Raw genomic sequence first — 72089 nt, 5'->3', positions numbered from 1 at the left:
TTTGGATAGATAGGTCTAAGGAATATGGCACCCCTTCAGATCCTTGGTCGCGAGTGCATGTCACCGACGAAGGAATTGTTCAATCAATGGTAATTGAAGGGGCACCATGGGAAGATTACCACCATCATTCCCTTCTTCCGGATTGTGAAGAAGATACTCCTGATGACCTTTATCATCCTTCAGCTTTTGATTTTCTATCAAATACTGTAAACACGGTGGATTTCGAGCGAAACTTGTCCAACATTGAAGAGACTATCGCCATAAATATCTCGACCAAAACAGATGTTGTAGAGAATATTTATGTTGGCAAATGTTGTTCTCCTTCAGAACTGGAAATATATAACGCTCTTTTTCGCGAATTCAGAGATGTCTTTGCTTGTTCATATAATGAAATGCCAGGCATTGACTCGAGTATCGTTGAACACGAAATCAAGATGTATCCATATGTCAAACCAGTATGACAACGGCTACGGCAGGTGCACCCCAAGAAAGTCGCTGCCATCAAGGCAGAAGTTGAAAAACTTCTCCATGCTGGTTTCATTTACTCGGTTCCTCTAACCGATTGGGTATCGAATATTGTCCCTGTTATGAAAAAACAAGGAACGATTAGAGTGTGCGTCGATTATAGGGATGTAAATCAAGCTTGTCCAAAAGACAACTACCCTACACCCTTCATTGACCAGATAATTGATGAATGCGCCGGATGTGAAATCTTTTCATTTATGGATGGATTCTCCGGGTATAATCAAATAAATATCCGCCCACAGGACCAGTCAAAGACTTCATTTATTTGTCCATGGGGCACATTCGCATATCGAAAATTACCCTTTGATTTAAAGAATGCAGGGGAAAAATTTCAGAGGGCAATGACATCAAAAACATCGTTCAACCATACCTCGACGACCTTCCGGCTCATTCGAGAAAGCAGACTGATCATCCGCAGCATTTAAGAGCGATATTTCTACGTTGCCGACACTACAAGATACGACTCAATCCACACAAATGTGTGTTCTGTGTCAGTTCTGGTCGTTTACTTGGCTTTGTAGTCTCAAAAGACGGGATTCGTCTCAACCCATGTAAGGTTCAGGCAATCATAAATTTGCCTCCACCTTCCAATTTGCTTCAGATTCAGAAACTCCAAGGGAAAGCAAACTTTCTGAGGAGGTTCATTCCAAATTACGCCAAACTTGCTAAAGGTTATACACGTCTTTTGAAAAAGGAAGTACCCTTCGTCTGGGATCAGGTTGCGCAAGCTTCCTTTGATGCTTTAAAAGAATCCCTAATGAAAGCATCATTAATGTACGCTCCTGATTATCAAAAAGACTTTAACCTGTATCTGGCTGCAGCGGATACAACCATCGCAATGGTTTTAGTTCAAGAAGACAACGGAATTGAACATCCTATATATTATTTAAGTAAGAACTTAAATGATACAGAAAGCAAATATTCTTATGTTGAAAAGCTAGCACTCGTAGCTGTTCAAGCAATACAGAGATTTCGACACTATGTCCTCTTTCGAAAAACTACCATTCTGTCAGATTGCAACCCCATGACTTATATATTGTCGCGACAGTTGCTGGGGGGAAAATATTCAAAATGGATAGCAATTCTACAAGAGTTTGATCTGGAATTTGTAAAATCCAAGTCAAAGAAAGCCCTGGTTTTCGCAGAATTATTATGCGATCTCCCATCGTCGTCCAACGATGAAACATCCGAAGAAACGATCGTGGACGAAAATTTGTTTCTGATATCTTCAAGCAATCTGTGGTATGGGGATATAATAATTTATCTCCAAACCCAAAAATATAGGCCCAATACCTCCCGCTCCGAACAAAAATGTATTCGATACCAATCAAAAGACTACATGATCGTCGGTGATACACTTTACCGTCGTGGTGTTGATACAGTTCTACGGAGGTGCCTCACCCATGAGGAGGCCGAAAAAGTCCTGAATGATTGCCATTCAGGCGCGTGTGGGGGGCATCAATCCGGTTACGCTACAGCGCAAATTTTTTTACGAGCAGGATACTTTTGGCCAAGAATGTTCAAAGATTGCATAACCGCAGTAAGAAGTTGCCATGCCTATCAAACTTTTGATAGAAAAACCAGAAGACCACCCGCACCTCTACAGCCAATAGTTGCTGTTGGGCCATTCGCCAAATGGGGCATCGATTTCATGACATGTAACCCCACCTCGACTGGGGGGCATGGGTATATCATAGTCGCAGTTGACTATTTTACCAAATGGGCCAAGGCGATGCCTACATTAGATAATACTGGTGAAACAGCTGCCCTCTTCTTTTTCAATCATGTAGTCGCTAGATTCGGCGTCCCACAAGCTATAGTCACAGATCATGGATCGCATTTTCGCAATCACATGATGGTCGAATTAGCTGCCAAATTAGGGTTGTCTCACGACAGCTCTACTCCATATTACCTGCAAGCCAACGGACAAGTTGAAGCAATCAACAAGGTCCTGAAGCGCATGCTGCAAAGGATGATTGGAGTTCACAAAAGAAGTTGGCACCTAATCATGTACTCAGCCTTGTGGGCTTACCGAACATCGGTAAGGAATGCAACCAGGTTTACACCTTTCCAACTGGTGTATGGCCTAGAAGCAGTCTTACCAATCCAGTGTGAAATCTCATCCCTCAAACTCGCAATTGACCTTCTCCCCGGGACTTCAGAAGAGGAGGCTCGTTTCTTGGAACTAATCCAATTGGATGAAACCCGTCGTGATGCTGCTTTGGCTAACGAAGCCCATAAGAAATGAGTCAAGGCACAGTTCGACAAGAATGTCAAACCCCGTGTCTTCTCAGAAGGTGACTTGGTCTTGCTTTATGACCAAGAATCCGATAAATTGGGGGCAGGTAAATTCAAGTCTTTATGGATGGGCCCCTCTATTGTTAAGCGAGTGTTGGCAAAAGGAGTCTATGAGTTAATGGATTATGACGGGATTCCACTGGCGCAACCTCGTAACGGGTTGTACCTTAAGCGTTACTATGCGTGATTCAGTATAGTAACCTATATGCTTTTGTTATGTTTTTTGTTTTCGCTAAAGTATTTGTTTTGGTCAAGTAATCCACTTTTTACATTTATTGCAGATGTCAAACCTATTGGAGTCATGTATTGGATATGCCGACGGAGCGAGTCATAGTTCACGGAACCTATCTTCCGCGGCCTGGGCCATTTTTGATCCAAGCGGCGAGTTAGTAAGTTTCAGAGGGTTATGTATTGGTCGATCAACGAATAACATCGCTGAATATAGCATGTTGATAGAAATTCTCTCTGATGCCATCACACATGGCATACGCCGACTGATTGTCAAGCTAGACTCACAACTCGTCATACTACAACTCACTGGTATCTACTCTGTCCGAAATCCAGCTATTTATCGCATGTTCCTAAGGGTTGAGATTTTGGAAAGGCAATTTTATTTTATTCAATATCAGCATATTTCCAGAAGTTTAAACACATTAACTGACTCATTGGCAAATTATGTGTTAGATAGACATTTGCAACATTTATAAAAAGAAGCATCTCATCAATATTTGCATCAGGATGATGCAACTTAACCAAAATAAAACTCCGAATATAAAAAAAATATATATATATAACTGTTTATGGTTTACACATAATGTTCTGTAACCAAGACATAATTGGTCAAATGACCCAAAACTCAAAACGATAGGGGGCACCCTAGTCTAATGATGCTCGTGATAACAAGTCACAGCCTGTGCGATCATGCGTAAGAGCCTAGTCCATCGTCTCGACACACCAGTAGTATGCCGCTACAACCTCAAAGGCAGCTCGTCAGCCCTCACATCTGGAATACCGAGAGTGAGGCCCTCGACCTGATCCTGTAATGCTGTGAGAGTCTCGACCACATCGAGGTCGCAAAGGATAGCCCTTCCAACAGCCTCTCCTGCTGGGGCGACAGTTGGCACTCTCAGGCGTACTACTGGCCGAACAGGACCGACATCTGCATGAACACATGAGTTTTGATTAGTCTTGACAGGATAAAGCACAAGGACATTATAAAAGAAAAACGATAGACAGGAATATGGTCAAAGAATTTACCAATGGCACCCCACTGTTCGCCAGCCGACAGTACTAAATCTGGGTCACCCCGGAAGTCCATACCAGCATATGGATACTCGGAATAAACCATCTCCTGACGATCAAACCACCCGAAGAAGGTATCAGAAAAGGAAATCTGAGACTGACCAGCATGCCTAGACATATGGTCGACCCATCTCTGCATACGTGGTTCAGTCGGTGGAGGTAAATTGAGTGCAATATACTGCGTCTGCATCAGTGGTATCTTTTCCAAGGTGAAGGCGGTCAAGATAGAACCATATCCAAAGTTCTTCAATCTCCCGCTCTTCACCTTGGTCAACTATTCTTTCATCACAAGGAGTACTGCGTCGCACCAGTTGAACACCTTCGGTTGGAAAAATTCCAAGGCGTACTGCATATAAGATCGGTTGGCCACATGAAGAGCCGCACCACCAGCCATCTTACCAAAAGTGAACAGAATAGTCCTCAGGAACCTGTCAGTGACATCTCGGATGATTATCTTGCCGTCTTTACTCGGCTGAGATCCCTCTTTGCAATACCTGCGAACATAATCTCTCACAGATTCACCTCCTCGGGCCGAACCTGATAAAGAGATGGGGGCACTCCGCCTCGATAAGCCGGTCAAAAACTAAATGTCCACTACAGTCAAGGGGATGGATTTGCCCCTAATTTGGAACACCTGGCTGGTAGGATCCGAAGCATCGAGCAAATACTACAGCAAGTTGATTTGTTGTCTCATGCTAGAAATGCGGAAAAACTTCAGCAAGCCACAGTTCCACAGTGTGTTTACTGTAACCGGATCATGTAAAGCAAGCATGTCCTCTTCTTCATGCTCACGTTCTTGCCATGTAATAGTCATCTTGCTCCAAAAATCTCTGAAAACAAACAAGAGAAGAGTTAGATCCTGATTTGGTGAGAAACAGACAAAATTTCCATCAAAAACTGTGCATAAATTTCCTTCCTTGTGCTCATCACACCTACAGTAGTGTTCTGGGTGCGTTGCATGTCAGTTGGCCAGTAGACAGGCTAACATCCAACGCACCTTTCGATACACAAAGGGTGCGCTGAAGCTAGGGCGAGTTTTTCAAACCCCAGAGGCTCAGAAAAACCAGAAATTAGGCTCAGAATGCAAAATGGAAAGCATGAAATGAAAGAGCTCAAGTTTAGCTCCTACTTGGTCCAGAAGGCGCCGAGAATCATCCACAGAATCTCCCGGAATCACCGGATGAAAATCAAGGGGGGAAAGCACCTCCAAAGCTCCAACAAGCCAAAGTTCAAATGAAATGGTAAAATGAGAGGTAAAAGCACTTTTAAATTACTTTTTACGTAATTCGAGTAAAATATTAGTGTTCTAACTCATTTTTCAAACATATATTGTTCATTTCTAACTAGTTTGATGAAGCGATTGAAAATGCAGTACAATATTTGAAATAAAAAAGCTATTTATGGTGAAGTTATGAAATGACTGTTGTATCGAGTAGTTTTAACGCGGACTTCATGCTCGTTAAAAAATAAACATAAGCAATGAGCAAATGTTTCCCCCAGTGTTTAAGCTCAATAAAAAATGAACCAATTCCCGGTAAATAATCATCGTGAATGTAGTACTTCAGCCTTTAAAGCCTTGGTCGTGTTCCCATCATCACCTCCACTCTGTATCGGCCGATCATTCACCTCCATTTGATTGTTTACCCCTTTTGAGGAACAACTGCGAAGAGTGATCCCGCTAGCCATCCTTGTAACACTGCCGTGATTGGAAAATTCCAAACCTTACTTGGAATCAGCTGCTACCCAATTTTATCACTCATTCCTCAAAGACAAGTCTCCTTTAAGCTCTTTTCAACTGACTCATAAAATATGAAAATATTGCCAAGCCATTGGCCTCTCCAGCTCGTTAAAGGGACCGGAAGTGCTATCCCTCCTTTAGATTTTAATCTTTTTGGACCTGAGGGATTATTACACAAAAAGATCGAGCGCTTGTTTTGTTCGGCTCGTTAAAAGTATCGAAAATTCATCCCTTCTATATTGTTTTATACTTTTTCGGACTTAAGGGATTAGATGACGAAAAAGGAATTTTGGAGTTTCCTTTACGTCCCTTTTCAGACTCTCTAAAATTGAAAAGGACCGAGTTATCTTTGTCGTTAAACTCGTTAAAACTTAATAGCAACAAACCTGTCCATAGCAGACAAGAACGAGTTTCACTATCGCTAGGCTCGTTAAAACATAGCGATGGGTTTGCCCGAAGGGAAAATTATAGAACAAGCATATGTCATCCTCCTCAAGCTTGACAAAAATAAAGAGGTACTGGTCAGCAATGACTGGGGAAAAATTGGGAAGAAAACTTGAAGAAACTTTGTTGATAGCAAGTCGCTCTTGAACATGACACTTTCACTCCGCATCCAAGTCGGGTTGGGTTGTTTCATTCACCGATCACATCACCATGGTCCCATCACACCATCCACATTCGGGGTTAATGCTACCAATCCATCACGTCAGTGTCGCCGATATGTTCAAGAGAAGTCACTCAGAGAATTCACCTGTGTCTCACCCGCTGCAATACATTTACACTCCATTCTTTAATGACCGCCACCCTGAACCTTATATCACCAGATCGTTTTCACCTCCATTAAAATCATTTTCTCCATTCCGTGTCATTGATGTGGGATTCATTAAGGCCCTCTTATGACGAATCGCTTCTTGTCAACATCAGCTCATTATCCAAGAGGTCGATCTAGGGACACCCCTTTCAGTACTTTAAAGCTTGCATGCCTCAATGGCAAGTTTCTCACTTCCGGCAACAGGTTTACATCAATGGCCTTCGACCTAAAGATTTTGCGTGGTGTTCGATGCCAAGTCCTTTATTCACACCACGTGAATTTTACTGCAGTACCTTGAGGGTCATTATCATTGTCGGTGATTCCTCTCGCGCCTGTTAACAGCTTACATCATTGGCTGGTAATCAGGCGATGTCTTTCCATGTTTGACTCCAGAACATCTCTCACATGGATCGACTTGTACTTTGAGTGAAGATCGAACGAGATTGAAGACCCCGGATCTAGTTTCATCCATCTGGGTTGCAATATATATTCATGGAAATAAAGACATCAAATGTACATCATTGCTGCACAGATAATCAACCAATCAAAGGGATGATGGCTCTACCAGAATCATCAGTCTAAACTCAGACGATTGTCTGTCCTATGTACGTGAAAATGAATTTATAAAGTTGAGCATGGGAATGCCCGCCTCAGCTAGATCATGAAAATATTATGAAGATAATGTATTGTATTGTATCTTATTACAGGTCTCCTCCCAACTTGAAAGAACTTCGGAGCCTCATGATAAAGTATTTCACCCGACATCAAAAAGATTAACGACCTCATGCTTTAGGGGGCAACTGTTATAGACATTTTTGGGCACTGCAACCCCAAGCATAAAATGTCCATAAACCAAGCGCTCCTAAGTCCCTAAAAGTGTTGTTCCAACCCCTAAAGGAACAAGGTCAACTGATTACAGCTTCTCCCAGAAGTTCTCCATGAAAAACTACTCAAAACTAGTCAAAACATGATCATTTCACCTACTCCATAGGAAAAGTGCGTTGCATCTCACCTAAGTACACTCTGTGGGTGTGTTGCATTTCAAAAAGCCCTTCTATGGGGTGCGATGGGCGAGAAGTGACAAATGGTAGTGTTAATCCGTGAGGTGGAGAGGCATGGAATCTTCCAGAAACTTCTCCTGTGACACTTGCCTCTCTGAATTCGACCAAGGATGAGTAAGAGATCATCAATCTCCAAGTGGAAGCAAGAACTATCAGAGGGAAGACACTAATCAAATCACAAGCTGACTCATCTCCCTTACAGATATCTATATATGGATCCCTCATCCCAGAGATCCGGAGGCTGGAATTTTGCATCTTGTAAGGAATTGCTGTTAGTTTCTTGAGGCAACATCATAGTGTTGGGTGATCTAAGCTTTGCATGAGGTGAAGAAGGGCTTACTTGCTGAGAGGATGATGTTGGGTCAGAACAACTGGTTGTAACTCTCTTGGCTCTTTCTTGATTATCAATAAAGCTATTCAAGTTTTCCTCCATACCCTTGTGTCGTTTATGTTTTATGCATTTGTATGGTCAATTTACATCTGATCCTAGATTGTTTATGATAATAGATCCATGTTCTTGTATAGTGTTATGCTGCTTTGATTCTACAGGTACTCTGTGAAGATGGGTGTACAAGGGAGAAAGTAGCAAAGGACTATCAGAAGAGAGAGGAATCGAACTAGGAGCCAAGTGCAAGACAGAGGTTGGTCTCCTTTATTCTTCTCTCATCTATCTTTCATAAAGGAAAACGAAAGTAGTTTTACTTTGTTTGTTTCTAAGGTAGCTACCACACCTTAGTGGGATTAGCAGTTCTGCATAGACACTTTTCCCTGTAACAGACCCACAATTTGCATGATGCATGCATGGTTTGATGCTTTTAAAGGTTTTACATATTTGCATTTAGTTGGTACATTTTGCATTCAATCATTCCTATAATGTTAGTAGATGATTCCTAAGTTTTGTTTAAAGTTGTTTTGTCTTGAGTTATTTAAAATGAATCTATTAAAATTGCAAATTACAAAATGTGAGGTCTACATTTTGCATTTGAATGAATCTTATAATTCGGTGTAAATGTCTAAAACAATGATAACTTAAAATTGCATTATAAAATATGGTATGTATATTTTGTATTCATGTATAGAAAGGCTACTATGGATGTCGGTTGATAGTTAACTTTTAATATAAATTTGTTTGAATGCACAAACATAAGTTAGATAAAATTGCATTATAAAACATGGCCCACAATTTGCATGATGCATGCATGGTTTGATGCTTTTAAATGTTTTACATATAATTTAAGTTCATGAATATGTAGAAATGAAAGTAAATTTGCATTTAGTTGGTACATTTTGCATTCAATCATTCTTATAATGTTAGTAAATGATTCTTAGTAAATGGCTCAACCAACCACAATCACAAATTAACAGAGCAATAACAACGCTTGACTCAACCAACCACAATAAAAAAATAGCAGAGCAGTTACAGTGCAGTATACATATAACTTTGTAACTCAATACAAGACCCAATGAGTATCATTTTCACATCATCACATTCTTAAGAATGTACAACTTAAGAGTGCACAAAAAGAAATGCTAACAATGTACTTGAACTCTAAGTTCTCAAAGATGAATCCAAGTAGAAGAAAATTGTTGGGAAGTTCAATTAAAAAAAATTCTAATGGAATGCCATCTTCAATGATCCGTTCATGGTCATCTTTTGACATTCTCCATTTTTTAACTTTCAATTGTTTTTTTATTGAACTTCTATCAACTTTATGCGCGTTGCACACACCAAGTGACTATATTGACAACTTATGACATTGGGTTGATAGTCTTGAAAGTAAACATTACTCTCAGTTTGGTGAGTTTCTTGGAAAAAATAACCTTTCAGTATAATAGACCATCTTTCATATATAAAATTGTTATCATCGTAGTCTTCCAATAACTTCATCTTTCATTCAGTGCATCACATCAAATAATACTTGACATTTTCTATGTTGTTAATGGGTGCAACTACAACAAAAACATCTCCTGCACAATAAAACAAGTGTAAATTCAGATCATAATTAACATGAAATTAACTAAATATCAATATGGACTTGATTTTATTATCTATTTCTAGATCTCTATATTTTAACTATTATCTAGATACTTATACGCATTGATTTTAAAAACACACACACACACACATATATATATTTTGAAATCAATTGAAATGTTACTTTCTCTAACAAGATCAGAAACTCAATCACCTTCAGATGATACTATAGTCTCCTTTGATTCCATCTTTTCGAAGCTTGCAATTGACATTTTTCCATTTGTATTTAGATTTGTATGTTTCCAGGGTTTTACATACATATTGCTTTCACAAACATCATTGGATTGTTTTTCCTCTATGAAAACAGAACAAAAACAAGAATATTTTTTTTATCAAATGCAAACGCATTTCAGTAATCCTTTTGTTTTAATTGAATGCAATTTTTGAGTCCCTTTTACTGTTTCAGCTTCATATGTAATCGATCTATCTACTTCTTTGACTCCAATATGCCAAAAAAAACTATAGTAAATTCAAACAAGAATTTAAATATGTTATTTAAAATACAATTTATATATCAAAGATAATCATCCTCATATTGTTTAAACTATATAATTTATAAATGTTTAAAATTAGAAAATTAATAAAAATTATCATATATTAAAACTATATACAAGTTAATTTGTATATATGTGCATACCTTTGTACCTCCCTTGATGGGTTAGTCTAATGGCTTAGTGAAACATTGCACCATTGAACAACTTGTCCAACTGAGACAAGTCTGTTTGCAGAGTGGTCCATTTGATATCTTCGAAGTGCTCATTTTATACATGCCCTTGCACCATCATGTTCTCATTTTCCATGATCAGTCTCAAAGAAATTCCAACAATGTTTAATGTGGGTTTTCTTATGAAGATGACACAACCAAAAGAATGATTGTGAAGATTTGAATTGACCTACACATCCATCTGACCATATCCAATGTTCATTGAATTTTATTCCACGACCTTTCAATGAGTCATAAATCTTATCAAAACAATGTTGTACAAAATGTGTATCATGTGTACGATCATCACTGATATAAAAGTGATATTCTTTAATAACATGTTGATTCTCACTAGTGCTTTCTATATCATCAACATTTTGTTCAGCATGTCTATATAGAATATGGACAAGCATAGAGACTTGGTCAGAATGATAATATTCACTATGTATTTCATTTTGTGCAACAAATGTGTAATTCTTTGCAAAATCAACTATTAACAAAATGGTCCCTAGTGGAAAAATTTCACAGGATTTTTTGAATTGCAGGTCTTGCCATTGAGCTCTATGTGAATGCTTGGTGTACTTATAAATTTTTGTCTCAAATTTCTTCAAAAACTCTATCACAGGAATTTCTTCTTCTTGTAAATCAATCCTTTTAGCACTTGTACTATTATTTGAACTAATCAATGTATGGATATATTCATATCTCTTCCATTTCACTTTTAGGTTAGACAATGATTGATCATTTATATAAATAGTATATTTGTTGTGAAATAAATTTAATTTTCCATAATGATCACATTTTTTACCACCAACACATTTCTTTTGGTAAAATAATTCATGACTTTCTCTTTCACATAGAATTATGAATATGAAACCATGGATAGTGGAAGGAGGAGGTGAATTTTTCCAAAATGTTTTACCAAAGTAAGGAGGGTGTCATAATATAATTGAAATTCCACATGATAATGACAACAACAAGTGTCGTGTACAGTGATAGGTTTAACATACCATGGTTTTTGTTGCACAAAAGTACTGATTGAGATATTAATTTCACGATTCTCTTCTATGAACTTATTGAACAACTCTATCCGAGTGGTGTCCATGATATGTTTTGCATGTTCATATTGATTTCGTGCTATTTTTCGCCGCATCACATCCCTTTCTTTTGGTGAAACACGTGATTTTTTTTTCTTTATTTTTTTTAAACTATAACGGTTATATTAATTATTTAAAACCGGTTGGGTCGAAACCAAAACAACCATCATTACAATATTAAGAATTTCTTTTAGTTGCAGCTCTCCTATTCCTTACATAGGTGTAGATTTATTCTAGATTACGAGATCGAGTTCCATGTAGGTTCTTCATCATTCTTGCTTAAGGCTCCTTGTGGCAGGAGGCATGCCAGGTTTGCTTTTGCATCTGCTTCCTTATTTGAGCCACGTAGAATATGGAAAAGGAGATAGGAAGAGAAGTCTTGGAGCACGTATCTCAGCCTTTGAAGTGTCTTGTTGAGCGCCAGATTGCTGAAGTGGTCCTTCGAATTTAATATCTTTATCAAAATTTCTGAGTCCCCGAAGACTTGTATTTCCTTAATGCCTTTTTCACGTGCTATTTGATAGGATTTTAGCAACCCAAGGATTTCTGCCTGGTTGTTGGTTCTCTGTCCAAGTCCCCAACTGAAGCTATCTTCACGAATACCCTACGGGGAGTAGATCACTCTCCATGCTCCTGTTGTCCCTGGATTTTCTTTGGAGGCACCATAAAAAAAGATTGGTGTTTTATCTTGTTTCCTCCACCAAGCTTGAAAATCTGAGTCCGCTTCTCGTAGTCTCCATACAAGAGTTTTACTGGGGCAAGTGGTGTTCTTTATCCTGTCTCGAAATATATAAGTTCCCATCCATTTTTTTTCTTCCGAGAGAAGCATGTTATCGTTTTTAAGGGGATGATTGGCCACAGTCTCAAGGAGTAATGCTTTTGGTTTTGTTGCCACCTTCAAATGGAGTTCAGAATGTTATTGAAGATCTGGTCATTTCTAGCGAGCCATATTTTCCAGCAGACGTATTTAGGTACTGCTTTCCAGATTCTGTTCCATGCTGTCTTTCTTTGGGTCATGTGAGGATAACACATTCTCCAGGTGGTAAAAAGGTTAGCTATTTTAACTTGCGATGGGGCAGAGACATTGAGGCCTTGAAGGATGCACTCCCATACTTCATGATCAAAAGAGAAATCCAAAAACACATGCTCCATGGTTTCCTGGGCTTTGCAGCAAAGAGAACACCGATGTGGCCCATGAATACCTCTTTTACTCAGATTGTCACCAATTAGCACTTTCCCATGCATTAATACCCAAGTGAAGAAATTTATTTTGGGGAGACCGAGAGGGTCCCAGATTTGTTTCCACACAGATGTAGTATGGCTTGAAGCTTGTTGTGGTTGAAGAGAGGCAAATCCATGCCTTGCATTGTAGATTCTAGTCCTTCCCCATCCCCATTTGTCCGTCAAATGCATGTGAACAAGTGTGTTACACTAAAAAATGTCACCATGGCTATTTACAGATAGTATGGCTCTATCAACAGTCATGCTATCCTCTTAGGCAAGTCTTATGCCTCTGCTCTCCATGTCAAACTCCAAAAAGAGAGAAAGTCTTTATAAATGTATTTATCTCTGGGTACGCAGGTTCTCTCAACCTTACCTGCGGGTACGCACCCAGTGTTCACAAAAGTTGCGTCTTTGGACGCTCTGTATGTAAAGGGGCAGGTGCGTCCCCCTGTAAAGGTCAAAATGCGCAAGTTTCATCTTTAAAAAGTTACTTGTGGTCATTTCTAGAGCATTCTAGAAGGTTGTTCGACGTGTATTGAGCGCCTCCAGATGGTTCATGCACCCCTACCAAAGAGGAACTTATCCCATCAATAAGGGAGCTATCCCATCCAAAGAGGGGATTATCCCATTGATGGTGGACCTGATTAACTTCCTCTTGAGCACTATAAATACAGGCATTGGGCCAGAAGGAGGAGAGGTTGGAAGCTATACATTTCTAAGGGTAGATGCTGCAGGAATTAGGACTCCCATTTAGAAGCTTGTGAGGAGAGATTGCCATCTTTGCTTGTTCTATTTGGAAGTGGGTGAGCTTTGTCAAAGTAAAGGAGAACTCTTGATGGACCCTGGGAAGGACTTGCACAACACCAAGGCTCGGGTTGTATTTGTTCCTTTTGTTACCTATTAATGCAAATGAGTCCATTCTTCTCAATAACTTGTTATTTATGAGTTGTTTCATGTACTCCTTGGTCTATGTGTTAAATATGTTTTATTCTATGAGATTATCAAGTGCTATTTAATCGTTTGATTGTTAGTGTATGCAGGTTTCAAAGTGAAGGAGGTGCTCATCCGGATCAGCGGAGCTGGACTGCTACAACAGCGTTGGGTTACAAGTAGGATCTAAACACTTGATTTCTTATATAGTAAATGCATGTTTAGAGAAGGATTGCTCTTATTTGTCTTGTTTGTCACTAGAGAGTCTTAGGCTCCTAGGGAGGTTGGTTGTGTCCGCACTATCAACTCTTTCCGCCTGACAAATTGGCGACTCCACTGGGGAATCCATTGATGTGAAAGTCTTTTCCTTTGTATGAACTTTGCTCTGAGAAAATTGGTTTATTTTTCTGGTTTTTGGCTCTGTGACTTTGTTTTTGGGTGGGTTAGCTTAGGGTTAGTTTCATTTTATTTTTTCTTGAATTTTCCAGTAGGACGCACCCTCTGAGTATTGCACAGTGCGTCCTTGGACGCACTGTCACTGTGTGCACAGAGCGGGCCCGCACCTGTCTTAACGGGTTGCCTGCGTCCCCTGCTAAAATTTGAGAAAATTTCATTTTTTGCATTTTTTCTCTTAGATTTTGCTTTTTCTTAGTTTTTACCGCCTAGATCCATTAGTCTCCTGTCAAAGATCTTCACCTAAGCTTGTTTCATTGGCATTCCTGCTTTAAGCTTTCATCAATTGGGTGTTTTGAGTCTCTTTTTTGAGAAATTCTTGTTTTGATTTCCTTTGGTCATTACTTGGATGTTTCTCTCAGTCCTTTCACAATTTTGCATCTTTTTTCTTTCGTTTTTGCAAAAAAAATTCCCCCTCATTCGCCGGGGGGGGGGGCTAAATTGTGTATGAGTGTTAATCGTCTTTGAGTGTTTTTATTTTTGATCTTAGGAACTCTCACCCAATTTTCTCGACTTGCACTTGATTGGTTCTTAGATTACATTAGAATCGTCTTGTGTTTGAGAATTCTCTTGCATGGATCACATTTGCATAATTAGAATTCTCATTTTCAGAATATGAATGAAAAATGTGCATAGATTACATTTGCATACTTTTCGAGTGAATTGTGCATAGATTACAATTGCATAGTTTACATTCTGGAAAATCAATCGTAGATTTAGATAAGTTTTCTTTGATTTGAATTTACACAAAAAAAAAAAAAAAAAATGGTTTGGAATTGATTTGCATTAGTTTTTCTTGATAAAATTAGTGCATTAGAGAATTTGTTATATTTTCTCTTAGTGATCAATTTTTGCATTGTTGGAAGTGAATGGAAACTCTCTCCTTACTTTAGTTAGGATTCATCGAATTGAAACGATTACATTATCATATTCGATTGCATTCAGTTGAGTTGGGTCATAACACCATTGGTTTCATCTCCATTTACCCATTTGAGTAATAACAGCCTTAATAACACAACGCTTAATTAAAATTCATCTAGTAATTTTTACATTTCTAGGGCTCTGAAACACCAACATAGCTTAGGCTAGTGTCTTGGAGTAGGAGAGTAATTAACTCTCCAAGACAGTCAAACCAAACAAGTAGCTTATCTTGTGGTAGGATAAATCCAATTGTTTCATTTGTACTCTGGGAAAGCTCCTCTTAAAGGAGAAGCACGAGCTCGTGTCCGAACCAGTGAGGGGATCAATCCTCCCTCGTTGGGAACGACGCCAGACACGCACGTATTACAAACGGTAAACCTCGAATTAATCATTGTCGAGGAACCAGGAGTCACTTGTCGGTAAACCTTGGATTATTGTCAAGGAGCCGGCAAGGGGATTGAGCTTGATACTCTGCCCTTGCGTGCTGTCGGAGTGTAGACTGTTCCCCCAGGTGCATTTGTTGCTGTTGGTAACCTTAGTGACCATTATCTTTAGGGTTCTACCCAAGGTGACGGTGGAGGGAAGATCCCACTGTACCTGGAGCAGATGTCAGCTAGACTCACTTGGATTTTCTGGGGGGTTCACTTCACTCGAGACGGTTAAAAGTGGAGGAACTTGGTCCAGTCTATTCATTAAGCAGGTTGCCGGGGTAACTGTTCCACCCACCACTTCTGTACTAAATTCGGCGATGTTGGGCTTCATCACCAACTAGTGTTTTCGGTCCGGAAGGCTGCTGTTTGTGTATGGTTTGACTCCTAGATTTGATAGCGCGTGTTAATTTGTTTGTTTTTAGTTTTAGAGACCATAGGTGTGAATTGTGAATTTTAATTGTTAGGTGTGAATTGTGAATTGTTAATTTTAGTTTTAAGATTGTTAATAAAATTCACTGAAGTTGAATATAATGGCAAATGTTCCGGAATTTACCAACCTAGGAACCCCTCCTAATGAGAATCCTAGTACTTTTCCTTACTTTGGAAATGTTGGTCCTCCTTATATGGCTACTTTGTCATTACCTGGATTTACAATAGGATTACCAATATGGTTATTTTCAACTTCGTTGGCCCAAAATACTCCAATTGTTCCACCTCAACAGAGTTCACCATCTCAACATCACCAACCTTCTGTTGACCCTTTACCTTCTTCGCCTAATTTTTCTTCCTCCATTTCTTCCTCTTCGCCTGGTAAAAGCCTTGATGCTAGTAACCAGGAGGCTAAGAAGAAGAAGAAAGGGAAGAAGAAGAAGAAGAAGAAGAAGCAAGATAAGAAAGAAGTCAACCAACCAACCACGACTGTAAGTGTTAGTTGTGTTGAGGAAAACTCCGACATGCATCGTAAACCCAAATACCCTTGCAGGCTTTGTAAGGGTGACCACTTCCTTGTCAATTGTCCTGGTATTCCAAAGGTCTTGGAAGTATGGTCAGAAAAATCTCATCAACTTTCCATTGATCCATCAACCAGTGATAGTCAGGTTCCTGGGAAAAAGGGTAAAGTTAGGTTTCCTTGTAAGTTATGCAAAGGGAGTCATCAAACTCACATTTGCCCTCACATGGATGAAGCCTCAACATTGTTTGAAAAACTTACTGTTCCACAGCAAGAATTTCCAACTGGTTACCGTAAACTTTCTCCCAACCTACCGTCAACTGACGGAGTGATTGATCTAAATTCAATTACAGTCAATCACACTGTTCCATTGGAGAGTGAAACTCATGTCACTCAGGTTGATGATCCATTAGTTGATCAAGTGGTCGATTCAATTTCACATTCGGTCGATCCCACTTTCCATTTAGAGAGTGAACTTCATACCGCTCAGGTTCTTCTTGTTACATCAGATTCTTCTATGTCGGGGGGCATTTCACCTGTTTCTACAGAACCCCCTCCAAGCACTGAGGTCTTTTCCTTTGATTGGAATAGACTGACAGAACCTCGTCTTCCTTCCTCCATCCCTTTCCAAATCATTGTTAAGGCTGGTAGTAGGGACATACATCGTACTCAGGTAGATGAAGGTGCTTCTGTTAGTATTTTATCCTCAACTGTTTGGAAAGCTTTGGGTTCCCCTCAGCTTGCGCCTATTACGCAGAATCTGAAAGCTTTTAACAGAACCATTAGTGAACCTTTAGGGATCCTTCCTAAGTTTTCTATTACCTTGGAAGGTAAAACTGTCTGTATTGATCTTATGGTAGTTCGAGGTCCCTTGGATTTCAATTTACTCCTTGGGCGAGACTATGTTTATGCAATGAAAGATGTCGTGTCGACACTCTTTCGCGTGATGTCTTTCCCTCACAATGGTAGTATTGTGACTGTAGACCAGCTTTCGTTCCCTAGTCTTGTCTCAACTACCAATAATATGACACCCCTAAATGTTCCTGATTCTAAAGTGGTACCTACCCTGCCACGGGTTAATTATGTGGCAACTGGTCCCATGTTTTCAGTTACCGATGTAAGTGAGCCTCTCACTGTTTGCTCATCTTCCTTTGATTTAGATCCGGTAATTGACATGGAAAACTCTATGGGATTACCTGAACACGATGTTCTTATCCCTTTTGAGTCCCTTGACATGTGTTCCTTCCAGATAAGGGTTCTTCCTTCTGATGAAGACCTTTTGGAAGCCATGATCAAGGTGTGTCCATTGACATGTCTTTCTTCCAGTTGGAAGCCATGATCAGTGTGTGTGAGGATAGTTTCTTCTAGTCTCAACCTCGTTAAAAAATGAAACTAGAAGTCATGAGCATAGTTCCTTGTCTTGTGTCAATCTCATTAAAAAATGAAACAAGGAGTTGCGAGGATAGTTTGTTCCTCTCTCAACCTCGTTAAAAAATGAAATTGGATGTTACGAGGATAGTTTTTTCCTGTAGCAACCTCGTTAAAAAATGAAACAGGCTAGCATGAGGATAGTTCTTTTACTGAGTCAACCTCATTAAAAAATGAATCAGGTAGATTTTAGGATATGTAGGTAGATTGTAGAAAGTAGAGTTTTGAGGATAGTTCTTGTTACTGAGTCAACCTCGTTAAAAAATGAATCAGGTATGAGGATAGTTCTTTTCTTGTGTCAACCTCCTTAAAAAAGAAACAACTCCCTTTTCAAGTTAAATATTGAAAGTAAACCTTCATTTCATCCAGCCGGTTGAATGCAATGAAGCCTGGGGGGCATGTACCTCACTTTGCATCATTATGCTGGGGGCATGCGAAATTTTTGAGCCTAGTTCCTTGTCTTGTGTCAAGCTCGTTAAAAAATGAAACAAGGGTAGGTTAAGTAGGTAGATTGTAGAGTAGTTATGAGCATAGTTCCTTGTCTTGTGTCAAGCTCACTAAAAAATGAATCAAGGATTTTAGAGCATAGTTCCTTGTCTTGTGTCAAGCTCGTTAAAAAATGAATCAAGGTTTTTTGAGTAAAGTTTTTTGTTAGGTAGTTTGTAGAGTAGTTATGAGCATAGTTCCTTATCTTGTGTCAAGCTCGTTTAAAAAATGAAACAAGGGTTTTGAGGATAGTTCTTTTCTTGTGTCAACCTCACTAAAAAATGAAACACCTCCCACAATTCTTTCCAAGATCTTGAAAGTAAAGCTTCATTCCATCCACCTCATTGAATGCAATGAAGCTTGGGGGGCATGTACCTTGATTTGCGTCATTATGCTGGGGGCATGTGGACTTATAACAAGCATAGTTTTTCGTTTCAAGCTTGCGTAAACATGAAACTGAATCCAAGCATAGTTCTTTTCCTGTGTCAAGCTCGTTAAAAAATGAAACAAATCCTCCTCTACTTGAGTCGAGAGTTTGACTAGATCTCGTATATGTTGAGTTGTATATTTAGGTTAGTTATTTCAATGTTTTGCATAGTTTTCTTATAGTTTTAGGTCGAGTCTTTCAAACGATCTCGAACATGAACCTTCATTCCATCCAGCTTGTGCTTAGTTGAATGAAATGAAGTTGGGGGGCATGCGCTCTACCAGTTACGCTTAGGGGGCATCAAGCACAGTTTTATCTCTGTTTCAAGCTTGTGTAAAAAATGAAACTACTTTGAAGCATAGTTTTTCCCTGTTTCAAGCTTTTGTAAAAATGAAACCCATTTCGAGTCAATTTCGGTTCAAGACTCGTTAAACTCATGAAAATCCAGAGATTATTTTGCTATTTTTCATTCTCGTAAAATAAATAAAAATGCCGAGTCCTTTCCGTCTTTTCCTGCTCGTAAATTAAATTGAAAGTCGGCCATATGAGTACATTTTTTATCATTTTTTCGAACTCATTAAAACTTACGAAAAAGTGAAAACCATGAGTACATTTTTATCCCTTTTTCGAACTCATTAAAACTTACGAAAAAGTGAAACCTTGGAGTTCTCTTTTAAGCCCTTTTCAGACTCTCAAAATATGAAAAGATTGCCGAGCGTTTCTTTTACACTCGTTAAAACGGAATTAAAAGACGGTCCCCTTATAGCCCTTTTCTGACCGTAAAAACAGGAAAAGGTTGCTGGGTTTTTTTCGTTTCAAACTCGATACTGGAAATAAAACGACGTGTCCTTGATCGCTTTTTACTTTTCAGGTCAGTGGCACTAATCATGAAAGTACTCCTTGGTCGCAAGATCAAGCGGTTCCCCCAGGTATTATTTTATACTTTTTCGGGCTTGAGGGACACAAATCTACGAAAAAGTTCAACTTGGAGTCTTCTTAAGTTTTTCAGACTCTCTAAAATTGAAAAACACTGAGTTTCTCCTATATTGGACTCGTTAAACATTTCACAGTAAAGGACCTGTTCAATTACAAACAGGAACGAACCACTCCTTCCTAGGGTTCGAATCAAAACTAGGTTGGACTCATCCGAAGGATGAGCTTATAATCAAGCATATGTTATCCTCCTCAAGCTTGTTAAAAATAAAGAGGTACTTGCCAGAAATGGTGGGGGAAAAGAGAGAAGAATGAGCCTATTTGTTATCTTTTGTCTCAGAAGAAACTTTATTACCACTCTTGAACACGACACTTTTTCATTCACCTGGGTTGGGAAATCTTTTACCTCACAGTTGATCAAACTACTTTGAAAGTCTTCAGCCGGGTTCCGGGGATTAACTCTGAGTTATTCATCACCAAGCCATCTGTCGTGTCGTTATGTGTTCAAGAGGTCTGCAAGCAAAACTTTCATCTGCAAAATACTTGTCATCCATTTGACCATCCCTGAGTCAGTCCTTACAGCAACATTTCTTCAACTTGAACAATGATTTCGTGTTGTGGGCTTACCTACAACGGGTCGCTTTCTATCGAAATCAACACATTATCTAGAGAGATGACTTAGAAATCGTCAGTACCTTGAAGTCTGCATGCATCAATGACAGGTTTCTCGCCTTTGACGTCAATTTACATCATCGACTTTCGATCGAAGGATTCCGTGAAATGTTCGACATCAACTCATTTATTCACATCTCATGGATTGTACTGGGTACTTTGAGAACCATTGACATTACTAGTGGTCTCTCTCACGCTTGTTAACAGTTTTCATCATCAACTGGTAATCAAGTGGTTTCTACCATGTTCGACATCAACTCATTTATTCGCATGGCTAGAATCATACCAATTCACGAAGTAGAAATGAAGACCCTGGATCTAGTTTCCACCATCCAGGCTACGAGGAGTTTTGTATTCATTATCTAAGTAGACTAATCATAAACAGATGGTTGCGCCCATACTGTGTCTACAAAAGTCTATGATTATGATGTACTGCAAGATCATTCCTGTATCAGAGTAGTTAGTCTGTTAGTTAAAGTTTTGATCTGAGTATGGGAATGCCTACCTCAGTGATGATATAATCTTATACATGTATTTTGTGTTGAAAATTGCGGGTTCTGACCAGGCTCTCCACGAGATAATCCTTGAAATGATAAAGCGCTTCACCCTTCCTAGATAATACAAAACCCTAATCTATTACAGGCTTCGCACTTTAGGGGGCAATCTGTTACACTAAAAAATGTCACCATGGCTATTTACAGATAGTATGGCTCTATCAACAGTCATGCTATCCTCTTAGTCAAGTCTTATGCCTCTGCTCTCCATGTCAAACTCCAAAAAGAGAGAAAGTCTTTATAAATGTATTTATCTCTGGGTACGCAGGTTCTCTCAACCTTACCTGCGGGTACGCACCCAGTGTTCACAAAAGTTGCATCTTTGGACGCTCTGTATGTAAAGGGGCAGGTGCGTCCCCCTGTAAAGGTCAAAATGCGCAAGTTTCATCTTTAAAAAGTTACTTGTGGTCATTTCTAGAGCATTCTAGAAGGTTGTTCGACGTGTATTGAGCGCCTCCAGATGGTTCATGCACCCCTACCAAAGAGGAACTTATCCCATCAATAAGGGAGCTATCCCATCCAAAGAGGGGATTATCCCATAGATGGTGGACCTGATTAACTTCCTCTTGAGCACTATAAATACAGGCATTGGGCAAGAAGGAGGAGAGGTTGGAAGCTATACATTTCTAAGGGTAGATGTTGCAGGAATTAGGACTCCCATTTAGAAGCTTGTGAGGAGAGATTGCCATCTTTGCTTGTTCTATTTGGAAGTGGGTGAGCTTTGTCAAAGTAAAGGAGAACTCTTGATGGACCCTGGGAAGGACTTGCACAACACCAAGGCTCAAGTTGTATTTGTTCCTTTTGTTACCTATTAATGCAAATGAGTCCATTCTTCTCAATAACTTGTTATTTATGAGTTGTTTCATGTACTCCTTGGTCTATGTGTTAAATATGTTTTATTCTATGAGATTATCAAGTGCTATTTAATCGTTTGATTGTTAGTGTATGCAGGTTTCAAAGTGAAGGAGGAGCTCATCCGGATCAGCGGAGCTGGACTGCTACAACAGCGTTGGGTTACAGGTAGGATCTAAACACTTGATTTCTTATATAGTAAATGCATGTTTAGAGAAGGATTGCTCTTATTTGTCTTGTTTGTCACTAGAGAGTCTTAGGCTCCTAGGGAGGTTGGTTGTGTCCGCACTATCAACTCTTTCCGCCTGACAAAGTGCCAGTCCCGTTAACACTTCTTCCAGGAGGGTCTTTTGACTGCGCATTTGATCTGTAACTCGTGGGATTTCCCAATTTCACCATTTTCTGGAGTCGTCCCATGTCGACATATCTACCAGGGTGAGGAATCCTTGCTGCATGAGCCAGTTCTTGATTTCTTTGATTGCTTCATTTTTGCTCAAAGGCGATGGTCCCATTATGTTTTCTTGCCACAACATCATGTTTTTTCCATTGCCAGGAATGCGATACAAGTTCTTTTGCAAGAACTCTATCCCACGGCGGCAGAGATTCCATATCGACATTCCTTTGATGTTGTTATCTATCTGAATGTTCCTTAGCGATGAGCCTTTTAGATATTTTTTCTTTATGACCTGACTGACAGGGTGTTTGCTATTTGAGAAGAGGGTCCAAAGTATTTTACCTCCAAGAGCTAGATTGGCAAGGCCTGGGTCTCTTATTTGTAGGCCTCCTTCAGAGATGGGGCGTTTAACTGTATCCCAATTCACTAGGTGGAATTTTCTTTGGTTTCCTCTTCCTCCTCTCCACATAAAATCCCTGATAAGTGTGGAGATTTGTTCCGTGATCTTCTTTGGAGCCAGGAGAAAGGAAGCCTGATAAATAGGTAGGGAGGACAAAACATATTTTATAAGGACGAGTTTGCCAGCATTGGTGAGCCATTGATCGCCCCAAGCTATAATCTTGGACTTAATTTTGCTTATTACCTCTTTCCACAACGATAATTTGTTAATGCCTAGGGTTATTGGTAACCCGAGATATTTGATTTTATCCCAAGAAGCGAATCCAAAAAAGTCTAAGGAGAGGGCTATTCTCTGAATTGCTTGTTGATCCACATTCCACCCGTATATCGCACTTTTCCTTTTATTTATAAGAGCTCCTGATATGCTGCAGAATTTTTGAAGAATTCAACTATAAACTTTGGCTATCTTGATGGAGGCTCTCCCCAAAAGAAGAGTATCATCTGCAAATAGTGCGTGATTGAGAGGCTCTAGCCCTTTCGTCAACCTAACTCCTGGATATGTTCCTGCTTTCTTTTCAGCTGTCAGTTTTCTACTTAACGAGTTTGCCATCAGAATGAACAAGAAAGGGGAGAGAGGGGCAGCCTTGCCTTATTCCCCTTGAGGCTTGGAAATAGTTTGCTGGCCTGTCATTAACTAAAGGAGCTATCCATGTCTTTTCAGTACAAGCTTTAATCAAATGGACAAAGTTAGAGCTGAAAACAAAGGAAAGGATGACTTTGTATAAGAGAGAAAGATTTACCCGGTCAAATGTGTTTGCCATGTCTAGCTTTATGAGCATACCTTGCTCCTGCCGAAGATAACTGGAATGTATGACTTATTGCACCTGTATTACATTGTCCAATATATGTCTCCCTTTGAAAAAGCCGCCTTGGGTGGGAGAAATGAGTTTCCCAAGCAGTGGCTTGATTTTGTTTGCCAGCAATTTTGTTAGGATTTTGTATGATGCATTGTAGAGCGAGATTGGCCTAAACCTGTCAAAAGTGCCCGGATTCACTTCTTTTGGTATTAATGCAAGAAAGGTAGAATTAGTACTGCCTCCCACTTTAGCTTTTTGATGAAAAGCTTTAATCATCCTTAGTAAATCAGTTTTTATTATTTCCCAGCAGATTCTATAAAAATGAATTGAGAAGCCGTCAGGTCCTGGTGCCTTGTCTGGCTCCATGGACCAAATTACTTTACAGATTTCTTCCTCTGAGAAAGGTTTCGTAAGACTAGTGTTGTCCTCCTTGCTTACCAAAGAAGGAATGTGAGAGAGAAATTCAGAGATGACTTCTTCACTACCATTCCCATCCTCTTTATAGAGATTCTGGAAATGATCTTCTGCTGCCTTTTTTAGTTGTTCTTGACCTTTGAGCATAGTCCCATCTGAGCAAGTGATTTCAGAGATATGATTTCGGGATAGCCGAGCTCTATATTGCCTATGGAAGAACGAGGTGTTTCGGTCTCCAGCTTTAAGCCACAGGCTACGAGACTTAAGCCTCCAAGTCTCTTCTTCTTGGCGGAAAGCGTGGAAAGATTTGATTTGGGCAGCTTGTTCTTTTTCTAAATTTGAAGCAGAGATCTCCTTATTTTCCATATCCATTTGCAGATCTGTTAAAAACTGAACTGTCTCCTTTCTGTTGCTGGTGGGAGAATTTGAGGGTTCTTTAATCCATTTTTTCAGAGCTCTCTTGGTTATTTTTATTTTTTGCTCCCACACGAAGCTGGGAGATCCTGTCACAGGTGTGGACCATGCCTCCAGAACAATTTCCATGAACCCTTCTTTTCCTGACCAAAGCGGGTTGAATCTAAAAGGGATAGGGCCCAAATTTTCTTCCTCTTCCAGCTGTAAGAGGATAGGTTTGTGGTCTGAGGCCAGCTTTGGGAGAATTTTCAAGGAGATCAGTCTTTTTCCTAGCAACAAAGAGCTCTGCGCTAGGAAACGATCTAGTCGGGCAGAGATGTGTTCTGCCCCAGCTCTATTGTTTGTCTAGGTATAAAGGCCTTTCTTCGGTTTGAAGTCAAGAAGATCCCAATGAAGTATTAGCTCCTCTACTAATGGAAGCATTTGGTCCCTGCCACTATTACCACCTCTCTTTTCTTTTGGATCAAAGACGAGGTTGAGATCTCCAACCACTATTATATTCTGAGGGGAGTAAATGTCTAAGAAATCAGACAAGGTCAGCCAGCATTCTTTCTTCTCTGTAAGGAGGACTGGGACATAAAGGTTGAAAAGAGAGATGGAGAGCTTACTAGATAGATGTCGAAGTTCGGTGTATATCCAATGTTGGGTCTCAAAGGAACTTTCTAATTGAAACTTGTCCTCCGACCACAATGTTGCTAGGCCACTAGAGGAACCTCTTGAACTAATGGCCTTTCCTGCATTTTTCCCCATTTTATTTTGCTGATCTCAAGAAGGGTTTCCCCTTCAATCTTAGTCTCTTGGAGCATGAGGATATCAGGAGTTTCTATTTTCAGAAGGTCTTTAACTACTTCAGCTTTCGCAGGATTCCCCAAGCCTCTACAATTCCAAGAGACTAGTCTCATTATTTAACGGGAGTGGAGTGAGTTGATCCCCCCTTAGGGGGCCTTGCTTTGGTGTTTCTCTTGATAGACATTTCAATGGTGGATTGGCTACCTTGCATTTTTTTCCTCTCCGCCTCTTCTTCCTTGGCTTCCTTATGAGATTTCCTCCCAACTCTTTTGGAGGGTCTCTCGAATGTCTCATCCTCCGATGACCCAGAGGTTTCCGAGGCTTTTTCCTTGTCATTTCTTCATAGGTAGGTGAGGAGGAGGAGGTTCCTCTTGGGGAGTCAAGTTGGGTTACTTCTATGTTCTTCTTTTCTGCTTCGAGTGAAGGAACTTGGCGTTCAATCTCCTCTATCTCTGATTCTAGAATTTCGTTTGGTGTGCTGAGGGTTTCGAATGGGTTTATTGAGGCTGTTGTCCTTGGTTATTCTCCTCTTCCTTTCGCTTGTACCATTTTTGTTAAGGGAGCTCCAGATTCCGTCGGTGCCTCTTTCCCTTTGTTCCTGTTATTCACCTTGGCCTGGACTGCTTTTTGCACCTGGGTCCATTTTTCTCCTTTCGACTTCTCTAGATCTTCCTCCTCCTTTTTTTTTGCAGTATCTTGTGAAATGCCCGTATTCATGGCAATGTCTGCATTTGAATGGTAGCTGCTCGTAGTCTAACTCTTGGATATAAGACCAGTCTGCTATTGTTAACTTTACAGCTTCAGGTAACCCTATTTCCAAATTGACTTCGACGCATATTCTTGCACATGAGTACTGATCCCTTCTCTCTGCTCGATCTATGTATTTTCCCAGGGTGTTACCAATCGTTTCTAGTGACTTCGGGTTCCAACAGTGCAGTGGTAGATGAGGGAGGCGCACCCACACTGGAACTGTTGTCGGCACATCTTGTGTCGGATCGAAATCTGGTGACCATGAGTTTAAATACAGACCCTGAGGTCCCATGAAATATGGTCCATTCCTAAAAATGAGATTTTTGTCTTCTACCGAATCAAAAACAAAGACAAAATAACCCTTACCAACTAGAAAATTGTTGATGCCTTCCTTTGCTAATGGTCACCAGTTCCTCTGTACCCAAGCCTCGACAACCTTGGGGGAAGGCCATAGCCCTGTAAATTGTCCGATGAGCCCTCTTTCAGCTAAGTTCATAGCAGATCTACAAGAATCTTCAACGGGTAGGGCGACTGTGGGGATGTTGTCAAGTTTCTTTATGAACTTGTGTTGAGTTTCCCTTGCTGGGCGTTTACTATTGTCGCCGCTCAACTTCTTGAAAGCAAGGATATCTGGCGGAGAAGGCAAAGGAGGAGGGCCCTCGGGACCCCCTCCCGGGGCCATGGCGGTGATGGCATATATTTCGCACCAGGGGTATGCAGATTGAAAACCTAGGGCGAGCTCTGCTGTGAGGACATACTTTGGTGAACCTAGATGGAGTATGTTCCTCAGAGAGGTAGTGTGGTGTCCTATTGGATTTTTTTTTTAACCAGCGTAGATCTATTACAATTCACTTTGCTAACAACAATAAGAATAACAACTCAAACCAAAACACGTGAATTTTTCATCCAATATTCATATATTATTTTTTTAACATCTTTTCCAAGTCTATTTTTGTATGGTTGTCTACAAATAAATTTCCAACAAGCGAGCTCATCATTTACATCTATTTGCAATCGAAATTTCTTATGTTTGTGCAATTTTTTTCGTGAAGTCCCTAATATTTTTCCATAGATTTTACCAAACGATTTTCTTTAGTACTTGATGAAACCACTTCCATTTGTATTGCTCTACGTGCATCTACATCGTTTTTATTTCTATATCTTCTAATTTTTTTTAGAGCACTATTTATATTTTGAGTCACATTTTCCTTCACCTTTTTATCTTATGTTGATTTTCGAATACCCAAAAGTGTTGTAGCGTATTTTAATTTCTTTGATATTAAGAGACCTCTCAAAATTTGAGCTTGATATGTTACACTATCATCTTTGAAGAACTTCTCAATAATGACCTTAACATGATATCGTATAACATGGTCAGCTTTTTTATCTCCATATATGTCAGTGTCAACATTTTCTAACATATTATCATTGATATTGATTTCATCTGTACATATGAAAATTAAATGTAAATGGGTATAAATATTCATTAAATAATAAAATTGAAAAATAGAGTTTGAATGAAACTGAAATTAATAAATATGTATAATTTCAATAATACACATGAAATATATATATATATATATATATATATATATATATATATATCTATATATATATATAGATATATATATATACTTGATGGTGATTAAACTTCTTCACTTGAATCTCTTTCAACTTCTTCAACAACAACATCAATCATTGGTTCATCGTTTTTTTCACTTTATCTTTCAACATTTTCAATCTCATTATCAATGTTATGAGGAATATCTATTGATGTTTAAATTGCAAAATATTTTTCAAATTAGTTTATCAAATAAAAATTAAATTTCACAATACACTAGTTAAATTTTAAATATCATTTATAATATTTACATTTACATACTTGTTTCAACTTCTAGTTGAGATTGATTTGGCCTTTCAATATTTGTGCACTCTTCCTTCTTTATTTTGTAATAGTTTCTCCCGTATTCTCTACGAATCTCAATGTCTCTTGTTCGATCATATTTTCTCTTGCAATTTCTTTGATTTCCCATGATAATTCAATCTATGTAGATTTTTAAAATCCAACCCAAAAAAGTCAATTTCAAAATCCTGCAAAAAAAATTCACTTTCAAAATTTAGACCAAAAAACTCTTTAAAAATTCAGCACAAAAGACTTACTTTCAAAAAAACTCACTTTAAAAATTCAGCAAAAATAAATAACTTTCAAAAAAACTCACTTTAAAAATTCGGCACAAAAATGTCACTTTAAAAACTAAGCCCAAAAGACTTGCTTTAAAAATTAAGCCCAAAAGACTTACTTTAAAAATTAAGCTAAAAAATATCACTTTAAAAGTTTATCCCGAAAGACTTACTTTAAAAATTAAGCTAAACAATTTCACTTAAAAAATTCAGCCCAAAAGACTTATTTAAAAAATTAATTCCAAAAAATTCAACCCAGAAGATTTAGCTTAAAATTTCACTCCAAATGAGAAAAGAGTGTGAAAATAATGTTTTGGTTCCATTTATCTATATCATTTGGGTGAAACATCTTTTTCGAAGGGTCGCATCATTTCATTTTTGCGGCCGATGGAAAATATCGACACATTTTTGGCCGAACTTTTAAAGTAATTTGGCCGAATTATTTTTTCTTTTATTTTAATGGGCGTCGACGACAAACACAAGTTCGGCCGAATGTGGTTTTAATGTTTTAACCTGCAACTCTACAACAACTCATCTTTGGTCACCTTTTTCCAACCTCAGAATGTTTAAACTCCATCAGATTTGATGAATTTACTGTCAGAACCAATACCAACATTTTCATAATTGAATCTACTTTCAGTAGATATAAATTTTATGGAATTTCATAGAAATTTGTTAATTTTAATTAATTTTCTAAAAAAATGTTTGCAAAAAATTTCTGAAGGTCATTATGATTCAGTGAAATAAAAAATCTGTATATTCTAAAATACACTATAAAAAAATATGAAAAAATTATGGTTCATTACATTGGTTTGTCTTCTATAATGGGTAGTTTTTAGTTTTTTAGTTTATAACTAATATGTTGAGAAATTTGACACTCAGCTAAACATCTTCAAAATCTGCAGTTTTTTCATATTGGTTCAATTCAAAAAATTCTAGTAATTATGATGTGCATCAGTTGGTTTCGTAAATATAATGATATCGAAGTAGAGTTTGTCTAGATTGTTGCAACACATTTTTTTTTTCAAAAATGCCAAGTTAACAAAGAATACACTAGTGCTCAAAAACATGATGTGTTATGAATCCCTTGATTTTTAAATAAGACATAGTCAAACAATTGCTAAGTTGACATATCAATGTGAGTAAAAAAGTTCCAAAAAATAAGCAATAGAAAGCTAATAAAATTTCTGACAAGATTTCTTTTTATTGTAAAATGAAATTCTAAACAGAAAATTTGTTTTGGTTTGCCAAAAGTTGAAGAACTTCTAAAAATGATCATTTTTTTCAAAAAAGGGCAAAAAGTGTAACCCAAATTCACATTTTCACGCGCACCAACAAAAGTTTTGAGAGTTTGAGCAAGGAATTTAGCCAAAAGATAAGTCGGCCCACCTATTGTGTTAACAATAGGTCTCAGGGGGATCCCAACTTTATGAATCTTTGGAAGGCCATAAATTCTGGGGGTGAGAAGGTTGCTTTCAATAAATTTTTGGCTAAGTTGATTAAGAGCATTATTAGATTTTATGGCACACACAACCTCTTTTGAAAAAAAATTAATGGGGTTTTTAATAAGTTTAACATAACTACCACTATTATAAAGGTGGTCAATCATTTTGTTAACATAGTCAACTTTATCTAAAATAACAACGACCCCGCCTTTATCAACTTTTAAGACAACAATGTCAGTGTTATCCCTTAAGGCTTTAAAGGCAAGAAACTCATTATTGTTAATGTTGCTTTTAGGAGGTTTTGCTTTCCTAAGCACAATAGCGCAGTCTTTCCTAATAGCTTCTTTAACATTATCGGGAAGATCTCTAATTCCATATTCAATATTACAAATAATGTCATCTATTGGGATTTTTTTAGGGGCAAGGGAAAAAGTAAGCCCTTTATTTAAGAAGTGACAAATAAGAGGATCTTAAATAAATGGCTTAATTTTTCCCTTGCCCCTAAAAATATCCCTACTGACATTATTTGTAATATTGAATATGGAATTAGAGACCTTCCTGATAATGTTAAAGAAGTTATTAAGCAACATTGTGCTATTGTGCTTAGGAAAGAAAAACCTCCTAAAAGAAACATTAGCAATAATGATTTCCTTTCCCTTAAAGCCTTAAGAGATAACCATGGCATTGTTGTCTTAAAAGCTAATCAAGGTGGGGTTGTTGTTATTTTAGATAAAACTGACTATGTTAACAAAATGATTGACCACCTTTATAATTGTGGTAGTTATGTTAAACTTATTAAGAATCCCATTAAAAAAGTTTCAAAAGAGGTTGTGTGTGCCATAAAATCTAATAATGCTCTTAATCATCTTTGCAAAAAACTTATTGAAAATAGCCCTCTCACCCCCAGAATTTATGGCCTTCCTAAGATTCATAAAGTTGGGATCCCCCTGAGCCCTATTGTTAACACAATAGGTGGGACCAATTATCTTTTGGCTAAATCCCTGGCTCAGAAGCTCAATCCTCTTGTTGGTAGCACAAATTCCTTTGTTAAGGGTTTTGCTTCCTTTGTTAAAGAATTGAAAAATATAAGGCTTGACCCAGGGGATTTGTTAGTAAGCTTCGACGTCGTTTCCCTGTATACTAAAATCCCCATTCAGGAGGCCATTGGAGTCATAAATCAGATCACCAATGATGACACAACCAAATTGGTTGGTATTTGCCTTGACTCTACCTTTTTCAACTTCCAGGGTGAGTTCTATGAACAAAATTGTGGGGTCGCAATGAGTTATCCTCTTTCCCCCATAGTTGCTAACCTATTCATGGAAGATTTTGAGACCAATGCTTCGGCCTCTGCTTAATTCTTCTCTAAACATTGGAAGATATTTGTTGACAATACCTGTTTCGTTTGGCCCCATGGCCGTGATAAATTAGATTTCTTTCTTAACCATATTAATTCCCAATCTGACTCCATCAAATTCACGATGGAGGTAGAGGTTAATGGTCGCCTTCCCTTCCTTGATATTCTTCTCTCTAGAATGGATGATGGTTTTGTTGCTCACCAACTTTTTTGAAAGAAAACTCACACGGAACAATAAATTCATGCTAGCTCTCATTATTTCCCAGTGCAAAAATTCGGTGTTCTTAACACCTTTACTGCCCGTGCCCTTAGGATTTCTAATGAAAATCACTTAGAAGATGAAAAATCTTATCTCCTAAAAGTATTTGAAAATAATGGCTATAGAAAGCATCAAGGTCTCAGAGCTTTTCAAAGAGCCAGTAAAGTATCAAAGATTAAACCTGCTCGTAATTGTCAAATATCAAATGTGCAACTTCCTTTCATTCAGGGGGCAACTGATAACATTGCTTATATTCTTAAAAACAATAGAGTTTATGCTACCTTCAAACCCCTTACTACCATTAAGAATTCCCTTAGATATGATAAGAACCATGTAAACCCTAAAGACATGAAATGGGTCTACTCGATCCCTTGTTCCTGTGGGATTCCCTACATTGGGGAAATTGGTCGCTCCATTAACCAAAGAATTCAAGAGCATGTTTCATATATCAAACACAATCGTTCTTGTTCGTCAAATTTAGCTTAATATGCAAAGAAATCCAAATACTATGTCTGCATTGAGGATTCCTGGGTCATCGCAAGGGTTGATCATTTCCATCATAGGAAGCTAAGAGAAGCCATCAAGATTGAGAAGCATGATATTAATCTAAATTGAGATGATGGCTGGAATCTCCATAGGAGCTGGATTCCCACCCAACTTATTGATTCTTTTTTTAAGTTTTTAATTATTATTTATTATCACTATTATTATTATTATTATTATTGTTATTATTTCTTTGACTTTCCTATTAAAATATTCACAAATATTTTAATATAAAAACATTTATAACTAATTGTTTAATAATATTAAACATATTTTTAAAAACTAATTGTTAAATAATATTAAACTTAATCCTATTTATTAATATCCATATATATATTTCTTATTCTATAATTATATATTAATTTAATTTAATTCAATTTAATACAAAATAAAAATAAAATATAATAATTGATTAATTAATCATTTAATTCAACAACTAATTCTTAATGGCTAATTCTTAACAACAAATTCACAACGGCTAACTCTGGAACCTAATGCATCTTTACTATTTAAACTTCTGGATAGATTGATTTTTTCACCTTTGTGTTATAGACATTTTTGTGCCTTACAACTCCAAGCATGAAATGTCCATAAACCAAGGGCTCCTAAGTCCCTAAAAGTGTTGTTCTAACCCCTAAAGGAACAAGGTCAACAGATTACAGCTTCTCCCAGAAGTTCTCGACCTGAAACTGCTCAGAATAAGTCAAAACAGGATCATTTCAGCTGCTCCACTGGCTAGGTGCGTTGCATTGCACCTAAATACACTGGCTAGGTGCGTTGCAATGCACCTAAATACACTGTGAGGGTGCGTTGGGCGAGAAATGACAAATGGCAGTGTCATTCCACGAGGTGGAGAGACAATGGAAGCTTCCAGAATCTTCTCCTGTGACACTTGCCTCACTGAATTCAACCAAGGATGAGTAAGAGGCCTTCAGTCTCCAAGTGGAAGCAAGAACTGACAGAGAAAAGACACTAATCAAATTACAAGCTGACTCATCCTCCTTACACATATCTATATATGGATCCCTCATCCCAGAGATCCAGAGGCTGGAATTTTGCACATTGTAAGGAATTGCTGTTGGTTTTGAGACAAACATCAGAGTATTGGGTGATCTATGCTTTGTTGGAGGTGAAGAGGGGCTTCTTTGCTGGGAGGTTGATGCTGGGTCGGGAACCATCGGTTGTAACTCCTCCTGGATCTTTTCTTGTTTATCAATAAAAACTATTTGAGTTTTTCCTCCATGCTTTTGTATCATTGATGCTTGTTACATTTGTATGGTTAACTTAAATCTGATCCTAAGTTGTTTATGAATATAGATCCATGTCTTTGTATAGTGTTCTTCTTCTGTGATCTTACAGGTACTTGGTGAAGCTGGGCAAGTAAGGGAGCAGATAGCTGGAGGCTGTCAAAGAAGAGAGGGATTGGATCAAAGGATTAACGCAAGACACAGGTTGGTTCTTTCTATTCCTCTCTATCTATAGTTCATAAAGGAAATACAAAAGTAGTTTTCTCTGTTTGTTTCTAAGGCCGTTGTCACACCTTAGTGGGATAGAGCAGTTCTAAATAGACACTTTTCCCTGTAACAAAATGGCGACTCCGCTGGGGAAGTCTAATTAGTTTGTTTGTGTATCATTCTTTGTTTGTTTCATAAACTTATAAGTGGTGTTCAAACTGCATTTGCCATAACAAATGCAAAGTAGACATCTGCTGCTTCAATCCATTCACTGGATATGTTTATGATTTGAACAGCTGATTCACAAACTATCTGATTGCCCTTTATGATAGCTCTTAGACCCTCCTTAGATCTACCCCTGATTGTGCATTACTGATTGCTTTTACTCGGCCAAAAACCAAAGACTGAACTGCAAACTGTGACCCAGAACTCGGACAGATTCTAGTTTCTGGCCCAGCGCAGGTACTGTTAAGAGATCCTGAATTTCAGCGCACTTCCTGAAAGGGCAACCTACGCTGCATTGCATTTTCTCTGTGTTACAGTTGCGCTGATCAGATTAGCCCTGTGCAGCTGTGGTTCTTGTGCTTCATTCTTTCCAGTTCTGTCTCTGAATTTTGCTGCCTGTGATCAGTATATGTGTCTGTTTAAAACCCCTTTTCCTTGTTGTTATTCCGCCTCCTTTGTACAAAATAACTGTAGATGTTTTTGTGTGTTTGTTGAGTCGTTTACAGTTTTCCATTGCAAAAGTAGAATAGTCGTACTATCGTCCTTTGATTTGGATCTGTCGCAAGTGTCGATTTCGATCATAGGAGAAAGTTTGATTGTTGTTGATGGTCGATTATACTTTTACTATTGCCTTTGGTCTGAATTTGTGATTTTCTAGTGTCAAGTACAAGTGTTCATTTCAAAATCGCAAGGTGTCGTAATCATCTCTATCTTTTGATTTCGAAAAGAAGCTTGTTTGTGTTTGTCGCTTGAAAGCAAATTCAGATTTGTACATCAACTTTCTTTTTAGCATCAATACTAAGAAAGTCGAAAACAAATACATGCATGTGCATTTGCATATAGACAGTCTGTTTGGCTTGATTTAGGAAAGTGCATTTACAGTGTGCTCTTTGCTCTTTGTGAAAAGATTGTGTCTTTCTTTTCCTCTAGTAGCTAGGATTTTCATTGCACAAAAGAGATAAAAGTTTGTTTATCATCTTTATATTGCATTTTAGGAATTACATCTACATCTTGTGGTGAACCCAAAAGGCAAACTTCATAAGCAAGATCAACTTAAAATAAATTCAATGAATCTAACAACGCTTTGGAACTTAACGCACAACATTTAGAGGTCTAGGCTAGAGACGTATTCCGGCGTCGTAAAGCCTGGTAACTGTTGTCCTCACTGATGGTTGGGTGATTCCTCCACTTTGAGACGATAAGTGCCAGTACGGACTTGTGCTCCCAAGTACCATCGAGTATATTTTGGGAGACCCCTATAGGCTTAAATCCTTTATCCATAGGAAGCCGTGTCTGCCGCCCTATCAATCGCAATGCACTGAACACAGCATTCGGGAAGATTGACTGCCGTACCGTAAAAAGTATTCTGCAGTTTTGCGATTGGTTTGGTACTCCCTCTACCTAGACCTCCAGAGCAGTCCCTTTCGTTCCTTTTCAGACTCCTTAACGGAAAAGGTCCATCTGAGCACTTGTCACTTCAGGCTCATTAAAAATCGAAGGAGACTAGAGTCATCTTTTGTTTTTTCTCGACTCTTAAAAACTGAAAAAAAAAAAACAAGTTGTGTCAAAGCGTATAAAAATTTATTTTAAACGGAATATTCATTACCCTTTCCTACGTTGATCTTGGGTTGAGAAAATGGAGTCTACCAACCAAGCAATTCCCCTTGGAGGTAGGGAAAATTTTAAGAACCCCCCCTAAATTTATAAATATAATAAATGGGTGAATCTCCATGGTATATAGGAAAAATGAAAGGCGATTTTATCAATAATATAATATGTATATATAATTTTTTGGCGAATCTCTCACCAGGCATGGCGAATATTTTACTCAATTATAAAATCTTGTAAGATCTTGGCGAGTATTTCACTAAATAATAAAACTTTGCAAAGTCCTAGTGAATCTTAGCATATGCTACATGCTGGTTTAATTCCCCCATTTAAATAGGCTACATTCCAGGCGAATACCATGGGTCAATACCATGTGCCATTTTGGTGAATACCATGGGTCAATACCATGTGCCATTTTTATTTTTATTAATTCTAATATTAGGGTTAATAATGGTTTTCTGCATGGTATTAATAACAATCTAGTCCATGGTATTTGTCCCATAGTATTTTGGCCATAGGTTTCACCTAAATATAACCCATTTTTTGAGTGTTCGTATATATAAGGTGACTTATGGAGTAAATATAAAAAAATGTTTTATTTGTTTACCATACCTCTCGTTTATTTATATTTTTATTAATTTACCATACCTGTTTTACAAATATGGTATTTGGCCCATAGGATTCACTTAAATAAAACCTCTTTCTTGACCCTTCATAAATAGAACGAGAGTTATGGACTAAATATAAAAAGAGGTTTTATTTATTTACGATACGTCTAGTTTATTTATATTTTTATTTATTTACCATACCTTTTGAGTAAGTATAAAAAGACGTTTTATTTATTTACCATACCTCCACTTTACTTATATTTTTATTTGTTTACACCCTTACATGCATATAAGGTGACTTATGGAGTAAATATAAAAAATGTTTTATTTATTTACCATACCTCTCATTTATTTATATTTTTATTAATTTACCATACCTCTTTTATAAATATGGTATTTGGCCCATAGGATTCACTTAAATAAAACCTATTCTTGAAAATGGGCGAATGGATTCACTTAAATAAAACCTATTCTTGAAAATGGGCGAATGGAAGGTTGTAAGCCCTAATTTCAAGGGCTAAATTTACCTTTTTTACCCTCTCCCTTAAAATAAGGTGGGCTATTTGAGGTGATTTGTAAAAATGTATTATGATACAAAATATTCGCCCACTAAAAATTTAAAACCCCTTAATTTCGCCAAAGGGCGAACATTCGCCCCTAAAATTATCCTTGCTTGGAGGAAATCCTAGTCCCTTCTCCTCTTGGGGAGATGTTGGTGCGCCCCATATGGCCACATTGTTGCTTCTAGGGCTGACAATTGGTTTGCCTGTATGGCTCTTCTCAACCTCTGTCGTTCAGAACTCCACTATTCCTGAACAATCAAATCAGCAATTAGACGAGTCCAGAGTTGCCCACCAACCTTCTACTTCCTCTAATTCTGCCTCTCCTCCTTCCTCTTCGCTTGATGGGGCTGGTAAAGCCAAAAGTCAAGTTCCTAAGGAGAAGAAGGAAAAGAAGAAGAAAGAGCCAAAGGCGAATGGGGGAAAACGAGTGTCGTCTAACAAAAATCCACACACTGCACCGACCAGGCCTAAATCGCTATGTGTCATTTGCAAAGGAGACCACTTTCACAGAGATTGTCCTTGTATCCCTCGGATCTTAAGGGACTGGTCTCCTCGTTTGCACAACCCAGTGTCGTCAACCTCTGATGATCATGTTGAAAGCACACCATCAACTAGTGAAAGTGAAGCCCCAGGACAAAAAGGGAAATGTAGATTTCCTTGTAAACTGTGCAAAGGCGATCATGTCGTCCACCGTTGTCCCTTCTTAGACGAAGCTAAAAGAGTTTTGGATGATCGTCCAGTTTCACCGTTACGACTTCCTCCTGGATATAAAAAACTCTTGCCGAGTCCGTCACTAGTTGAAAATCTGGCTGGCCCGCTTAGGTGGTCAGCTGAAGCACCTATCATTGAAGATAAACCATCTGGATCCATACCAGACGAAAGTCAAAATTTCGAGGCGGCAGTTGACCCGGTCTTGCCTTCAGAGGTTTTATCTTCAGATGATACAGTCACTGAAGAGAACAAGGATGACACCGTCCAAATTCTCTTCATAAACACAGACTCCGACGAACAAGGGGGCAATTTACCCATTCCTTTACCGCAGGAAGGAAGTTCGTCAGAGCCATACCCGGCCATCTATTCGGTCCCACCTCCAAGCAACCTAGTTGTCTCCTTCGACTGGAATCAACTAGGCAGACCCCATTTACCAGCAAGCGTACCATTCCGAATTATCGTTCAAATATATAGAATGGTTATGGCTGGTACCATCATAGATGAGGGGGCTTCTGTGAGTATCCTTTCCTCAACTTCTTGGAAAGTGCTTGGTTCACCATCGCTTTTGCCTGAGATGAGAAATCTTTTGATAAAGGAACCAGTCGACCGTTAGGGATCCTTCCCTATGTGCCCATAACATTGAGAAGGAAAACAGTTCACATGAACGTAATGGTAGTTCAAGGACCCCTGGATTACAATCTACTCCTTGGACGAGACTATATTTATTGCATGGGAGAAATTGTCTCCTCACTCTTTAGAGTAATGTGTTTTCCGCACGAAGGAAGAGTGGTCAAGCTCGTGGACCAGCTTTCATTTCCCGGATCATACAGAGCAAATAGTCATATACCATCCCTGAATGGTCTTTTCAAGCAATAAATGTCTCAATCTCCAGTCCGTCCTCCCGATGAGCGCGAGTAATTCGGAGGGATATGACTGAAACCCAGGGGGCATGCACCCTGGTCTGCTTCGGCAGGGAAACTTCAGGTATAGGGTAGGTTTCCGCGGGAGAATATGACTAGTCTGTACCCCGTCCGTGAGTGGAAAAGAGGGTTATTCTAGAACAAGATTCTCTTGCCAAAGTTATGTGAGTGGAGTAGCCTCCTTCACTCACCTTTGTCTATTTCGGTAAACATCGCCGAAGAAGTGTTTTGTTTGCGCTGTGAATAAAGCAATATTTGGGTAACCTGTAAGAGGTAGACCTCTCTCGGTAAAACAATGTTTTATCGGAAAGAAGTAGGGGTAACCTTGAAACTCTATTTTATACCTGGGGGCATGCAAACCTTTTGGAGTGCAAGCAAAGAGTGATCATTTATCTGTTTTTTGGATTGGTCGTTTCCTAACTTGCATAAAGAAAGGATGTGGGGAAAATCTCTAAAAGTTGCCGTTTTATATGAGACATTCTTATCACACGACTGGATTAATCGAGCAGTTTTAGCACATAGTTCAAGCTCGTTAAAAAATAAACATAAGACATGAGCAAATGTTTCCACCCGCGTTTAAGCTCATTAAAAAATGAACTATTCCCCGGTAAATAACCACCGTGAATGTAGTACTTCAGCCATTAAAGCCTTGGTCGTGTTTGCACCATCACCTCCACTTTTCCATCGGCCGATCATTCACCTCCATTTGATTGTTTACCCATTTTGAGGAACAGCTGCGAAGAGTGATTTCACTAGCCATCCTTGTGACACTGTCGTGAGTGGAAAATTCCAAACCTTACCTGGAATCAGCTGCTACCCGTTTTATCACTCGTTCCTCAAAAAACGAGTCTTCTTTAAGCTCTTTTCAACTGACTCGTAAAATATGAAAAGATTGCCGAGTCCTTGGCCTTCCAGCTCGTTAAAGGGACACGAAGTGCTATCCCTCATCTAGATTTTAATCTTTTTGGACCTGAGGGATTATTGCACAAAAAGATCGAGTGCTTGTTTTGTTCGGCTCGTTAAAACTATCGAAAATTCATCCATTCTGTATTGTTTTATACTTTTTCGGACTTAAGGGATTAGATGATGAAAAAGGAATTTTGGAGTTACCTTTACGTACCTTTTCAGACTCTCTAAAATTGAAAAGGACCGAGTTATCTTTGTCGTTAAACTCGTTAAAAAGATTAATAGCGACAAACTTGTCTTTAGATGAGAACGAGTTTCACTATCGCTAGGCTCGTTAAAACATAGCGATGGGTTTGCCCGAAGGGCAAATTATAGAACAAGCATATGTTATCCTCCTCAAGCTTGACAAAAATAAAGAGGTACTGGTCAGCAATGACTGGGGAAAAATTGGGAAGAAAACTCAAAGAATCTTTATTGGTAGCAAGTCGCTCTTGAACATGACACTTCCACTCCGTGTCCGAGTCGGGTTGGGTTGTTTCATTCACCGGTCACGTCGCCATGGTCACACCATACCATCCACATTTGGGGTTAATGCTACCAATCCATCACATCAGTGTCGCCGACATGTTCAAGAGAAGTCATCCAGAGAAGCCACCTGTGTCTCACCCACTACCATACATTATACTCCATTCTTTCATGACCGCCACCCTGAACCGTATATCATCAGATCGTTTTCACCTCCATTAAAATCATTTGCTCCGTTCCGTGTCATTGATGTGGGATTCATTAAGGCCCTCCTGTGACGGATCACTTCTTGTCGACATCAGCTCATTATCCAAGAAGTTGATCTAGGAACACTCCATTCAGTACTTTGAAGCTTGCATGCCTTAACGGCAAGTTTCTCACTTCCGGCGACAGGTTTACATCAATGGCCTTCGACCGAAAGATTTTGCGTGGTGTTCGATGCCAAGTCCTTTATTCACACCACGTGAATTGTACTGTAGTACCTTGAGGGTCATTATCATTATCGGTGATTCCTCTCGCACTTGTTAACAGTTTACATCATTGACTGGTAATCAAGCGATGTCTTTCCATGTTCGACTTCAAAACATTTCTCACATGGATCGACTTGTACTTCGAGTGAAGATTGGACGAGATTGAAGACCCCGAATCTAGTTTCATCCATCCGGGCTGCGATATATATTCAGGGAAATAAAGACATTAAATGTACAAGCACTACAGCACAGATAATCATCCTACCAAAAGGATGATGGCTCTATCAGAATCATCAGTCTACACTCAGACGATTGTCTGTCCTATGTACATGAAAATGAATTTATAAAGCTGAGCATGGGAATGCCCACCTCAGCTAGATCATGAAAAATAGTATGAAGATAATGTATTGTATTGTATCTTATTACAGGTCTCCTCCCAGCATTGAAAGAACTTCGGATCCTCATAATAAAGAATTTCACCCGACACCAAAAGGTTAACGGCCTCATACTTTAGGGGGCAACTATTATAGACATTTTTGTGCCTTACAACTCCAAGCATGAAATGTCCATAAACCAAGGGCTCCTAAGTCCCTAAAAGTGTTGTTCTAACCCCTAAAGGAACAAGGTCAACAGATTACAGCTTCTCCCAGAAGTTCTCCGCCTGAAACTGCTCAGAATAAGTCAAAACAGGATCATTTCAGCTGCTCCACTGGCTAGGTGCGTTGCATTGCACCTAAATACACTGGCTAGGTGCGTTGCAATGCACCTAAATACACTGTGAGGGTGTGTTGGGCGAGAAATGACAAATGGCAGTGTCATTCCGCGAGGTGGAGAGACAATGGAAGCTTTCAGAATCTTCTCCTATGACACTTGCCTCACTGAATTCGACCAAGGATGAGTAAGAGGCCTTCAGTCTCCAAGTGGAAGCAAGAACTGACAGAGAGAAGACACTAATCAAATCACAAGCTGACTCATCCTCCTTACACATATCTATATATGGATCCCTCATCCCAGAGATCCAGAGGCTGGAATTTTGCACATTGTAAGGAATTGTTGTTGGTTTTGAGACAAACATCAGAGTATTGAGTGATCTATGCTTTGTTGGAGGTGAAGAGGGGCTTCTTTGCTAGGAGGTTGATGCTGGGTCAGGAACCATCGGTTGTAACTCCTCCTGGAGCTTTTCTTGTTTATCAATAAAAACTATTTTAGTTTTTCCTCCATGCTTTTGTATCATTGATGCTTGTTACATTTGTATGGTTAAATTAAATCTGATCCTAAGTTGTTTATGAATATAGATCCATGTCTTTGTATGGTGTTCTTCTTCTGTGATCTTACAGGTACTTGGTGAAGTTGAGCAAGTAAGGGAGCAGGTAGCTGGGGGCTGTCAAAGAAGAGAGGGATTGGATCAAAGGATTAGCGCAAGACACAGGTTGGTTCTTTCTATTCCTTTCTATCTATAGTTCATAAAGGAAATACAAAAGTAGTTTTCTCTGTTTGTTTCTAAGGCAGCTGTCACACCTTAGTGAGATAGAGCAGTTCTAAATAGACACTTTTCCCTGTAACACTTTGTCGCGAGGATGAACCAAATTAGATGGTTTGAAATGCCGACCATAACTTAATGATGGGATTAATCTAAAAGACAATCTCATAATCATTATGGATCACAAATGTCTAAGATCAAACACAAATTAAGAACATTCAACATACATAATCCCAGCAGAAAATTAGTTTGTAGTTGTATACCATACAACTCTAAAAATCAAGACAGAAAATGTCCCTTAAAAGGGTATGGACACAAGCATAGGTCCAAAGTTTCCTGAAGACATTAAAGACACCACACTTGGCCAAACAATCAGTTTCTGAAGACTTCCAAGAACAAAACATTCCAACAACAAGTTCTGTGTAGGTTTATTGATCCGTACACTCTCGGATATTCCAATGATGGGTTTGCCAAAACATATCTTTAATTTATATTGAACGCATTAAGCCTATGCTTGATTGCACAACTATTTCTTTTATATTTGTTGATAATAGAGAAAAAAATCAGACCATGTGAATTCTCAAAACCATTGAAATATGAACAAAACAATAGTGGCAAAGACACATTGGAATAACATGAAAACAATTTTTTCCTCGGAGAACCCTAGTTTTCCATGCCATTGAAATTTTCAATTAAATTGGAAAAATATGAACTTGTCTTTAAATACAGAGAGAATACTTCTTCTAGCAAGTTTCATATTCATTTTGTTGGCTAATGGCATTCATATATGGTTTTAAGAAATCACAAAATTCATCCAACATGAACCTCTTGGTACTCATATTTTTGTGGAAACTAGCAAAATCCAAACGGTGGCAGTGTGACTCATGTTAGATTCTTGTATTTGGACACCTTTAACTACCACACCCATGATTTGAACTACCTATCGTCCAAAGGGATAATTTTTAATAAAAATGGAAAGATTCCCCAATTTTGTGAAGGCCTTGATATATATTCTTCTGTCATTTCGGAGATAAAACCACGTGATGTCAATAAAGTGACTGAACCACATTAAAAGGGATCTTGGTCTCAACTTGCACCTAACATTTCACTATCCACCTTGTCTTTCCCTCCTATAGACATATGTCCTATAGACATATGGCTTGGGCTCAAGAATGACTAGGTAGGGAGAAGAGTACAACTTAGACTTGGGAATAAATCATCAAATATTCAATCCAAAAATATACTCACAATAATACTCAAATTAGAAAATAATAATAACAATAAAAATAATAAATTATTCCATAACAAATTCATTTTATATGCATTCGTGGATAGTAGTCATTGGTGTTGCTTTACTATTGGTTTGACAACTAAGTTATGATAGATTTTCCCACTATGTAAAAAAAATCCACTTCATAAACAACAACAAAATGAAAAATAATATAAAATTCTATATACTTCTAATAAACTGCAGTACAAAATCTCATATCCAAGTGTCCATGCACAACTTGAGGCTTGTCAGCATCCTCATGCCAAATAAACGACATGTCTTAAATATTGAGACCGGGTGGCAGCCATGCACTGATGGTCTCATTGAATGTTGCTCAGAGAAGGACTTACGGTGGCGTCTTGAACCATCACCCCAAACCTAGAACAATATCTCCATCATTGTCCCAATTTCATTACATTTCAAACATTCTCTCTAGCATTCTACTCTATAGGTGTCTGGCTCAGGCGGTAGTGGCAAAGTTGGAGGATACACAACGAAGAAGCTTCGAAACAAAATAAAATAAATTATGGTCTAAGAATGGGTTAGACTCAAGCGAGGGTGTCCACCTCTCCCTCCTTGGAATTGCCAATAGGAGGAGTAGTTTGATTAGGACATTTCGCTACACATTCGTCACTTGGTAGTTGCTATGGAGGTGGAGGAACACAAATGCATTGGAAATGGCCATTGGGCATTCAGAAATCTGCTAGTCCGCTAGCTCTGGAATGAGGAAGAGGCTCAAGAAGGTACAAAACACAAAATGGCAAAGGTCAACTCCAACCTAAACCATACTCGCATTACTTTGAGAAATCTCTCTCGATTGATGGGGATTATGTTTCCTCCCCTCCCACCAACTCCAACGTCCACCAACTCTTCATAAAGTTTTGGAGTTGTGGATTCCTCTCTCCCAACATTCAATCTGTCCAACCTTGATCCTCCAACAACTCAAGAAAAGAAATAGGGCTTGCGAACAACAAAGGCTACCTAATCTGTAAGAGTTCACAGCCTAAGGAATTCAACCAGACCTGCTTTGCTCAGCTCACCAATGGCTTCCACAGGCTCCCTAATTCATAATATTTTAGAGCCTAAGGAAGTTAGTCATACCTACATTTCTCAAAACACCAAAGGTGAAACCTCTCGGCATGAGGCAGAACTCTATATAGGCAAGCAGTGATTGAATGGGAGCACCCTCCTTGGCTTCCTAAAGGATATGACGACCCATTCGAATACCTAGACCTGTAGGACTAAGTAAGGAAGGACAAGGCCAAGCACGACCAACTTCAAAAGGATCAAGCTCCAAGCAACCAACCCTAGCATGATCAAGTCAAGGTTCAAACTCACCAAGCCTCTTAACCTCTTCCAAGAAAGGCTCACTTTGCCTCTGCCTTCTCTCAATTTTCACAACTATTTCAATTATCTCAGTCATCATAGTATCTACAATTTCTATTTTGTCTTAGTTTGGCACTATTTTAAACTAATATTTGAACTCTCTAATAGATGATCTAGTTTCCCTCTCACAGGAAGATGGTCTCTCTTAAGTTTACTACAAGATAGGATAGGTATTTTGCAGACATTTCCTCCTCTAAACACAAGCTTTACCATTTCATCTTTGCTAGTACTATATATATATATATATATATATATATATATATATATATATATATATATATATATATATATATATATATATATATATATATATATATATATATATATATCTATATATATATATATATATATATATATACACCTTAGCTTGCTTACAAACAAAAAATAATGTAGTAGATAATTCCAAAGTATTCCAAGACTCTCGTAGTACTTTCAAGTTTTTTAATACTTAGTCCAATATTAGCAAACATAATGTCTTCCAACCATCACATATTTTCTCCTTCTTGTGCCTCTTCTACAATTATCAACTTTGTGATGTTTGGTGAGTGGGTTAATGGAGTTCCAACTCTTATTTTACTCATTTCCCTACCAATGCATACTTAACGTTGGTTTTTACAATTGCCATTCTATTTCTCACCTTTCTGGTTCTTTTACAACTTTCAATTCCATGTACAATCTTTAATGAGAAAATAAATTAATTAGATTTTGACAAATGGTCCTTGCAAAATCAAGAACCATGGGTGAATCACACAAGGTCATGGTGAACCAAGTATTAATTAGAACTCATTAGAAAAGTTTAGTTTAATTATTAAATGTACTTTTTGTACTTTTCTAATTATCTATAATTTTTTCATAAATTTGAATAGGGATTTTTTGAAATTATAAATTTTAGTATTGTAAAATTCAAGTGTTTTAAGGTTTTTCATAACGCTGAATCTATTTATGCATTCCAAAATACATTTTAAATAACCAAAATGGTATGCATTCAAAAATTCATTTTAAATATACCTGATGGGGGTGCCCGAATTGGTTTAAATGAGGGTGGTATGAGGGATTAAAACTCCCCGCATGCGATCCAAATGGTGGAGTGTGTTATTTTCAAGACAAAGTTGGATGGTGATGTGGTCTATTTGGTGCTTGTTCCTCTGGTGGTTGACCTCGTAGATGAGAGTTTCAGAGTGGGTGATGAACTGTGGGTCTGGAGAGAACATGGTGCTCTAGCTACAAAGGGAGGTTTATGAGGGAGACCCTTCCGGAGTGGAAAACCATTGGCATTCATATGTGTTGCGTGTCGACATAATTCATGGGAATTCTACTCTGGAATTTTATCCCCAGATAGTCATCTGGGACCTCGGAGAGGTCAAGGGGGAGAGTGAGTTGTGTTGTGGCTCAAGAGGGAGTTTTAAAGGTGTTGACAAGAATAGGGAGGGAGTGTGGTGGGTCGCTCACAGCAACAATGGCAGTGGTATTTGCAGTTCGTGGTATCACCGGGATTGTTTCGAGCGATTTGATAAGTCGTGGCTCCATTTTCCCTATTAGCATAAGTGGTTTAATTATTTAGTTTGTGGATTTATGGAAAGGAAGGAAGATGTTAAGGTATCTATTCCCAACAAGGAATTCAAAGACACCTTCCCAGTCGATCTCTACAGGACTAAAAGGTATTTCGTCTCTTGGGCATTGTGAGAAGAGGTTTATTTGAGGGGGCATGGGGATGGTCGTATTATTTTAGTTGGAGGGTTTGTATGCTCTATGTTAGGTTGTCTTCTTGTTAAGGGTGGTTGTCGGGTACAAATTGCCTGGGGAGCTTAGGGGAAGTTGGGAGGACATTGTTATTCAAATGGGGAGTTGTGCCTTTGTTGAACAACGATTCTGGTGAGTTTTATGAGTATTTAGGAAACTTGGAGGCCACTGCAAAGGCTATCTTTGTAAGTAGTTCCATCTCTAGGTATTTATTTTTAAGAGCATTCTTTGGAATTGGGGATAGTTTTGTAGTGAAGGTCGCCTTCGGTCTAGTGGGCGACGGGGTGGTGGTATGTTGAGCTTATCTAGACTAGAGTCATCAGGGTCTGTTGTGGTGTCTGGGTAATCGTGGCGGGGTGGAGTGTATATTTCCTTCCGGGAGAGATTGATACTTCATTGTGGAGGACTTTCTGAGGATTTTCAGGGAGTGGTTCTTTGCAGTGGATGGTGGTTTGGCCTGTTGTGTGTGTTTTGTGGTGGTTGGTTACATGAGGTGTCAGAACGGACGGATGTTAAGACAAAGGGGATGCCCATGTTGAGGTGGGGGCCATCCTCGTCAGGGAGGTGATGAGGCTCAACAAATGGATGAGGATGTGGGCATTGTGGATGAGGAGGCAAGGTTGCGCGAAGGTAGAGAAGCATTGCCTGGCCAACTAGATCAACTTTCTTCACTGTCATCCAGTGCATAACAATTGTGAGGAATTTAGACCTCACTGTATATTATAGATTGTCATAGGTATGGAGAGCACATGGAATATATGGAATACTTCGCTTCTCTCCAAACAGGCCAGGAGAAAATTCTGGAAGCCATGGAAGCGAAGAAGCGTCGTCAGCGTCGGATTATGGACAAGCTTTATGATATTAAGGCTAGGGTGGCCCATATAGAATACCATGTCTTGGCTAATGCAAATCCTCCAGTTGCTCCTTGAGTGGAAGAGAATCCACATATGTAAGCCTATGGGTGTTGTTTTGTGCTTTTTGTAATGTTTTTCATGTATATAAAGCAAGGAAAAAGGAAACTCTATGTATGTAGGCAGAAATCTGTAGTTTTCACATTCCAAGAAAAGTCTCTCCTCACCAAAAAATTTGTTCAGAGTGAGGTGAGGAGCATGGAAAAAGAAAACGATGTAATCAACTTCTTTTTGGAAATATAATGAAAACAGTTTGAAAAAAATACAATCATTTTAAATAACTAAAATTCACAACAAATTTATGTCCATACTAAAAAAAAAAAAAATTAAATCAAAGATAGATAAACATCAAAACACTTACCTCATGGTACATCTCACATTGCCACGATTAAAAAAATCATAAAAATTAGCTAAATTATAACTTTATTTTAAATAATAATAATTATTAATTATAAAAAGAATTAATATATGAGTTAAATATATATACATTTAAAAATATATATATAACAAGATTCTTAAGCGTGGAGATTTATGAGTTATGGTTTTTTGGGATGTGGTATTAGTAAGCCATAATATTAACCTATGTTATCGTAACAAATCTTATTTACGAATTACAGTGGGGGTGAATCTCTATGGTTAAGAATCTTGTTACAAGTTTTTAAAATGAGTATTTTAAGACATATATTAATTCTTCTTGTAATTAATAATAATAATAATAATCTTTTTTTAAGATTGGTTTTGTATTACCTCACAAAAACTTTAAGGCAATTACTTAATTCATTTGATTAGCATAATCCAGAACTGCAGGGGGTGGCCTCAACCAGAGGGAAACCAAGTATTTTTGGCCATCTCCCTATAGAATAAATGTTCCAACACTCAAACATATTACGAAAAATAAACAAAATAAAACCATCTACAATAAAGTCCCAAAACTTCATCATAAGATCAAGCATGACAAACTTTAAGAATTTGAAGAGGTCACCAAGGTTGGGTTTTTGGCGCTCAAACCTAGTGGGGTTGGAGTAGTAGAGATATGTGGTATATGATGCTCAATATGTCCAATATTACATCCACACATTCCAAACTGAACTGCTAATTTCGATGCACCCTTCTAACATCTTCCAGGCTAGTGAATGTATTATAGCGCTCCACGTGTTTCTCAGTCAACACCTTGCCAAGCAAGGTTTTCATTTGCCAATACAAGGAAAGGGCATTGGAGTTCTATTTTTTCCTACCCATGGTCTGAACAGGTTCAGGGACCCATTGTTCAAGAGAATCAAGAAGCTCAGAATCAGACAAATCCAACCTTTCTCTAAGACTCTAGGTTTCCATTTGATGATTCTCATCACGAGTTTCAGGAGGAACAACAGTTTAGAAAGTTGTAGCAACCTCCTTAGCTTGTTATTGGGATTTGTTATGACCCTGTGCATTGCGACCTCCACTACCACGTGTATTCCTCATGTGTTTTTGTTGCATATTAACTAACAAGCAGGATCTCCTCACCAAGACACTTATTGACCAAGGGAAACAAAGATTGCGGGTGAGAGGGTGTAATATTAAAACACTCGAGAAGGGAAAGATAATGGAATTACCATGTAGTAGGACCTAATACTTATACATAGGAGTTTGAAATTCAAACCAAAAGAACAACCATTAATTACTAAGGCAGAACCTTGACCACAAAGCATCACTCCTGAGCCAAGACAGATCCCTAGTTCACAATACACTCAAGGGTGTGAATACACAGTCAAAACAAGAACCCCATAATAGAAGACCCCCTAGGTGACAATTTATGAAATTAAAACAAGATGTTTAGCACATCAATATTATGAGAATGAAAAGGGGAGAGGGATTCTAGTGTTACCCAGTAGGTATGAGGCTTCCAATGGCAGCGAAGAACCTCAGAAACACCATTCAGCAGGCTTGTGAGTTGTATTCTCTTAACACCACGATGAGCCTCGAATACTTGTCTTTCGTCCTTACCAGTAGTCCTGTTGCCCCCTGACCAACAACGAGACCATTGGAACCTACGGTATGTCCACCATAAATTCTGCTTTAAACTGATAATGAGTGGAACTTCAACCACTCCTAAGCCAAGCCACCAATTGAAATCCTATTAAAGAGCATACCATCGATTGCAGTGATTTTCTAAGTTAACCTTTGAATTAGGCAGGGCCTCCACACTAAGGGCGTTCAGTTGTTTTTGTCAAATTTTGTAGCTATGGTCGATATTCATAATTTATATTTTAGCCCATGAAATATATAAAGAAGATGTAAGACATGTTCTTCGTGTCATTTTATTTGGTTATCCCTTGAAAATATTAATGTAAGACATGTTCTTCGTGTCAGTTTCAAAAGAGAAAATTTTGAATTTTGAATTTTGATTTTTTGGCTCCAAACTTGTCAAGTCGGCCCTAGTGAAGAGACACTCATTCATATATGTATAACACTATATTTAAAGCACTTGAAATCCTCCACAAAAAACCATTCTATCTCACACAAAACATGATATATTATAGGCATCTAAGCGAAGAAGAATAAGAAGGACGAAGTAGGATGAAGAAGGATGAATTCATCTCTAGCATTTCTCTCTCTCATTGACTTTGCACATGTGAATTTTTGGGCAGTAGTTTCTGGGAAGCAGGGCCAAAATTCTAGGCCGGATATTCTAGGCAGTAGGGCCGAGTTTCTGGGCAGATTATGGGAGGTCGAACTTTGGCTTAGGTAGATCAGAGACAGATGAAGTTGTTGGGTAGAATATTGACTTGAAAAGAGGGTTAGTTGACTAGGTTTGACCATAGAATTGTAGGTTAGTTTTACCATCATATTAAATAGAAAAATTAGGTGTATCTCTTGTTGAATTGAAGAATTTAGCTAAGGAAAATGTTGGGTTTTTCCCCCAAGTGGGTTTTCCAGGGTAAATATTGTGTTCTTTTTGTGCACTGGGATCTCTATTATCCTTGTGAATTTATGGTTGAATATATAAAGTGTAATTTCTTAATGATAAGAATATCCACATCATTAGAAGTAATTATTAGTATTTCAAAAATTAGTGCTTGCATCTATTGCACTTGAAAAATCAATATGGTATTAGAGCTTTGGTGAAGGAAAGGGCATTGATATTACTCTTGAAGAACCTTGGTTAAGGAAAAAGAAGCTTTGAAGATCATCTCTAATTTTTTGTTTATATATATGGGTTCCTCTATGAAGTCAAAGAACAAGATAGAAGGAGATTCAACTTTTAGGGCTTGGAAGACAAGGATTGAGCTCATTCTTGCAAAGAATGATCTCTTGTGTATTGTGAAGGGAAAGGTCACTGACATTAGAGAACTTTTGAGGTATAAAATGGGCCTCCTAAGAAAAATGTACAACCAAAATAAAATTTATAAGAACCAATAGGATTCAAGATGATGATGTCAACCATGGGGATGATTCACCATTTTTGGGGTAAAAAAGTAAAAAGATTAAAAAATAATAAAATAATAAAACTATTTTTTCAACTTGTATTTTGAACTTATCTCCCTTAGGGTTTAATCAAATTTCAAGCATGAGTACTCATTGGATGTAAAATTGTATTCCTCATCCAAGGAGTACCCATGTTGCATACTTTCGATGGACCCTGCTACATGAAAAATGAGAAATACATGAAAAAACATGATTGCAATCACGTTTTTCATGTATTTATCATTTTTCATGTAGCAGGGTCCATCGAAAGTATGCAACGTGGCTACTCCTTAGATGAGGAATCAAAGTATGCATCTAACGAGTGTTCCCACTCGAAATTTGAGTAAGCCCATAGGGAGATAAGTTGAAAAAGTAGTTTTTTCATTTTTCCTTCTAAAATTTGATGATGTAATGTAATCTTATTTTATTATTTCCACTACTATTTTATAATTTCTTTAGGAGGCCCATTTTAGACCTCAAAATTCCCCCAATGACCTTCTAATAATGAAGAAGAAATAAAATATGAGAAAGATGACATCACAACCAAAAGTATCATTTTGGATTCTATCAAAGATCATTTGATTCCATATGTCACAAAACTTGACACTTCAAAGAAGATGTATGATGCCCTATTTGGATTATACACTATCAACAACATTGGTTAAGCAATGAGTTTGAAGAATGATCTTTGTGATGTTAAAATTTTAAGGAATGATACTATAGCCTCATATTTCATGAGGATTTCACAATTAAGAGATCAACTTCAAGCAATTAATGAAATAATTTTTAATAAAGAACTTGTGACTACAACAATTAATGGTTTACCAAATTCATGGGATTCGTTTGCATCTAGTATCTGTAGTAGGAAGGAGATTCCAAATTTTGAAGAACTATGGATCTCATGTACTCAATAAGAATCTAGACTCATATCAAAAGGAAAGATTCAAAGATATGAAGAAGGTGATTCTAAAGAATTTGCAACATGTTCCAAGAAGCTTGTAAGGAAGAAAGAAGTTTGGTTTCCATAGAAGAAATGAAGGTAGAAGACTTGTGCCTCAAGGAAAGAAAGTGACAAAGATTCAATGTTATCGTTGTCAGAAATATGGTGATTTTAAAAACCAATGTCATAAAGGATCGAATGATAGAAAGAGAAATGGAAAGGAATATGCTACCACAACGGACATTAATGAACATCCAAAGAAACACAAAAATGAAGATTCATGTGATAAAGGTTTCTTCTATTTTTCTAGAGTCTTATAAGTTCTATTGCAGATAACGATGATTTATGGCTAGTAGATAGTGGTGCCTCAAGACACATGACAAGAGATTGTGACAATCTTACAAGTATAATGGAAAGGATAATATCTAAAAAGGTAGAGCTTGGAGACAACAACAATTATGCAGTTAAAGGCGTTGGGAAAACATCCATTGAGTTGGAATCAGATGAAAACATTCATCTCAGTAACATACTATATGTATCAGGTTTGAAAAAGAGTTTGGTTTATATTTCATGTTTGGAAGATAAAGGAGATAGAGTAGCATTTGTTGATGGTAAATTCCTTGTATAACCCAAGGTCTCAAGTATAGACTCTACTAGAGTAATTGGTATTCATGGAGGATGGTTGTACAAACTCTTGAAACAACTAGCTCAAACATTAATGTGTAATGATATGAATCCATGTGAATTATGACATAGAAGATATGTTCACCTTTACTATAGAGCTTTGCTAGCTTTAACTCAAATGATTTTAGGTGTTCCAAAATTTCATATGGAGCATGAAGGAGTATGTAAAGGTTGCTCACTTGGAAATAATGTCAAGAAGTCTTTTCCAAGCAGTGAAAGTAGGTCCAAGGAAATCTTGGATCTAGTTCATTCTGATGTATGCAGTCCAATGCTAATGAAATATATTGGAGGCTCTTTGTACTATGTAACCTTTATTTATGACTTCTCTCGCAAGACATGGATTTACTTCATGAAGACCAAGGATGAATTCTTTAGCAAATTTCAAGAGTTCAAGGCTAAAGTAGCAAACTTGATAAGAAATAAAATCAAGATTATGAGTTCAGGTACTGGAGGAGAATACAACTCCAAGGAACTCATTGCCTTTTGTAAAGAAGTTGGGATTAAGAGGGAGTTGATAGTCCCTTACAATCCAAAACAAAATGGAGTTTTTGAAAGAAATAGCAAGTCCATTAAAGAATTTTTTAAGGCAATGATGGATGATCAAGACTTTCCTATGTTCTTATGGAGTGAAGCATCAATGACAACAATCTATATTCAAAATAGAAGTCCTCATCGAATATTGGAATATAAGACTCCTAAAGAAGCATTCTATGGATAGAAACCAAAGGTTGGACATTTGAGAATCTTTGGTTTTCCAGTTTATATTCATGTTCCCAAAAATAAGAGGAAGAAACTAGAATCTTTAGGAAAGAAAGGAATATTTGTTGGATACAAGAATTCATCAAAGGCATATAGAATCTATATTCTAGGACAATGACAAGTTGAAGTTAGCAGAGGCATTACCACTAATGAGAATGTTTCCTATTGGAAGTATAAATAAGTTCCTATGGATTATGATGATGATGAATAACATGAAGCTCCCAAGGAAGAAGGCTCAGGTCCATCCAATCCTTCAAAACATCACATAGATCATGAAGAAGAGTCAAAGGGCCTAATGAATTGTTGGATCTAGTTTTTCCAGAAATCAAGAAGAGGCAAAATTGCCGTAGATCTACCTTGCAGGAAGAAGAAGGACATGTAGCACCACGTGGAACCTTCATGGAAAGAAAGAGACCGAAGAGGTATTATGGATATGCAACATTGATGACTAATCTCATTGATTATAAACCTTCCACCTATGAAGAGGCAGTTATCCAACAAGTTTGTAAGGATGTGATGATGGAAGAATACCAATCTATTATGAAGAATGATGTATGGGAAATTGTGCTTAGACCTAAAGGGAAGTTAGTTGTGACTTCCAAATTGATATACAAGATTAAGCATGTAGTGGATGGTAGTATTGACAAATACAATGTGATATTTGTGGCTAGAGGGTTCTCCCAGAAAGAGGGAGAGGATTATGATGAGACTTTGTCTCCATTTTCCGGGTATACTATTAAATTTATTATCTCTATTGTTGCTTATATGGGTTGGAATATACACTAGATGGATGTAAATACTGCTTTCCTCAATGATGTTATTGAGGAATAAGTGTACATAGAACAACCTCAATACTTTTAGGTTTGTGGGATAAAGTCTCATGTTTGTAGATTGAAGTAAGCCTTATAGGGAAATAAGCAAGCACCTAGAGTCTGGTATTCTCGAATTGATGGCTACTTGACAAGACTTGGTTTCTCCAAAAATGATGCATATCCAAAACTATATATTAAGGTTGTGAAGAATGAACCTGTGATTTTATTATTGTATGTCGATGACTTATTTCTGATAGGTATAGAGCATCTCATTATTCAGTGTAAGAGGGAGTTGGTTGTTGAATTTAATATCAAGGATCTTGGCTTGATGCACTATTATTTAGGGCTAGAAGTATGGTAGAAGCTTGGTGAAATTTTCATGGTCAAGGAAAATATATTATCAAGATCCTGCAGAAGTTTGGTAGACCCATCTATGTACCAAAAGTTGATTATCTCTTTGATTTATTTGGTTAATACCAAGCGAACATTTTCTTTGCAGTGAACACTCTCAGCTAGTTCTAGGTGGAACCAACCTTACACGGTCATTGGATTGCAACAAAGCATATATTGAGATATTTACGTGGTACAATTGAATATGGTTTGAGATATGTCTCAAATGGCGATGCACGATAGTAGTGATATACAAATTCAAATTGGGAAGGGAGGTGGAAGACAGAAAGAGTACATCTAGAGGTTGCTTCAGTTTAGGCTCCACTATGATTTCTTGGATGAGCAAGAAACAGACATATGTTGCACTTAACACTGTCGTGGTAGATTATATTGCAACCAGTTTAGCGCGTTGTGAAGCAATTTGGATCTGAAAGTTACTCATGAGACTATTTGATCAAGTGTTGGAAGAAACCATGATATATCGTGATAATCAAAGTTGTGTGACCCTTATAAAGAATCCAATTTTTCATGACAGTTGAAGCACATCAATATCAATTACCACTTCATAAATGACATGGTGCAAAAGGGAGCAGTTAGGCTCCAACACATCTTTATTGATGAGCATATAGTTGATATTATTACAAAGCCTCTATCTAGAGTGAAGTTTGTATAGTTCAGGGATAATCTTGGACTTGTTGAGAATGCCTACCTCAGTAAGAGGGAGTATTGATGAAATAACATCAGGGATAGACATTCACCCTGTGTCAACTATGTTGACCATATTAGGGAGAATGGTCCAACAAAGGACAATTATTCTTCTTGTGTCAATTATATTGACCAGATTAGGAAGAATGGTCCTAGAGGCCCAAGATCACTCAATTGAGTTGGTTCCTTTCAACATCAAGCTCATGTTACTCTCCAGATAAGTAGAGTGAACTCATTTAGAATCATGGCTTAGAGTGAGGCCTTTGGATTTGGGACCATATTACTCAAATGGATTGAATGTGTCCCTAGGATTTAACCACAATTTAAAGATATTGACTAGGATGATGGTGAACCAGGACTAGTCTATATACCATTGGTCAGAGGCGTCGACCAGAATCATGGTGATTGTTTGATTCTAATGATGAATTACCACATGTCACAATTGTTGACCAGATTATGTTAATTGAATGATGATGATGTTGATGATTTACCATGTGTCACAATTGATGACCAAATTATGGTAATTGGATGATGTTGATGCTTATGATGAATTGTTATAACCTTTTCTTAGATAATTTTGTCAACATGAGAACATCTAGATAATTATTATGAATACCTCCCTAGCTAAGAGGGAGCGTTGAATTTTTTGGCTATGTTCAATCTTCATAATTTATATTTAAGCCCTTGAAATATACAGTGAAAATGTAATACATGTTCTTCATGTCATTTTATTTTATTATCCCTTGAAAATATTAATGTAAGATGTGTTCTTCATGTCGATTTTAAAAGAGAAAATTTTGAAATTTGAAATTTGAATTTTTGGCTCCAAACTTGTCAAGTAGGCCCTAGTGAAGAGACACCCATTCAAACAGGAAAAAAACTATATATAAGGCACTCGACCTCCTCCATAAGACACCATTTTATCTCACACACAAGATATATTTTGGGCATCCAAGTGATGAAGAAGAAGTATGAGGTAGGACAAAGAAGGATGAATTCATCTCTAGCATTTCTCTCTCTCCTTGAATTCGCACATGTGAATTTCTGGGCAATAGGTCAAACTTCTAGGTAGCACTTCTTGGGCAAGAGGGCTGAAATTATAGGCAATAGGTTCGAGTTTCTTGGCAGATTCTGGGAGGTCGAATTTCAGCCTAGGAAGATATGAAAGGGATGAAGTTGTTGGGTAGAAGATTGACTTCATAAGAGGGTTGGTTGACTAGGTTTTACCATAGAATTGTAGGTTGGTTTGATCATCATATTGACTAGCATAATTAGGTTTATCTCTTGTTCAACTGAATAATTTCTCTAAGGAAAAGTGTGATATTCCCACTTAGCAACATTACTAAGCGAAATATAAGTTTTTGTCCAGTTTTGAATTAATTCACATTAGAACTTAGGAAGTGTGGGATTAGAGGCCCCACATGTATTTTTGATCAAATGTGGGCCCAAGCATTAGAGGATGGAGGAGGAAATCGATCCACTAGTGGTACGTGGGGGCCACTTATAGAGAATTGAGGCCCACATGAGCAACACGCTCTCATTGGAGCAAAGTTGGTGGGGAAAGTCGAGATGGGCCCACATGGGCATCTTGGAGGCTCTTTGATGAAAATATCAAGAGGCTCTCATTTTAGTCATTCATTCATCTTTGAGAAAATTTTCTTTGACATAGCACGTTTGAGTGGAAGCCAAGTCTATAAGTGTTATTTAGCACACAAGTGTTTCCGAGCAGAAATCTCAACCCTTGCTTCTGTGGAATTCAAGTACTAGCCCAAGGAGGGAGTTCCATCTATTTCAGAACATACCAATAGAAGGGAGTGTGAGTTTGTGAAGAGGCTTAGCATCAACAGTGTGGGGGTTACGCAATTCTCGGAGGAGGCATGCTGGGAGCTTGAGGAATGAAGTGATTTTCGGGTTAATACTTGAGGTGGAGTTCGGGGAAGTACTTGGTTGGAGATTGCAACTATTTTGGGAAATTTTCCATCACTTTGGAGGAGGAGAAAACACATAATCTGTTGCTAGTTAGATATTCTATTTGTGGAGGAGGGCGAAGCATTTGGGGTCAATTTTGGAGCATCAAAATTAGGACAAACCCTTTTTGGGTTTTTCTGGGTTTATTGAGGAGAGACCAAGATTAATTTGGTAGAATTTTCTGGGTAGATTTGTGGGGTCAAACAGGGCTCCCAACTCAGCTAGCAACTAGAGGAGCTAGGGGCATTTGGGCCGAAATTCTAAGGCCAACATTTGACCAATTCCTTTGTGGGTTATTTTGGGTATATGGTGGAGAGCTCGAGGTTAATTTCTTGGAATTTTCTAAGCACTAGAGGGGGCCCTAGAAAGTAGTCTACACAACCAGCAACACATTTTTTGGGCATTTCAACGTAGAGCCAAGCAGAACCAGTTAGCACTCTTGGAGGAGATCTCATATTCATCACTTGGGCTTAGCTAGCTTTACTAGGGCAAGACTAGGTGTATACTTTCTACACCCGTTATACTTCATGATTTATCAATAAAATGGATCAACAACGCAAGTTTTGGCTTTAAAATGGTGTTCTGATGTTTAAGTAATTTTCTATGTGTTTTTGTTATCGTTTCTTTTGTTTATCATTGTAAATTTCCATTAGGAATATTACAGTGTTATCAAAGCATGATCTTGGCCCAACTGTGGGTAACCAGTAAGATCATGGAAGATTCAGGTATGTAGGCACAGTGACTGGTGAAACCATAGACAAACCCATGGCTCAAGGGAAATTCAATATGCAAGAATTTTGGGGTGGAATTCATTGGAATGATGAGAGGTTGACCCAGTTGAGGAGGGTGACAGACCAAACCCATCCTCATCCTTTCAGCAGAGACACTAGAGGTACACAGACCATGGGGGTGTAACCATCTACACCATGTGGGGTAAGTCGATAGACTCAGGACACCAGATCTCCTCGAAAGGAGCAGGAAAGACAGGACAACTAGAGGGTGAGACTAGGGGGTGCTTTTGCTGGTGGAGACATGACTATAAATATCATGATCCCAAGGAGGAGGTTGAGCATGAGGTTGAGGGCACATCAAATTGTAAAGAGCACGTAGATACACACAGTATGACGCAGGAGTCATCCTCATTGGAGACTCCCTTGACCACTCTGGTTTATATCTTAGTAGAGAGAGTAGAGCATACATCAGTAGTGTCATTCGTTGATGAGGTGACTGCGGGCATGTACAGGTTTTTGGGTGATATCAGCACATAGCAGATGGGATAGGTGCCAAGAGATGTATCCCCCCTTGATGGGGCACTAGGAGATACAGAGGTATTAGATGATGGTCGTCCATAGTAGTTCCATCAGTTTCAAGTTCACCTTCTAACATTAAAAAACAAGGTTTCATTAGTGCAATAGGCTATTCTACAGCAGAACAAGGAGCTAGAGGGCATAAGAGAAATTAGTTCCGAGTCCATGACCAAGTTGACTCACGTTGGGGACCAGTTGGATTCCCTACTAGTGCAACTAGAGCAATATTTTAAAACTTCGACTCGGGTTCGAAACCGGCTGAGGGTTGGCTCGGCCGGTTTGATTTCAATGACTTGGTCGTTGTAAAAAATATATTAAATATTTTTTTTTATGAAAAAACATAATTTTAAATATTTTCATTCATGTTTCCAAACACAAAACATTAGAATATAGAGAGACGACAACATATGATCAAAGTAGGCTCATGAATATATCTGTTATATCAAAATGATACCCAGTACATTGTCCAATACATACATGATATAGAGATCAAAACAAAAAATCATAACCAAGGAGGCTCTAAATGTCCTCTACAACAAAAGTAAACTGTAAAACATCACTAGTCACCAGTACTATTGGCTATTGTTAGAGAAGCCAACATCACATAGCTCAGACATTGAATCAGATACAGACAGGGAAACCCATGGCTCCTCCTCATCATCATCATCATCTCCAACTGCAACTGTAGAAGTAGTAGCACTAGAACGCGCAACAGTTGCATGCTGAGATAGACGAGATATATGCTTCCGTCATGGCTGCGAAGAGGAAGTGCCTGCAACTGGAGGACTTGGGGTTGGGCCTGTTACAAGTGGACCGGCATTCAAATGAAAATTATGTTCAAATAATGTCTCCATCTGTAAATCCAAATCAATACCAATATCCTTGTCATAATCAAACTCTGTTGGATGACTCTCCACTACCCAATCTGATGTTGGATCAATATCTTCCAACACAATGGGATATGTATCAGCTTTTTTGTTCAGCAATTGGTTGCGTCTTAGATGGAGGTTGTATTGGACATATACTAGATCATTTAACCATTTTTGTTCCAAACAATTTCTCATTTTCGTGTGAATCCTCTCAAAGACAGACCAATTGCGTTCACACCTAGTAGCACTCCAAGTTTGACTCAAAATATGGAATGAAAACTTCTGCAATTGAGGACAATGGCTACCAAATGCCTCCCACCATTTTTCTACAAAAAAAATAGTTGTGTAATGAGTTAGCTCAACAAATTATATCCAACTTTCAAATTATATAATATTTAACAAAATAAGAATTTGAAAATTGAAATTGTTTAATTACCTGGCTCATCTGCTTCCCTTGTAATCCTTGCTAGGTTCTTGCCAAAGGTACCTGTGGCTCTGCTAAAACAAGTGATATGTCAGTGTATCTCCAACTTATCACTTTCCTTAGGGACCATGCGGTCAATGAAGTCAATCGATACATATCTAACCTCCCCATTTAAAGCTTCTGCCTCCAGAGCTTTATAATGATACCTTGGGTTCAGAAAAAACCCAGCGGCATGTATAAGGCAATGGAGTTGATTGTTCCATATTTGATCAATGATTTCTCAAATGGGCCCATAATTAGCCACCCTATCCTTGTATATTTCCTTTATTTTCTCTTTTTCTTGATCCATAGCCTCATAAATGAAGCCCATAGCCAATATTTCCTCATCCACCAACTGCAACACCTTAACTAGTGGCTCAACAACCTTCACAATCTATGTTGCCCTTTTCGAAAATATTTCTTCATTAAATTTATTTTTCACATCTTTTCCATCCTGTTTTCGAGACGATTGAAATTCATTCCATTCATCACTGGAAAACATCCTTTGTAAGTTTCTATGTTGGGAAAGCATAGATTGAAATGTCAAAAAATGAGTTGCAAATCTAGTGATGGCAGGCCTGATAATATCCCTACCCCTTGTGTGTTTCCTCATCAGGCTAAAAATCCATGAGTGATTTTAGATCTATTTTGTTATGCTTTTGGCAGGCTCTACAGTGTTCTTGACCCTATCTATTTTCCCAATATCCTCAAGCATGAGGTCTATGCAATGTGCAGCACATGGGGTCCAAAAGATGGTTTTGTGTTTTTCCTCTAACATTTTACCAACAAGAACATAGTTAGAGGCATTATCTGTGATGATTTGAACAACATTAGCCACCCCCACCTCTTCAAAAACCTCATCCAAAATCTAAAACTCCAAGTGTTAATATTTCACCCTATTAGATGCATCAACTAATTTTAGAAGCATGGTTCCATGTGGGCAAAAGATAAGAAAGTTTATAATGGTATGGTTCCTTTGCTAAGTCCATCCATCTGAAATGATGGTACATCATATTTTTTCCCATGAGCTTTTGAAATATTTCAAATATTAATCAATGGAGGAAACTTATTTTTGCAAAAGAGATCCCCTTAACCCATGCATAGTAGGGCCTTTGAAGCCCTTTTGCAGCAACAAATATGGCATCAAACATAGATTCATAATATGGTGAATGAGAAGCATTGGAGAGGATATCAGCATCATACCACCATCTAGTTATGTAATCAAAGGCAGTCTCTCTCAATTCTTTCTTCCAATGGTCATCTAAAGTGGGTTGCATTTAACCTCTATTAGCTTGGGGACCATGTGCACTATCAGATGGAGAGGAGGGTGTGAAATAACTTTTGATATCACCCTTGTTTTATTTTACCCTTACACTTTTCTTGAATACTCCAAAGAGGGAGGAACATAGCGAAAGGGGTTGGATGCATCAGTGCAAGGGATAGATGAAGAGCCCTCATAATCAAAATTGGGGTTGGCAGCCATCATTTGTTTTATACTCCTCTTCCTCCCAATTCCAGCCTCTATTTCTTTTTTCCTAGCTTTTTCTTCCTCAAACTTCTGAAATTTATCTAGAAGCTCCCTCCAAATCTCCCCAATTTGTGCTAATGGTGCTTCACATGAATTAATTTGGCCTCTAACACTAGCCAAGTGTTGTTTCAGCCTATGAATTCCCCCTCCACCCCCTTAATTTATGTATGACAAAATTTGCAATGCATTTGATTATCAATCATTTCAACATTTTTCCAAGCAACATATTTTATTGTAGGAGCCATTTTTTTATATTTGGACTTGGAAATGAAAGGAAACGATATGAAAATGAAAAAAAAAACAATGCTTCAACGTTCATTTCTTTTAAAAAAGTTACTCTTTCCAATTTCCAGATTCGCAAAAAAAAAAAACAAGCAAAAACAAATTTTAGAAGTGAAAAAAAAATACCTCTAGGCACAAACCACCTCCTCAATGTTGCTCCAACAAACCAACTCCTCAATTCCACTCCAATGGCTTCCCAAGAAGTTGCTCACTGCTACTCCAGTGATTTCCCATGACTCCTCACTATTGCTCCAAAAACAAACTCCACAACTCTTCACAAACTCCTCACAAATTCTCACAGAAATGCAATGAGACAGCTATGAGGAAATGTGGGGGGGTTGGGTAGCTTTTATAGGCATAACAGAGCTATATGGCCTTAAACAAAACATAAAACGAAATTAGAATTATTATTTAGGTCTGTTTTTCCCTCCAAAAAATATCGTTGGGCATTTTTAGGCATCACTGGCCGATTTGGCCAGTTTAACTTGGTCTCGGCCGAGTCAACCGATTTGTTGCCAAGATGGCTGAGTCGGTGACCATCTCGTCCGATTCAGTAACAAACCATCCACTGGACATGTTTTTCTACCAAGCCAGACCAACCAGGGGTATGGCTGAGTCAGCTCGACTGATTTTAAAAACACTACGCTAAAGAGCATGTTGGAGCGTAAGAGCCACCCTCTTCAAGCGTACATAGATGAGGTTGGCAACACTGTTAGGTTATCTTTTCCCATTGGAGATAGAGAGACAAATTTACCTAGTCATATTTAATTTGTTGACTAGGATAGTGAGATGAGACGATCGAATTTGCACAAGTGGTAGCATCCGCATTCTAGGGTTTTTTTATGTGCCAGAGTTCAAGCATTTGATCGCTTTCTTGGGGTTGGATAGCGAGAGATTCTGATTTGGTACTGTTACGCAGCATTTTGTCACTGTCCTTGTACTCCCCGTTCCTTGATCCTGGAGGACCTCTACAGTGAACCCCACATGCTTTTCCTTCATGAAGAAACTCCCATTGTGTCCCTCTTCATGAGCAGATCAATTCCCTTTTGCACCATTTCCCCTAAAACTTCTGTTTTGCCCAGTTTACAAGACCAACGCTAATGACCTTTGTCTCCCCCGCGCTGATGTGTAGAGATTAACACTATCCCTAGCACCGACCGGAGCGACTAAGCTGTGTTCCAGTCACACCAGTCCTGTTATGGAAAGTTTTTTAAATTAGGAGCCGAAGCTTCCATCTCTAGAAGCTTCGTAATGGAAGTCTGGTAAATGGTTTGGCCAAATGGGGTCGAGGATGTCAGTTTGGGCTCCTTTCCCCTATAATGATGGAACTACCTCAAGGGATAAGCCCTTCTCCCATGAGAAAAGGATCCATCTCCCATCCATTCATCCTATATAAACCTCCATTCTTCCCTAGCACAAGCTAGTGTTGAAGTGTTGATATTGGTGTGCTAATGCTATTTTGGTTTGGAGTAGGCAGTAAGCTATTACTAATTGTAGCTATCTAGTTGTGTGAGGGAGAAGTGTGATTTGGTTTGGAGTGAAGCCTAAAGGGAAGAGCCTTAAAACTATTGTTGATTGAGGCCATCATGGGATGCTAGCAGAAGTGTGTGGGAACCTGGTCTTGTTAAAGGAGGACTGCAACGTCAAGACAAATGGTTGTAATCTCTCTTTGATATTAATATATGCAACCATCGATTGATTTCCTACATGATTTGTCATCTTACATAATCATGGGTTAATGTTTCTTGACTTGTTAAGTAGGTTGAATTACAATTTGTCTATTATCACGTTTGTTGTTTGTTGTTGTTTACTTGTTTCAGGTGCTCGAAGAAGGAAGCAAGAGATAGTTGGAGCGAGCAAGCAAGGACATCATCAAACATGATAAGTGAACTAAGAGGTAGGCCCTTTTAATTGATTCTAACCTAAGTAAATCTTCCATAGAATGTATATGTTGTGGCTAGACCCATTATCGGGCTAGAGGAATTTGTTTGTGTCCGCACTTATAATTTTGCTTCACCACAAATTGGCGACTCCGCTGGTGAACCCAATCCTTTTGTTTGTCTTGTATTTCATGATTTCGTGAGAACTTTTCTAGTTCCACTTTTTCCCTTTGGTTCTATTTCTTTTCTCCTACTTATTGGCCTGAGTCTAAAATTCATAGTAGTAGATCTGGTCCCTATTTCAGAATTTTTTATTTTTTTCCTTAACTCCCTTGATCAGCACGCTTAATTTGCTAACAGTCACATCGTTCAGTGCGAGTTGCTGAGAAACAGTCACGTCGACCAGCCTCTGGCACTTTTCGTCAGTTAGGCAGTCACGCCGATGCCTACAAGTGAAGATTAAGGCCTGACCCCAATCTTGGCCAGTGTGTTTTGCTCTTGTGATTTTGACCCCATAAGCCTTTTGGACCGTTTTCTCCCTTATTAGAAAGCTACTTTTCATTAGGTTTTTTTTGCTTGTTTGATTATCATCTTTCTGCTTGATTGATATAGTCATTGAGTGGTCAGCGACACTAGGGCATTTAGTTGGTCGTCCATTCATCAGTTTTTGAACTCAGTAAGTCAGGTTGTAGGTGTACTTACTCTTTGCATTTCGTTTTTGGTCCTTTTACGACTTTGACCTCTTTTACACGAGTTTGAAAAGTTTTTGTTTGCTTTCTCAAACATTTATTTTGTGACATAGATTACATTTCTTGTCTTGTGGTTGGTAAAGTCGTGTTTCATTAGTTTGAATGAGTTTCTCTTTTCATGTGTTCATCTGCTTGAAGAGCTTATTGTCTCGAGAACTTTTTCACTGAAAGATTATATGCGAAAAGTTTGTTTCATTGTTTCATGCAAAAGTATGAAATTCTATCTTGTTGCATCATTAAAAGACTAGAATTGCATCGGCATTTGAAAAAGGAAGAGAACTCTTTTTTTTTTGAAAGGACTAATAGATAAGTGCTTGTCAAGAAATTAGGAATTGGAATGCATTTTTCATTAGTTTATTTTTTGAAAAAGTAAGGTAGTGAAAGATCATTTCGTTTTCAGTTGCTTGATTGTTTGCATTTGATTGAGTAGTTTCTACCCTATCTAGTGTAGGCATTTCATTGAATTGAAAGGGTCTTGTCTCATTTAGTTTCATTTAAGGTTTTTCGAGTCGCATCGCTAAGACCTGAAAACTGAAACATAACTCAAGATCAACTTTAAAATGAATTCAATTAACCTAAGGCGCATTTGACATTAACGATCATATCTAGAAGGTCTAGGCTAGAGATGTGTTCCGACATCTTTAAACCTAGCAGTTGTCGCTAGTTTTGGCATTAGACAATGCTAGTACATATTTGTGCTCCCCATACGGTCGAGTATATAACAGGAGACCCCTCTAGGCTGAAATCATTTTATCCTGAGGAAGTCGAGTCGGCCGCCTTGCAAACGTGATACACCGAACACAGCATTCGGGGAGATTGCCTGCTCGTACTTCTCGGTTCACTGGGAGGTATTCTGCAGTTCATGGTTGCCTAGTAATCCTGTTTACCTAGATCATCTAGAGCAGTCATTTGATATTTTTGACTCATTAAACTTAAAATATCATTCGAGCACTTGTCCTTTTGAGCTCGTTTCCAATCGAAAGCGATAGAGTCATCTTTGTTTCTTTCTCGACTCTTAAAAAATGAAAGAGCACTAGTCTTTTATGCATCTTAATAATTGATTGCCCACGATCCAAAAACACCCTGTTAGTTTCTTATGAGACCAAATCGTGAGTTTCCTTAAAATAACATTTTAAAGCCTTGAAGTTAATTGTTTCGTCGACTAAGACAAGGTCATCGTGGCTGAACCATCTGGTTCACCCAATTCCTCTTCCTCTCCTCCATCTGAAATATTGTCTGAGGAGCCATTTCCTGAGTTACCAGAGTCACTCGAGGACCAAGGTGTTGAACTTGCAATTGTTTTGAGCATTCAACCTTTTTCATCTCGTCCTTCGCCTACTTTCGATACTGGGTCATCGGCTGATCTTAGCCCGGAATCTTCGGATAATCCTGTTCAAACTCCAGAAAACTCACAGACCACTGACGGTCAGCTTGGACTAGTTATCTACCCTCTGAACCCTCTGTTTGACCCTGTTGTGATATCACCATAGTGGCCTTACAGTTTGTACGACCAGCCGGGTATTCCTTTGGAACTATCCCCTCGTACTCATTCAGCCATTCGTCGTCATTTGTTTTCAGACATGGAACCCAAAGGCGATGCTCCAGTCACATCTCTGAATGAGTCCGAAGTTTCTACTCCACACACTGTTGAGGGGGAAGAATTGCCTTTTCCTCCCGAGGGTTTCCCCTTTTCAGGGGGTATTCCTGCCAGTTTTCCACCCAACTATGTTTCTTTGGTGCAGTTGGTTTCAAGTACACCTAGTGCCTCATCACTTTACCATAAACCTATTAGGGCATCAGACACCATGCCTACTTCAGGTCCATTCGTGATGAACACGACTTCCCAACAGGTTGTTACCTCAATCCCGGTGCAACCCATCGTTCTGAATACCCTTGTATCGTCAATCCCAATTACCCATCAGGCACAACCGGTAGTTTCAAATAATGTCTTTGTCAGTTCCTTTATCCCTCTAGTCAGTGGTTAGGCTGTGCCACTGCTTGGGGGGTAGAACTTGAATGTCTCTATGGTGTCATGTGCCACTAAAGTGAGCAGCTCACAAGCTCACATGCTTGGTATAAACCAGCCTTCTTCTGGTATTATTCATAACCCTGCTAATCCTACTGGATCAAGCAATGTCCAGTACCAATAGGTTCAGAATCTCGTTGGTCCGTCTGGATCGAGCAATGTTCAGTATCAATAGTCCTATGGGGCTCAAGTCCAATACCAAAATCCTTACATTCCATATGGTTCTCAAGGAATGGTTAATCAACCTTACACCCTCCAATTTGGGCAGTACATCCAGCCTAGCTATGGCCAGATTCAGTTCGGCAATTTCCTGGGCATTGTTCAAGTACCCTTGCAGTAGCAAGGACAGCCTCTACAACAACAAGGGCAGCCTTTGTTACCGCAAGGGAAACCTTTGTTGCAGCAAGGGCTCTCTATGCAACAACAAGGGAAAATGATCCTGTAACAAGGTCAACTGCAACAACCGCAAGGTCAACCCTTGCAACAGTTGCAGCAAACCGCACAGCAGCAGATGCAATATGCTCCGCACACCTCTCAACCCATGTCCTCACAGGGCCAACCTCTGCAGCCCCAGGGACAAATTTTGCAACTGCAAGGTCAACCCTTGCAATAGAAAAACCAACCAGGGCAACAGCAACCCTTGTATACATATCAACAAGGTCAACCCTTACAGGGGCAGGGTCAAGGTCAAGTCCTGCAGCAGCAGGCTCAAAATCCTCATGTCCTAGGTCAACAGGTTCAGAATCCTGCTAGCCAAGGGCATCAGGTATAGAATCCCTATGTCCAAGGGCAACAAGTGTATCAACCTTATGCCCAAGGACAATAGGTCCAAAACCCTCTTATTCAGGGACAACAGGTTCATCACCCGTATGTTCAAGGACAACAAGTCCCATATCCATATGTCCAAGGTCAACAGGCTCAACAACCTTTTAACCTGTATGTTGCTTATCAGTAACCTATTGCCGGATAGTTCCAAGGTATTCAAGGTCAAAATCCTCTCTATGGTCAAGGTAATCCGCAAATGGGGCAGCCTCAGATGCCATATGGCCAAAATCCCCCATTGTGGGGCCAAAATCCTTACCAACAGGGATGGGCTCCTCCCTATGGGCCCACTTATCGACCTCCCATGCCTTTTAATACCCAATTGCCTTTCTTGGCTACACTCAAGTTGCCAAATGTATCTTGCCTTACGAATGATCTGATCCTTCATTCGCCATACTGGCCTCTGGTGTCATCCGAGATACCAAGCGATTGTCTAAAGTTCGATGGGAAAGCTAAAGAAGATCCTCAGGCCCATGTGATGACATATCACCTTTAGTGCTCGTCAAACTCGTACGTGGACGATTCCATTCATCTTTGTCTTTTCCAACGAACCCTCACGGGCACTGCAAAAAAGTGGTACATCGAGTTACCTCGAAGTACTTACCATGACTTTAACTCTTTAGCCATGGCTTTCCTCACGCATTTTCAGTTGTCGGTTCACTATGAAACTGGCACCTATTTTCTCACATCGCTTAAGCAAGATACCGCGACACACATCTCTAATAACATCCATGAATGGAGACGTAGACGTCGCCTGATCAAATTAGAGATTGTTGATCAGTGGCTAACTGAATGGTTCACCAAATCATTCATGGCCCCAATTTCTCGTGATATATCTATGGGTGGATGCGTCACTGAAGAACAGGCCATCACTCATGCCCAGTAATTGGATCTAGTTTACTCTCAATTTGGCACTTTGTACGAGTTATTACCCAATGCTCTGCGGCCATCATCCGATCCCACAGCATCAAAGGCACCAATTGTACCTCCCATTGATGGAGTTATTGGTTCAATATCCCAGACCCCTGCAAAAAATTCTTCCAAACAAAAGTCGGTCCCAAATGTTGTTCCTAATAGTTCATCCGAGAATCCACTTGGCCCTGGTAAAACCTCAAAGGTCCACGTTGTCTAGTGTACCACAGTGGACAAATCCTTGAAAATGAAAAAGAAAGGCAAAGGAAAATCTGAAGTTGATGCCCCGAAACAAGGTCCTCCCAAATCGTCTGCTGGCGAATCTTTGCAACGTAAACCTAAGTATCCCTGCCTCATTTGCGAGGAAGGTCACTACACTAAGGATTGTCCTCGACGATCCGAAGTTAGTCACCTGCACAAAGGGACCCCCGCTGTCCTCAAAGAGTCGTTTTTTGTCTCAGCATACCCAAATGGTAGACCAACCCCAATCTACTTCCTCCGGATCTCAAGTGTTCATGATGAGTACGCCTATTAATGTGGCTACTAGGTCAAAAGAATATCAAACTCCTGCTTCGGCAGATGGGAAAGAGAAATAAGCCACATCTTCTTCTTCTACCCCGAGTTCTAGCCCTCTTCATATTGAGCACCCTAACCCTGATTCTGCTATGCAGCCACCCTCTCGAGGTGTGCTGCAGAAATCCTCGTATAATCCCAACGCCCGAGCTTCTCAGCACTACAATATTGTTGAGGATTTGGCTCAGGCGCCGTCAGCCATGTTGGTTCTCGAGGTACTCCAAAGCTTCCCATCACAGCGGAAATCTTTGTTGTCAGCTATCGGGGGAATTGATCCCACCGATTCCAATTTGATATGTTTTGACCTAAAGAACCATGTTCCGTGACTCCCTCATCAGATTTCCTTTCTTATTCAAGTAATCATCAATGAGAAAAACATCCACTAGACTGTCATTGATGAAGGTACTTCCACCTGCATCATGTTGATCGCATGTTGGAAAGATATTGATTCTCCTGCACTGAACCAATCTCCGAACACTTTGGAAGCTTTCGATGGTTGTGATTTGTGACCCTTCGGTGTCTTACCTAACCTTGCCATCACACTGGAAGGCAAGACAGTGCAAGTCGAAGTAGAAATTGTTGACGTCAATCTCAATTATAATCTTCTACTCAGCTGAAGCTAGACCCATGACATGCATGTCATGGCCTCCTCTTTATTTCACGTGATTCATTTTCCCCATCAAGGGAATATTGTCGTTGTCGACCAGCTGTCTTTCTTTACCTCTTCCTCCTTAGATGGAAATTTTCCATACGTCAAGCACACTGGTGCTCCCTATGAGAGTGTGGGGGCAGGTCTTTTCAAAGATTATGCCTTAATGGGAATTTTTCTACTCCCACCTCCTCATGTTGCCTCTATCAACATGATCTCAAACAAATCTGATCCTTGGGTCATACCTTCACCAGATCTTGTTGATACCTAGGGCGAGGTTATGCCGCTTATTCCCACCGAAGTCAATTACGTGGAAATTATTTCAGCTTCAAACTCTTTGCATCCTCTGATTCTTTTATGTCAAAGACCTCTTTCGATACGTACTCTCAATCCCTGTGGCTTGGCACTTTGGAATCACCTGATCCCTTAACCGATACCTTCCTTTCTGATGAAGGTATCATGGAAATCATGTCTCTTGAGGAACCACCTTGGATCAATACTCATCATCGCTCCTCATTCTTGCTTCGCCCGACAGTCATCTCTACCATTTTCGAAGAGTTCTCTTCTCCGTTTCCGCCACCGATTGTTACTCGTGAAGTATGGTCAGAAGGAAATTTGGGTAATATTACCCAAACGATGCTAATTAAAATTTCTATCAAACCCGGTATCGTTGAACACATTCATATTGGGGTATCTTTTTCTCCAAATGAGATCAAGACATATACTCGTCTATTTTAGGAATTTCGTGATGTGTTTGTGTGGTCCTACGAAGAAATTCCCGATATTGATTCTAGAATTGTAGTGCACGAAATACCAACGTATCCGCACACAAAGCCCGTTCGCCTATGGCTTCACCCAGTGCACCCTAGGAAGGTCGCCGCTATTAACGGTGAAGTTGAAAAGCTTCTTAAAGTTGGGTTCATCTATCCCATCCCCCTTATAGACTGGGTGTCCAATATTGTCCCAGTGACTAAAAAACAAGGCACGATCCATGTTTGCATTAATTATCGAGATCTCAATCATGCCTGTCCTAAAGATAACTATCCTACTCCCTTCATTGATCAAATCATTGATGAATGTGCTAGGAGCGAGATCTTTTCCTTTATGGACGGTTTTTCTGGTTTCAACTAGATCAACATCACACCAGCCAATCAATAAAAGACATCCTTTATCTATTTGTGGGGTATGTTCGCATACAAGAAGCTCCCTTTCTGCCTCAAAAATGTTGGAGCCACATTTCAACAGGCAATGTCCTATCTGTTTCATGATATTTGCAACATTGTCTAGCATTACTTGGATGACCTTCCCGCTCATTCTCGTAAGCGCCAAGATCACCCAGACCATCTTCGGCAGGTTTTTCTGCGGTGCAGACACTATAACATTTGGTTAAACCCGCACAAATGTGTTTTCCTCGTAGAACCAGGACAACTCCTCAGCTTCATCATTTCCAAGGACGGTATTCGCCTGGATCCACTAAAAGTTGAGTCCATTATAAATTTACCCCCTCCATACTCACTACACCAACTCTAGAGCCAGCAAGGAAAGGCCAACTTTCTCTGTCATTTTATACCCAACTATGTTAGCTAGCCATAGGATTTACCCAGTTGCTAAAACAAGGAACGCCCTTTGTATGGGACAAGGTGGCCCAAAAATATTTTGACGATCTCAAGGCCATCCTCGTACATTCTCCTCTGTTGCACTTGCCAGAATATTATCGAGATTATTTCCTTTAATTAGCCGCAACCCCTAGCACCATTGCTATGGCCTTGGTCCAAGATGATGATGAAGGAAACAAACATGTAATCTACTACCTTAGTCGGAATCTTCTCGACACTTAAACACATTATGCACATGTCAAGAAGTTGGCTTTGGCTGCCGTTTAGGCTGTTCAATGCTTTCGGCACTACATCCTTTTACGCATGACTACAGTGATTTCTAAATGCAACCCCATGACCTATATCCTTACTTGTCATTTACTGGGGGGAAATATTCTAAATGGATCGTGATCCTACAAGAATTCGATTTGGTATTCACTACAGCCAAATCTAAGAAGTCACTTGTTTTCACCGAATTGATTTGTTCCCTTCCCTCCAAGTCTCTCCTTGCTGGTGCAGATGAACAACTTCCAGATGAGACCCTCTTTCTGATTAGCACCCTTGATCCGTGGTATGATGATATCATCGTGTATCTCCAGACATCCACGTTTTGGTCCACGTTGACCAAGGATGATCGTCGAAGGATTTGGCATCACTCCCAACCCTACCGTATTATTGGCAATACTTTATACTGTGTCGGTTTCGATTCAATTCTTCGCCAATGCCTTACGATCGAGGACGATGAAAAAGTTCTCAATGATTGCCACTCCGGGGCATGTGATGGTCATATGTTTGGTTACGCTATAGCTCAAAAAATCCTTTGCATTGTTTATTTATGGTCGTCTATCTTCAAGGAATGCATTCTTGTTGTTCGCAAGTGCCATGAATGCCAAATTTACCAACACAAGATGCGCGCCCCACGTGCTCACCTACACCCCATCAATACTGCTGGTCCTTTTTCCAAATGGGGCATCGATTATATGACATGTAACCCTCATTTGGCCGGGGGGCATGGCTATATTATCATCGCTGTGGATTATTTCACCAAATGGGCCAAAGCGATGCCTACATACTCTGCAGATGGTAAGACGACGGCTCAATTTCTTTTCAACCATGTTATTTCCAGGTTCGGCATACCCCAAGCCATTTTCACAGACCATGGCTCCCATTTCAAAGATTACATGATGGTTGAGCTGACATCTACATTGGGCTTGCGCCACAATGGCTCGACCCCATATTACCCCTAGGCCAATGGCCAAGTTGAAGTCGTGAACAAATTCTTGGTCACAATGCTTCAGCGTACTATTGGGATGCACAAGTCAAATTGGCATCTCATGCTCTTTTCAACTCTGTGGGCCTACCGAACCTCAACCAAAGACACAACTAGTTTCACACCATTCTAGCTGGTCTATGGTCTGGAAGAAACATTGCCGATTGAATGCGAGATTCCTTCACTCAAGTTAGTTGTTGAACTCCTCCCTGAAACGTCACCTCAAGAGGAATTCCTCTTATATATAGAACTACTGGATGAGACTTGTCATCTTGCTACCTTGGTCATCTAAGCACAAAAGAAATGGGTCAAATCCCATTTCGATCAGTCAATCTCCCCTCGTGCATTCTCTGAGGGTGATTTGGTCTTACTATACGACCAAGCTAACGATAATTTGGGCGCAGGCAAGTTCGAACCCATGTGGCATGGGCCCTACATCTTGAAACGCGTTTTGTAGAAAGGAACCTATGAGCTTATTGATTATGAAGGAAATCCTATCAATAAGCCCCGAAATGGGCTTTACCTCAAGAAGTACTATGCTTAGGTCATCTTGCATGGTTACTTGTGTACGTTAGTGTGTCATTCATTTTTGTGCAGTGTGGTTTTTTCTGATAGTTTTCAAATAGATTTCTTGTTTACTATGCTTTTCTTGCTTTGTAGATGTATGTGACTCCCCACATTGGTTTCGCTGATGGTGCTTTCTGTAGTACCTAGAACCTATCATCCTTGGCATGGGCTATTTATGACCGTAACTGTGAGTTGATTGACCTTCAAGGCATCTGTCTAGGTTGCACAACCAATAACATTGTTGAATATAGTGCGGTCATCGAACTGTTGTTAGAAGCCATCGCTCTGGGAATCAGAGAATTGGTTGTCAATCTGGATTCATAGCTTGTCGTCCTTCAACTCAACGAGCAATATTCCGTCAGAAACCCTCAAATATTGAGAATGTATCTCCATATCCGTCTATTGGAAAGGCATTTTGATTACATTACATATCATCATATTCCTAGACGCATGAATACATTGACAGATGCATTAGCTAATCATGTA

This window comes from Pinus tabuliformis, chromosome X, assembly GCF_031772625.1.
Source record: "Pinus tabuliformis cultivar Carrire ecotype Pingquan chromosome X, CPIR1, whole genome shotgun sequence".
In the NCBI taxonomy this organism is placed as follows: Eukaryota; Viridiplantae; Streptophyta; class Pinopsida; order Pinales; family Pinaceae; genus Pinus; species Pinus tabuliformis.
This window is presented reverse-complemented; position numbering follows the sequence as displayed.